This window comes from Macaca thibetana, chromosome 17 (assembly GCF_024542745.1).
Source record: "Macaca thibetana thibetana isolate TM-01 chromosome 17, ASM2454274v1, whole genome shotgun sequence".
In the NCBI taxonomy this organism is placed as follows: domain Eukaryota; kingdom Metazoa; phylum Chordata; class Mammalia; order Primates; family Cercopithecidae; genus Macaca; species Macaca thibetana.
Window position 1 is genome coordinate 67636213 of NC_065594.1, and position 72089 is coordinate 67708301.

The following is a 72089-nucleotide window of genomic DNA, read 5'->3' on the forward strand; positions in this document are numbered from 1 at the left end:
TCAAGGATCTGGAACTAGAAATACCATTTGACCCAGCCATCCCATTACTGGGTATATACCCAAAGGATTATAAATCATGCTGCTATAAAGACACATGCACACATATGTTTATTGCGGCATTATTCACAATAGCAAAGACTTGGAACCAACCCAAATGCCCATCAATGATAGAGTGGATAAAGAAAGTGTGGCACATATACACCATGGAATACTATGCAGCCATAAAAAAAGATGAGTTCATGTCCTTTGTAGGGACATGGATGCAGCTGGAAACCATCATTCTCAGCAAACTATCACAAGGACAAAAAACCAAACACCGCATGTTCTCACTCATAGGTGGGAACTGAACAATGAGATCACTTGGACACAGAGTGGGGAACATTACACACCAGGGCCTCTTGCAAGGTGGGGGAGGGGGAGGGATAGCATGAGGAGATATATCTAATGTAAATGACGAGTTAATGGGTGCAGCACACCAACATGGCACATGTATACATATGTAACAAACCTGCACGTTGTGTACTTGTACCCTAGAACTTAAAATGTAATAATTTTTTTTTTTTAAAAAAGAATATAGCCACCTGGGCTTGAAATGTTTCACCTCAGTGTTAAACAGAACGGTCTACCTGATGTTTGTCAGACTGAACAATGATGGCCTTCTTGGCCAGCGAAAGCTTGCTCTACAGACCTGAGAAAGCAGGCATCTTGCAGGCTAGGTGGCTCTGCAGAGCTTGGAAGACCCTGAACCTGAAGCAAATGTGTCACTTCTCTGTTTTGGGAGAAAGCAGAGTATAATCTTTCCATGCCTTTATTTCTTGTGTTAGGAAGTAGGTATGTCTTCACATATATTCCTCTTTTATTGAAACATGAGGAATGGAAACTAACTCTTCTCTAACACTCCTCAGATTATTTTTTTACTTGTAGGCACAAGCAATTAATCCCATAATCAGCCCTAGTTGTAGTAGCTCTCTTTAGTAGAGGATGGGGGTGATTTATTAGAAAAGCCCTGTTCCAAGTGTCATAAGGCCACTGCCCTAATGCCAGCATTTCTTCTGTGACAGTTCTGAATTCAGTGGCAAGACGATAGCTTTTGACTCAGAGAGTTTCGGAATGGATTCGAACCTTACTATTGCAGAACAGAAGCATCAGCATAACCTGAGAGCTTGTTAGAAATGCAGAATTTCACAGTAAGTCCAGATCTAATTATTGTACAGTTTAACAGGATCCCTAGGTAATTCTTATGTACATTAAAGCTGGAGAAGCACTGGGTTAGAACAAGTCATTCATTCAAGTAACTTAAAGGCTTTGCTAAGCCCTAAGCTGAATATTTCTTCCCAGTTTTTCAACACAAATTATGCATGACCACTATCTTCAATGTACTTCACTAGAAATTATGGGATGAAATTAAGTAGTAGTGGATGAAATAATAGATGAGATTAAATAATTACTGTTGTAATACCCTGAAAATAGTTAGCCACACATTCTTCACATTTGAATTTAAGCTCTTTCCCTTTATGGGGTTTATTAAAAAATTACAGTCAAAAAATTGAATACTCTTACTCACATATAAATGTAAAATATCAAATATCAAACATAAAATTAATTTATAAACATTAAACTCCTTGACATTGGAAGCTCCAGATGCTTCCTGAGATACCTGAGTAGATACCCACATTGATGGCTGTTCAGCACATACCTCTTCAATAGCTAGAGCCAGGACTGTCATCCACTTACTCACGCTGTCTCCTCACTCAAAAAGTGGTATTTGAGGCATATATTCATTTGCACTGATTGTGGACCAGTTCTCAGATCTTAAGATTTCTTTTTTCTGACTGTGCTATTGGGCATAGTAGCAAAAATAGGTGTGTGTGTGTGTGTGTGTGACCAGTATCTCTGTAAAACACCTCGAAGCCCTGGGTGTCTTTCTTCAGTTTTTAAATATTTCCAGCCTCAAGTAGCATTTATTTCTATTCTCTTTTTTTTTCTGCAATAGTAAGTTATGCCTTAATTTATTTTTTTTCTTTTCACCCCCTATACATTGTGGAAAGCTCAACTGAGCTTTTAGCAGTTTAATCTAAGTTCACTTTTTTTTTTTTGACTCGACCACACTTAGAGCTAGCAATGTTGTCAGATATAAATACATTTTTCCCTTTCTGTGGTGATAGTAAACGTTTGTATTTCCTATCAACTTTTCTGGTGTTAGTTTTGTGAGGCCATCTTGGTGAGATAGAACAAATAAGCAAGTTTTGGCTTTGCAAGAGTCAATGAATATTCAAAAGAATATCATGCACCTTCATATCCCTAGTCTGAATCTTTCCACTAAGGGGTTGTTTTACCATCAGACCATGGATGGCCATAATGTATTATTGTTCTTGCTGGCTCATTTTCAAGGTGTCTCATTTCCTCTGTGCTTGTTTCCTCAGAGCAAAAGTAATACTTTCCCACCCACATTCACTGGGTCACCTTCAAAATCACTCCATAATCATACAATTATATGACACCATGATCTTATAAGTCTTCCCTTCTCAAATGTGTCCAATATTTCTCTAACTACTTAATCTTTCTAAGCACTTCTCTAACTACATAGTCCTTATCTTCAAACTGTGATTCGCCATTTTGAAAAAATGAACTCTTTATTTCATCATATCTTTAAGAAGATACCTCTCAACATTTTTTGGTCTATTTTGAAGATGAAGCTCCCAGTGAACAAAATCTTGCTTGCTTTCTGCTGTTATGTGCTTTTTTGAACCAAGCCACTCTTTCTGCTCTAGCAGGACCCAAAACAGGATTATCTTATTTATTTTTTTTAAATTAATTACGCCAGGTGTGTATTGTCTGCTTTCGTGTCTGTCTGGCTTAACCTCCAAAATCTATTTTTCCTCTTTTCTTCAAAATCACATTTCTCATATGGAAATTATTTCCTCCTCCAGTTTAATTAGCTTATATTTATTATGTTTGCACTCTTCACTACTCCTGATTCCAAGAGCAAAGCATATTTTAAAATCAATCCAGTAAGTCTTAGATTTTCTGAGAAAAGAAATTCCTAGAGACAGAATATTCCTGCTCAGGCTTTTAAAATTGCTTTCCTAAATGTTTGCACTTAAAATAATTTTATTGACATGCTGTTTTGCCTCAATCAAAGTTGATAGATAATGATTTATAATTTAGTAGTCTCTTTTTCTATTATTTTTTTCAATGATATGATCTACTTAGCTTATGTGGATGGAACTACAACCTGCATCTCTGAAATCTAAAACTTTAACCAGAGTTTTGGAAGTGGCTCAAACCAGGTCCCATTTGAGACGAAGTGAGGGAGTCTGACTAAAGACAATGTGTATGTTGCTAAAGATTATTACCTTTAGATGTTTTCCTGTTAACCCTTAATGCGGTTACAAACTACATAAAGATTAGCAGAATGTGCAACATCTGAGCTGGCACCGTCTAGCTGACATTGGTCACACTGTGGAGTTCTCACTTGGAACTTAGCTCCCTTTGCAATTATAAATTCTAATGTGAGGTAATGGCTGAGAAGCACAGGAAAATCAGGGAAAGTTAATCCATACTTCAATGACATAAATGCTTGTCTAATGAATTTTTGCTTGGCTTAAGTGAGCATAAAGCAGGTATCAAAGTCTCCTTTTATTCAATATAATTTATATGCTAGGTAAAATTTGTTCAGCTTCGGTGGGGTCATGTTCAGTCATGAGGGACCATCGCATGCCTTAGGTCAGATCAATGTCAACTGCGGAGAACACTATTCTTGCTTATTAAGGTTTGTACAACCCACACTTAATAATTCAAGGGCTCATTAAAAACAGCACTGAACCTCTAAAAACAGCTAATCTCCCATGGATAAGCCACTGTGAAAAGCTAAATTCAAATGCAACATGACCTTCATTTTCTAAGACCTTTCACTAGTACTATACCAGAAACTTCAATCTTATTTAGTCCCTCAATACCAGTCTTGCATATTCACAAGGCTTCATGTTAATACAGTAGTGTTAAATTAAATAAGCAGAAGTTACTAAGTATACAACTGAAACATAATTTAGGAAAATATTTTGGAACAAACAGCGAAGTTTTTGCCGATCATGAGCAGCTGAGAATCATCCAAGCACAGGCCACACATTGCTCAGACCATGCCCCAAAAGAGCCAACACCTAGATGCATCCAATCAGGTGATGCGTCTACTTTGATTCTGTGTTCAGCCTATAAAAGCTCACTGTCCACCTCTTCTGGTTCTGAGCATTGCCCCATTCAACACATGAAATGTTCTTTGGCCAAATAAACTCTGTTAAACTTGTGTAAAGTTTTTCTTTTAACAAGAAGATACTGAGCTTTCCTGGAGAAAAGAGATTAAAAAAAGAAAGGAAAAGAAATGGAAGAAAAACTGTGAAACCGTACAACCCTTTTTACTTTTCTCAGGACAGAACGGCAGGAAAATGAAAGGTACAATGATGGGTGTATTACAAATAATAGTGAGTAGAGATCAGAACTTTAGTTAATGTGGCAAAATTGACCTGCTAATCTTTCATCCTTGCATTAAGTAGACTTAGTCCTGCAGTCACTAGTGCCATTGGACATCTGCCCAGCTCCCCTGCAGGGCAAAAGCCAGACTCTCAACTTACCCTAGGGAGCAGCAGAGGGTGCATATGTCTTCCAAAGCAGTTGAATGCAAAAGAAGACCTAGGAGACACTGAGTCAACCACACTCCATTTTTTTTGTTTGTTTTCTTGAATGCATTAGTCAGATGTGTCTCTCCCACACATTTCTTTCCTGGGGCATGGAACATAAAGTCAGTCCTTTCTAAGAAAGCAAGGGAAATAAGAAATCAACATTCTCGCTGTATAATTTTAATGTGGACAAAGGCTATGGTTTCTATACTCAGTTGGTTGGTCTTTTTCATCTACTTTTAGCCAGTTATTTTGGGAAATATTTGAAAGGAGTAAATATTGTCCTCCCCAAAGCAAGCAAACATTAATAGTTCTTATTTTAGCGATTAGATTCTAATACATTTTCCAAACCTTCATCTCTTTAGAAAGCATGCCTGACTTAGCTTTAAAATACAGTTTTCTAATAAATACAATTTGAATGTTGTTTTTATTTGGTGCTGATTGAGTAAACGGGTTAGTGATTTTTTTTAACAGGGCCACTATATCTCTGAGAAAATTTGTGTTCATCCGAATGAGGTTGAGAAGTGGATTCTTTTTAATGAAATCAAAGAGATACAGGTTCCAGTTCCAGCTCCACTATGTGACTTTAGGCAATTGATGATTTCTCTGTGCTTTTATTTCACTTCTTTGAAAGGAACAATAAGAACTTCACAAGGCTATTGTTATGATTAAATGAAAAAATATATGAGAATTGCTTAATATACTGCTTGACATATTACTGAAGTAAATTTAGCGCTCTATTAATAATTATCAGCATCACTAAAGGCAAAAGGTTACTTTGTGATCTCATCTATAAACGATCTTTACATATATTATGTACAGAAAAACTGATAGTTATTGAGGAGATTAATTTTCTCTCTGTCATTGTTTTCCACCTGTACAGCATATTATGGCTATTCATCACTAATCTGTTCTCTAGTGAGAAAATTTCTCCCTAAATTTATCTCTCTAGGCAGCCAAATGATAATAGTTAAAACATGTCTTCTAAGATATTGCTGCCTATTAATGTCATGTGAAATTCCTACACCTATATGAGCAGCTGTGTACTCAGGAATAAATGGCGCTGTGAAGAAGTGTGTGCATCTCCTTGAGGAGGCAGTAGTAACTGTGGTGATGTGAACAGGGCACGGGAAAGTGCACAATTCAGTCATAAAAATCAGAAGTAAACTCCTTTAAAGGGATAACCAGAGGATGAAAACCTTTCTATTTCCTAGTTTCCCTGTGGAAACCAGAAGTAAAATTTCGGAAAGTTATTTACTGGACTGCCAATTAGATAAACTAATACTAGATAACCTTATTTTGGGTACATTTACCTGGGGACATAAGGTGGCAAATGAAGTGGAAGTTTTAGGGTCAGAGTTTTACAAAACTTCTTCCAGATATACAGGATTACAAGACAAGATGATCTTTGTCACTGCCTAAGGCCTAGATATCCCTAACAAAATATTAGTTCTAGAAAATTGTGAGTCAATGACTCCTGTGATCATTTTGAGCCTCTGGTCCAGTCAAAGGTGTTGTACTTAGTAATGAACAGATAGATACCTTTAACACTGCTTCAGGCACTCATGGTTCTACTCAAACAAATACATGTTAGTCAAAAAATAGAAGAACTATTTCAGAGATTTCTGTTATGATTGCTAGGACCATAACCTTGGGAATATGTGCATTACCTAATTTAAGTAGATAATGTGGCTTCCCTCTCATCGTATCTGCCAATAATACTTTATGATGAGAATGACAGTGACCCAACAAAAGTTATGTTAGTGTTATTTTTCAAATCCAAAACACAAAATGCAGAATGCAAAGCCTTGCATACATGTGTAGAAAAATATTCAGTTTATGCAGATACTGTGTTTTAAGAGACCTGAATCCAATTACCATAATCTGGTATTCTTACAGAATTTCATTAGGAAAATGTAATCTTCTGTCAAGTATCCTTGAAAAGCTAGGTATTGAGATGGAACACAATTAAATTATTGTATTGTAATGAGAATGCTTCTTAATGCACACCTTTCTGAGGTTGCCCTTTTACTGAAAGAATATACTATTTTTGTCATTATTTGGCTACATATTAAGCAGTGTAATTCTTGACTTGGTGTTAGGCAAAGTTTATAGTTCCAAGACTTACCTAATTTTGTTTAGAATTAGGTATCAAATACTCAGATGCAAATAACAAAGCACGTTGATAGCATTGCCTTTTAGTGGTAGTTATTATGCTAAGCAAACAAGTCATCAAAAAAAGCACTTGCTCTGGGTACAGAAAAATAGAGCAGAAACCTAGACTGTTAATTATTTTTATAAAACATCATAGAAGTATCATTCAAAAGTATTAAAAATCATATAGGAAAGAAAACAGCTCATAGTTTGCAAAACAATTTTAACCTGTGACATATATGGAATAATGTATGCTTTAGTCAATATATTATTATTATTATTATTATTTGATATGGAGTTTCACTTTTGTAGCCCAGGCTGGAGTGCAGTGGTGTGGTCTTGGTTCACTGCAACCTCTGCCTTCCGAGTTCAAGCGATTCTCCTGCCTCAGCCTCCTGAGTAGCTGGGATTACAGGCATCCACCACCACACCTGACTAATTTTTATTATTTTTAGTAGAGATGGGGTTTCACCATATTGGCCAGGCTGGTTTCAAACTCCTGACCTCAGGTGATCCACACTCCTTGCACAGCCAAATTTCTGGTATTACAGGTGTGAGCCACTCTGCCTGGCCCTAGTCAATGTATTTTTATTTTATATTCTAGCAGAATGTTTTGGTAGTAAAGCAAAGTGAAATCTCTACTGTTGATTTATTTCTTAAGATTCTGTACCAATAAATAAGGGCACAATGGAGAAAGGTATCTGCAGTGAGTGAATTTACATGTGACATTCTTAGCATTTATTTTAATACATTGGTTAGACACAGTGGGATGGCAATTTACATCAATTATTTGTTAGTTTATTTATGTACTTGGTATCAACCAATTATCTATTTTGTGCAAGTTATAAATTCTCTGCATTCTTAAAACTGGTCGAATTTTAGGTTAAAGTTAACCATACTTAATTAAAAACTGGGGAATGCCGAGGTGTCTCTGTGCCCATGTCAATGAAGGCGGAGACTGCTTAGTTCTGGACTCTCAAGTGGTTTCAGGCAGGGAAGCCAGGTTGGCCGCTCTGATCACCCAGAACACCCAGGTCATCCCAGCATAGTTCTCACAGTATTACCCACGGCAAGATGGAAGCCCCTATCTGGCCTCTAATCATTCTGGGTGGAAAACTATTTTTACAATACTTCAAATACTGTCCCATAGGGTTTGGTTCACTGAATGAGTTGTAGTTGAACTGGTATACGAAAACATTCTGAGTATACAAATAAGCTCTAGCAACCAAGGGAAAGGGTCTCTGCTGGCTGAATTTAAAAAAAAAATCAAGGACAAGAGAACCTACTTGAGATCCCAGAATTTAAACGCTGATATGGAGCAAAATATGATAGGCAAAATATCTGCAGTTAACTATCCAACTCTAACATTTACAGTTATATGTTCATCAGAGAGTTGATTCTCTCTCCCCACAGGTCCTTCTCAGGAATTTCTATGAGCTTCAAGTCAATGGCCTATAGTTCAATAAATGTAGGACTATCTTCTTTATCCCTGCTTCAAAACACAGACTTTCACTTTTCCTCATGAAGACCCTTTTACAGAAAGATGACAAATGTCATAATATGTGACAATGCAATCTTGAAAGCAAATGGAAGAAAACTTGCAAAAATATCAAAATGAAATATCTCTTGTTTGATAATCGTTGTTGAAATATTTAACCTCAGAAAGTTGAAAAGAAAAAGAAGTGTTAGATGTAATAACCTATGATTGTTAATCACAGAAAAGATGAATTTTTTAAAAAAACTATATGGAATCTTAAAACCTTAAGGACATAATTCTCTAGTCACAGTAAAAATAAAAAAAATTATAAATCACAGTGGCAGTCTTAATATCCTGCTCAAAATAACCTAAAAATATGAAAATAAAAGACAGAAAAAAATAGTTTTATGATTTTGTACCTGAAAATAGAATTATATAACAATTCAATCCCACAGCTATAAATGACTAGAGTTATTTTGAAAAGTTACATTTCACTTAGCATTTTAAAAAGTTTTCAGGAGAAACAGTATTAGCACTATTTTTTATTATTCGTGAGATACTATATATACTCATATTTTGTCCATTGTTTTAGCACATTATTTTACTGTTATAAATTATTTTTCATATGAATATTTGTATATTTCAGCATGTCAGTTACAATACAAATTTAATAACAATTGATCTTTGAAAACAATATACAGGAAGTAAATACCTTCATTCAGTACAGAAATGCTCTACTTACTAAGAACTTGTAAGGAAATTGATGTCTTGATTAATAATATGGGATTTAAATGGGAATGTTGTGGAATGTAATGAAGCAACAGTATACTTATCCATAATTTGGAATTAAAATACATGAAAGATTTATTCAGTGAAATAAATTTAAAGCTATACAGCAGTAAAGATCAGAATTAATTGTGAAGTACATTAAAGACTTATTCATAAGATGAAAATTAATGTTTTAAAAGGCAACTGAAGGACAGACTTCAATGTTTGCCAGGTAATTGTGAACAATGTTCTTGGAAAAAAGAGAAAATTTTTGAAAATGCATTTTGTAGGACATTCCTGAAGGACAAGGCTGCATTATCTTTCAAATAGCAGAAACCTTCAAAGTACAATATGCAGTTAAGATTTTAAAATATATTTTAATTTTTAAAATATTTAAAACTATCAAGGACATATTTTTAAAACCTTACTTTGTCCTGAGAGCAACAGTATATTGGGGACTAAAAACATACTGCCACCTCCATGAAACTTCTTTTCATTTATTTTGTTTTTATATAAACCCAAAGAGAAAGCATTAATATATGTTTTCAAAATACATTTTTATGTGTATTTTCAAAATTATTCATAAAACACCTCTCATAAGGGCAATAACTTTGCCACCATCCAAAGACATTTATGTTGAGAGCAGCAAAGTATCAAATAACAGAAAAACTGTTGTGGTCCAGGAAGAAGAACATTGACACAAGTTGTAGTTAGGCTCTTCTAAGTTTAAATTCAAGATCGTTTGCTTACTTTTTCTGGTACCTTAGGCAAGTTATTGAAATTCTCTTTTGGAGCTGACATGAAATTTACATATAACATATGCAGATACGACTTTTCAGGTCTTCTACAAAGCCAGCTGCTGATTTGTTGTGATCCTCATCCATTGTTTTGTGATTGTGTGACCTGAGAAAAGCTGCCAGCATCTCAATCTGAAAAGTCAGAAATTGACACCGCCTTATTTGATGCCATGAGGATTAGGTAAAGCAACATATGTAAACATATCTAGCCCCAAAAGCGTGTTCTCCCCCTGTGTCATATTCCTGCTCCTTCCCCTTTTTGCCTGTTTTTGGTTCATAATCAAGAATTCCTTCCCCTCTGCTTCATTTCATTTCTTCTTTAATCACCAAGAAAGGATGTTAAAACTAGAAAATCTGAGTGGCTTAAATGAGTCTATTGTAGAATAAATAATGTTTGTGTTGTTCTCCGTTCTGTAGGAGTAAATAATATTAAAAGGGCAAATTTTTAAAAATGTATGAATAAAGGCAATTGAGTTCTAGTTTCCCCTTCCTCTGCCTTTAATCCTTATGAGATGGGTACATTTGAGAAAGTTACATATTTTATTGAGTGGGAGAAATCTGTTTTTCTAATATATTGAAATAAATAGTTTAAATAGGTGATCTTGAAGGCTTATTCCACCTCTAAATTTTGTATTATCATTAAATAGATCTCAACATCAGTGGCTTTCTATTTTCCTCTTCTCTACTATTTCCGACTTCTCACCTGATAACGCTGTCCTTAGTTTGGTTAGCCTGGTTAATACGATTCTGATATGAATGAATGAAACCACATTCTGATCTTGCACAGGCCATAGCGGTGTTTGCTCCATTCCAGAAGTTACCAATAATGTATCCTTTAATGACACTGGGGGAGACCATAAAATATGAATGGATCAGCAAAAAAAGTTCCCAATTTTGGAAAAAGTACTTAGAGTGCACATCCTGATAATATTATCTTTACTTATGCAGAACAATTGTATACTCATCATAAATAATACACAAATTTTACATTGTCGTACTCTGCATCTTTTGAATATAACTAAGTAGTTTACACAAATTTTACATCGTCATACTCTGTATCTTTTGAATATAACTAAGTAGTTTTCTTTATGAATATAATGACAAAAGATCTAGGATATACTGTATACACATATGCATATATAATAAGTAAATATATTTCATATGAAGAATATTGATCATTGATGGTATACGGGTAAAATGGCCTGTGTGGGGAAAATTTAATCTTAGCATATATACCAATTTAATGTTAATACATATGTCAATTTTAGGTTAACATATAAGCATTTTTCTTCAGTGTGAATAACTAAATGAAGAGAGATAAATTCCTTTCTTCATCAACTTCAGTGCATAAATGCTGATTTGCATTTCAAGCATATACCGAGAGCATAGCTACTATTTGATTGGTATCTTTAATAACATATCTCAAGAAAATAAATGTTATAATGATTAATATTCAGATAAAGGTAGAATAATTGCATGTGATTAAAATTATCAGATTGATTGCTAGCCCCATTCTAATACAAACTGGTAAGTTTGATTTTTCTGTTGCTTGATTAGAATCTTTTGGATTTAGAAGGCCCAGAAATATAATCAGCTATTTGTCTATATTGCTAAGAATACTGTGTCTGAAAAATATAGATACTGTGTGACCTAATACAACTTTATTCCAGAATTAATGAGAAAATGTCCAGGCAAATAAGAGACTAACAATAAAAATGGAGCATGGTTTAAATGATCAAATTTGAATAATTACATTAACAATATCATTCGTTCATCCCAATAATTAAATATATATATATATACACACACATATATATATAACTCAGGAACTCTCCTAAGTTAAATGTAAATACTATTTGATCGGGGGTTCAGATTGTTGATAGGCAGCTCCCAAATCATATGTTAAATTCCTTTTGCAGAGAGTTGCAGAGATTTTGTTTCAATAAAGTAGTACATAAAACCACTCAAAATAACCCTAAATAACTGAAATATCTAAGGTAAAAAGATGTATTGAGTAATGCATTGTGAGAATTCAAGAAGCGTATATGAAGAAAAAGAGGATGGTGGTCTATGTCACTGATGCAGGGCCCTGACTGAAAGCTAAATTTCCACATAGTTCTATGGAGTCCAGGCAGCTCGTATCACTCCTTTAGCAGATTTCAGGTAGGCATCTTAGGTTTTCATTAGAATAGACTGTGCATGCTTCTTTTGCCATGAAAAGTGTGGGAGGTGATTAAAACTTGGATTACACAGCAAATATTACACACATATTTTCATATGTATTATCTCAATTAAGCTCCATAATGATTTCATATGGGTACGCATTATTTATCCCTTTTTAAAACATGAGGGAATAGAGGCTCTCTCGTTTGATGTACGTCAACACAGGTAAAATTCAAATTCTAATAAGATTTCTGAATCTGAAATCCAAGGAATCTTTGCATTCTACTGACTTGCTTCATTTGACAAAGACAGTATGTATCATCATAGAATGAAATATATGATAAGCCCCATTAAATATGTATACTGCCTGGCTTAACCAAGACTTACAAACAAAATACCTACATTGTAAAGGAATTACGTTTTTAGATAATTCAAAATAGGCTGAGTGTGGTGACTCACGCCTGTAATAACAGCACTTTGGGAGGCCAAGGTAAGCGGATCACTTGATGTCAGGAGTTCAAAGCCAGCCTGGCCAACATGGTGAAACCCCGTCTCTACTAAAATTATCCAGGTGTGGTGGTGTGCACCTGTAGTCCCAGCTACTCGGGAGGCTGAGGAAGGAGAATTCCTTGAACCCAGGAGGTGGAGGTTGTAGTGAGCCGAGATAATGCAACTGCACTCCAGCCTGGGTGACAGAGTGAGACTCTGTCTCAAAAATAAAATAAATAAATAAATAAAATGATACTTTTTTTTTCCATTTTTATTTTATTTTATTTTATTTTACTTCTGGGATACATGTGCAGAATGTGCAGGTTTGTTACATAGGTATACGTAACATGTGCCATGGTGGTTTACTTCATCTATCAACCTATCATCTAGATTTTAAGCCCTGCATGCATTAGGTATTTGTTGTAATGCTCTCCCTCCCCTTGCCCCACCTCCCAACTGCCTGACAGGCCCCAGTGGGCAACGTTCCCCTCCCTGTGTCCATGTGTGCTCATTGTTCAACTCCCACTTACAAGTGATAACATGTGCTATTTGGTTTTCTGTTCCTGTGTTAGTTTGCTGAGGATGACGGCTTCCAGTTTCATCCATGTCCCTGCAAAGGACATGATCTCATCCTTTTTTATGGCTGCATAGTATTACATGGTGTGTATGTGCCACATTTGCTTTATTCAATCTATCATTCATGGGCATTTGGGTTGGTTCCAAGTCTTTGCCATTGGAACTAGTGTTGCAATAAACGTTAAGTGTGCATGTATCTTTATAGTAGAATAATTTATAATCCTTTGGGTATATACCCAGTAATGGGATGGCTGGGTCAAATGGTATTTCTACTTCTAGATCCTTGAGGAATTGCCACACTGTCTTCCACAATGGTTGAACTAATTTACACTCCCACCAACGGTGTAAAAGTGATCCTATTTCTCCATATCCTTGCCAGCATCTGTTGTTTCCTGACTTTTTAATGATCACCATTCTATCTGGCATGAGATGGTATCTCATTGTGGTTTTGATTTGCATTTCTCTAACGACCGGTGATGATGAGCATTTTTTCCTATGTTTCTTGGCCACATAAATGTCTTCTTTTGAGAAATGTTTGTTCACATCCTTTGCCCTGATGGAGTTGTTGTTTTTCTTGTAAATTTGTTTAAGTTCCTTATAGATTCTGGATATTAGCCCTTTGTCAGATGGATAGATTGCAAAAATTTTCTCCCATCCTCTAGGTTGCCTCTTCACTCTGATGCTAGCTTCTTTTGCTATGCAGAAGCTCTTTAGTTTAATTGGATCCCATTTGTCAATTTTGGCTTTTGTTGCAATTGCTTTTGTTGTTTTTATCATGAAGTCTTTGCCCATGCCTATGTCCTGAATGGTATTGCCTAGGTAAAATGATATTCTATGAAACAAAATGTTACATTTTCATTAAATGATAAACAACAATTAAAGAATTCAATTCAGAATTTATATCTGCACACTTACTTGAAATATAAAAGTGTGCCATCAAAAGTAAATCACACAACTCGATAGCAGAAAAACAAATAATGTGTTTAAAAATATGGACAAAAGACCTGAACAGACATTTTTTTCAAGCAATTCATATACATGGCCAACAGAAATATGAAAACGTGCGCAACATCACTAATCATCAGGGAAATGCAAATTGAAATCTCTGAGATATACCACCTCACACCTCTTAGAATGGCTATTAAAAACACAAGAGCTAACAAATATTGGCAAAGGTGCAGAGAAAGAAAAGGAACTCTAGTAACTGTTGGTGGGACTGTAGATTGTACAATCATTATGGAAAACAATATGAAGTTTCCTAAAATTAAAAATAGAACTACCATGAACTCACCAATCCCTCTTCTGTATATGCAATGAAAGGAGATTAAACCACCATCCTGTAAAGATGCTGGTGCTCAAATGTTTATTGCAGAATTATTCACACTAGCCATTTTATAGAAACAACCTAAGCATTTATTGACTAATCAATGGATAAATAAAGTGTGGTGTATCTATACTTAATGGAATGCTATTCAGCCATAAAAATTCAGATCCTGCCATTTACCACAACATGTGTAGAACTGGGGGACAGTATGCTAAATGAAATAAGCCAGAATAGAAATAAAAATATTGCATGATCTCACTTATATGTGGAGTCCACCAAAAGTCAAGTATACAGATAGAGAATTAAACAGTTGTAACCATGAGCAGTGGGAAGAAGGGTGTGGAGAAAATGGGAGACTAGACATAGGCAAAAAGATAAAAAGTAGCAGATATCTAAAATGCATTTAGTCTAGATTTGTAATGTAGCATGAGGATGAATTAATTAATTGAATTGCATTATATTGGGAATTTTTGTTAAATAAGTAGATCTTAGTTGCTGTTGTCACACACAAAAAAGTAACTGTATTATATGAGATGATAGATAAGTCAATTTGTTTCACTAAAGTAACCATTTTGCTAATTGTATGTATCTCATTACATCATGTCTTTAACCTAAAATATACACAAGAAAATTTATTTTTAAAAAGGTAAATAAGAGAGTAAATAAATGATTGAATATAGTAATTGTTATTTGATGAAACTGCCAAAATATCATATTTTAAACAAACATTGCACTGTGTTGAACATAAATAAAATGAGAATAAAATAACCATATCCAGCTTTTCCACAGAAAAACATTCATAATGAAATGGGAGAGTTCCCTTAACAACCTGGAAGAATATGCAGCGGGGGTGTGGCTAGCTCCTTTGTTGCCCCCACTGCTCAGATCCCTAGGGCGAGCATGCAGACAGGCAGGTGCAGAGGCTCTGGGAACTACTCTTGGGTTCCTGCCTCCCGCAGTGTTTAGGGAAGGGTGTCTACAACTCCTGAAAACCAAGTGGGTGTGTGTTAGAGTATGCTCTTTCAACTTTGCCATGTGCAGATGGCTTGTGTTAATCAGCTCAATAGATCCTCTGCCTTATCACAAGGGCAGGGGGCCAGTGTAACAGCCTTTTCTGTATCCTGAGTTTTTGCCCAGTGTCCCAAAAGCATCAGATCATACTTGGGCTGGAAGAATGAGTACAAGGTTTTATTGAGTGGTGGAGGTGGCTGTCAGTGGGATGAATGGGGAGTCAGAAGAGAGGGGATGGAGTGGAAAGGTGGTCACCCCTGGAGTCAGGCTGCCCAGTGACTAGACTCTTCTTTGACTGCCCTTGGACGAACTCCCCTCAGCATCCAGATGTCCATCCTCTTCTCACTTTCTCTACTGCATTGTTCCATCATCACTGTTCTGCTGATTCCAACATCCAGCCACTTGTGTCTGTGCCTGCTAAGATCTTGGGTTTATATGGGCGTAGGATGGGGTATGTGGCAGGCCAGAGTGGTCTCAGAAAATGCAGCATTTGGGTGTGAAAATAGGAGTGCCTGTTCTCACTTAGACCTGTGGGCACAGGCCCCAGGGTGGAGCCCTTGCCAGGTGCCCACCTCTTCTCTACTCAGCACTTCCCTGTTCCCCTCCTATATCAATAAGTCATCCTGTTACTAGTTTTAGATAGTGCATATTTTGATACATAAATTTGTAATAAATTCAATAACATATTTTATGCATATCTGGGCTTTTTGTTGTTTTAATAACTAAAGAAAAATTAAATGTGTTGGATCAATTAAGAACTCTTTAAAAATAATATAAATCAGTACAAACTCATTTGTAACTAATTTATAACTTAGTTACAATTCATAACTAAAACTTATAGTTAAAAAGAAATTGTAAGTTATAACCATTTGTAAGTAACTAGTATATAATTATACATCTATTTTTTGTTTCTTCATCTTTTTATCTTCTATGAACTCTTTTTCAAAGAAGAATGCTATTTAAATTTTTTATTAACTCTTGAAAATAAAATGAAACAAATTAAAGCAAACAGATCAGGTCATTTCTTCCTTGCATTATTGAAATGTACCTGAGCAAGGTTTACATAGTTACAGTGACATCATTAACTAAATTAGTGAAATTTAGTTGCATATTACCCCAATGATTTATTAAAATTAAAGTTGAATAAATCAACTTTGATATATCAATGGTATTCTTGATCCATACAAAACAATGGAACTAAGTTATAGTAAATTTTCATAAAATATTTGCTTAAAGAATGAATAAATGCATGTATAATTGTAGAAAGTCAGCATAACTACAAATGCTAAATACATTTTTAAAAGAAAATGTGTGTGTGATTTTCTATTGCTTTATCAAAGTCAATTTTCATAAAATATTTTTTATGAAAGGCAGTCCCCAAGGCTAACCTACTTCAAAAATATACCTTATTAAGACAACCAAATCAGTGATCAAATGGTTCAAAATAAAAGAAAATTTCTAAGTATAGAAATTAAATATAAATTCCATGTAAAATAAATTTCTAAGCCAAAAATTTCACATAAATGTCTTTTGTGCAAATGCTAAAATCCGAAGTTTAACTGAGAATTTTATATACATGTATATTCATTTTTAAATTATATAAATAACTTTTATTAATAGTATATCATAAAAAATGGAAATTTTTAATTGGAAGGTGTCATTTATTTATAAAATTGGAAAAACAAGGACAAAACCTGATGACATTATGTGTGTGTGTGTGTGTGTGTGTGTGTGTGTGTGTGTGTGTGTATAGGTTACTTTGAGAATTCTTAATCCCTAGAGTGTGTGCTTACTCTGCAATAAGATATCATACACTCATAAATTTGTAATCCAAATTGGTATTTCTGTATACAGAAATTGACACTTTCATAAATAATTTAGTTTTTTAGTCTTATAGTGGCAGAGTTGTTTGCACACTATGGAATGTAAATGTATTTTTTGGCACTATCCTTGATGTCAAGTTTTCTAATTTGGTTCCCAGAAAAAGACATACTTTTATAATATTCTTGGCTTATTTATGAGATAATAGTTTTGTTGATAAATTATTGTCCCAAGAATGCATGTCTATCCTAAAGAACAGATTTCTAAAACAATACACATTTATATGTTAGTAATTTATAATTCATATTTGTTTTTTAAGGATTTCATAAAATTAGAGGTTCTTCCAGCCCCAAGTAGGAAAATCACATATCATCTAATTTTATTATTATAAATGCTCTGTTATTAATCATATACATGCCCGTAACCCATATTTCTAGTAACAATTGAGGTTGCTATAGGATATGAAGAATGAACTGATGCAATGGATAATAAGTTTCAAAAGGAAAGAGGAGGCTAGATATAGCTCCCGTAGCATAATATGTAGATCCTGATATTTATTGTCACAGTAATAATATAACAAAGTGTGTGTGTGTGTGTGTGTGTGTGTAAACAAGCCAAAAATTTAGTGACTTAAAACAATAGGCATTTATTTAACATAAGACTATGTAGATCAGCACTTTAGGCTGGTTTAGCTGAGTAGTTTATCTGTTTTCTACTAGACTCATTCACATGCTGAAAGTTAGCTGCAGAAATTAGAATGGGCGGTGACTGAGTCACATGCTTTTTATTCTCCAATGAGCTACCAGGCATATTTTCACAGAGATAGTGGAGGGAGAGTTTAGAAAGTAATGTCCCAATATTAAAGTTCATTTAAGACTCTGTTTGAATGACAGCGGCCAGCATTCTATTGGCTTTAAATACACCTGATGGTGGAGCCCAAAGTCATGATGGAAGGGAACTACAAAGTTACACAGCAAAGAGTGTGGAATCAGGGACCACTGAAAAATGGAGAGTACTGAGACTATCAATATACCACAGTCTTCTAAGCTTTTAACTTAGCAAAAAGCCTATTATTAGACTTTAGGACCTATTATAGGATGTTAGAACTTACTACTATTTCAATTAGATGGGGCAAAGTACGTGTATAGGTGAAGTCTGCTGCCATTATTATCAAAAGAGAATTGAAAGATTTCAGAATTTTATCGACAGTGAAGGGTCAGGACGACTATTAAGTAAAATATGACTGAGATTTCAGTTACAGGATATGATAGCTGTATTAGTTCCCTAGCTTCCATAACAAAGTCCACAAACAAGAAAAAAATGTTCTCCCCAATTCCTGGAGGCTGGAAATCCAAAATCAGGGTTAGTAGAGCCATGCCCCTCTGACACCTGTAGGAGAAAATTCTTCCTTGCCTTTTCCAGCCTTTGGCATGTGCTGACAGTCCTTGGCATTCCTTGGCTTGTAGGTGCATTACTACAAATTCTGTCCCTCTTGTCATAGGGCTGTTATTTCACTGTGTATCTTTCTCTCTTTAGATGGGGTTTCCTCTGTGTCTGGCCCCCAATTTCTCTCTTATCATAAGGACACCAGTTATATTTAATTAAGGGCCCACCCTACTCCAATACAGTTTAATCTTGACTAATTATATCTGCCACAGCTTCCCCCCTCCTCTTTTTTTTAGTACTTTTTTCTAAAGTACTGGAAGTTAAGACTTAAATATACAATTCAACGTATAACAACAGGGTCATTAATAGAAAGAAGTCGTGGATAAGAAAAACAAGGATTTGGGGAAGGTATGAAGAAAAGATGAGGTTGAGTCAAAGAAGTCTGAATTGAAGCTTTCAGAATAATATCCACAGACTTGGAAACCCAGAAAACATTTAGAAATGTAAGATTAGTTTAGAGACACAGGTGGGACTAGAGAGAAAACTATGAAACATATGCCAGGACAAACCTTTTTAATGGTAGATTGGGTGATAAATCTAAAGACCAAGAGGAAAGAGTAGGCACACAATTCAAGAGGAATTTTGGGGAAGAGAGAGAGGCAGGAAGAGGTATAAAAATATGTATAATCATAAAATTAAGAAGAAAGTGTTTTACTTAGTCAAGAACCAAGTACGATACCTGAAACACACCAAACATTATAGATTGTTCAGGATGGACTTTGTAATACTTAAGCCTAGTATAATCTTAATAATTATTACTAAATTTATAAAGGAATCTAAAATTTAAAAAGTCTCTATCCTTATTACTTCCAAACGAAGGAATATTTTATTAATAAATACAACAGTACTTAATATAATTTGAACAGAGTTTCAACTAAAATTTTTATAAATAAAATTTATCAGCTTTTCTAGGAAGAATCATGAAGGACCAGGGCTAAGGAAAGCCAAGCTAACTTATGCTGATTATAGAATTCTACTTTATAGAACATATGGCCGATTTTGAAAGTTCGTAAATACTCCCTTGAACTGCCTAGTTTTAGTAAAGTATCCATTGGAACTGGAGTCGAAGATTCAAGTTAAAAAGAAACATATTTTATCATAGTTTTAAGGAAAAGAAAAAATGTTGAAAGGAGGTAACACTTTTCTGAATCTTTCAAACACCATTTTCATTACTGTTCTATCACTGGGAAGCAGATTACTCAAGGGAAATAAGAACAAGGGATTTGAAGCCAAACTATAAAAAATAATTTTAAATCCTGGAAATACTTTAAAAAATAACGAATTAATTAAAAAGAAATCAAAGTGAGAAACAAATGACAGTTGCTCAAATGCCCATCTTTGGAAGTAATTAGCTTTTACAACTCGTCTTCCAAAGCATTCCTTAAAGATATTAATAAGCCTGTGGGTTTTGTTTTATTTCTAAGCAAATCTATTTGGAATTTTGTCACAGAAAATACGGTATTAAGGCATTAAAAAGAGCTAGTATTTAAAAAAAATAAAAATAAAAAGTAATTTAGTGGGAAAACATGAGAGTAACAGGCTACAGAAATACTAAGTTGCCTAATTTAATGTAAGCTAATGGATAGCTTTATAAAAAGAAAATACTAGAAATCTGCCTACAATATTGCTACAAAGAGTATCTGACATGATGGGTATTAAGTGCTTGTTATTATAAAGTCAACATTTGTTAGATTTTAAAACTTTTACCTGAAAAATAGTCTCTGCTTGCCATTTTTATAACAAATACAACAAAGTTATAGAATCATATATATAATTTTCTTTTGGGGGTGATTATTATATGAGTAGATAAAAGGCCATAATCTTCTATTTTAATTAAATTATTAGACTTCACTTTATTATTTCCACCTATGATCAATATGCCTTACATGACTGGATTTTCCCTGATAGATGCTGTTTTGTTTTTCTTTCTATTTTGTATTTATATTAGAGTTTTTATATTCTTAGGCATGCCTTTGACAGCCAACAAAGGGGGTTTGCAAAAATCATTATATCTACAACCTCGAAGTAATTATATGTATTAGCACTATATAACTTTAAAACTTTAAATAAACAGTTGTTTGGTTGTAAAATCATGGGTGTATGAAAAGTGAGGCAAGAAAGCCAAAGATTGATAGATCCCAACAAATGAAAATGTTAGGTAAAAGGAAGCTGTATTTGCACTTGTACCAATTTACTTTAGCTAGAGGGTTTTCTGGGGATTCTGCTATTGGACAGAAGCCCAGGTCACTCTTGGCAGCTGCCCCATGACTGGGGCAGCAGCTGGTTCATATGCTTCTATATTGATTACCCTCCAGATGGAATGAAAGATGAAGTAATTATAAATTATTACAGAAAATTAGGTTTTAAATGTTGACAACATGATGAAAACACACTCCAAATCATGGTATTTCTTAATTGAAATGATTAGGGTTTTATTTTCATTTAATATTAATAATGAGTATATTTTAAATAAACACCCAATCCTGTTGCATACACATTTTAGAAAACATTTATGCAGTGCTGTGATATTAAATTGAGCTCCCTGTCAATACTTTTGAAGAGATGACAGATGCCCGTTTAGATTCCTCTCAGCCTTGAAAGTTCTGGGACCCTCTCTGTGTTTGACTGGACACAGTTTTATTGCCTTAGAGTCTTATTGAGAAGGGAGGCGTTGCCTCAGATTCTCTCACGATGTAACTATTTGGCTGTGAGTCTTGATTATAACACACCTGCACAGTATTTTCTCAACAAACACATATATTATCATTGAATGGGAGCAATACATTGGCAAATGCATACTAGCTTTGCAAATTTTAAATAGCTTATCATTATTTTCAAGGTTTCACCTCCATATGCATAGATTCAATAAATTGAGGAATAGTTGATATGTATCTACTATTAGAATACGTACAGTATTTTGGGGAGCAAAATTTAATGAAATACTCGAAGAAATTGCCTTTTTATTTTTGGAGACAAACACGCAGACATGATACAATAGGATAGTAATTACTAAACAAAACATGAACAAGAGCAGGGTAGTATGCTGAAAACTTTTTTTCCCAGTTGCTAAAGTATCTTAGAGACCAGGATATGGCAGATTATTTGATAAGAATGTTTCAGGGAAAGAAGGCAGAGCGCGGCAAAGTAGGGAGGAGGAAATCATAAGACACTTCTCTAGTTTTATTTGAAACGTATTACACTTTCATTCAGATATTATCTAACCTGTATGAGGTTCCAAACCATTTAAATCTGTGTCCCAAAATATTAAAAAAATAAATACTACCGTTTTGTGAATATGCAGTTTTCTAAAAATCACTCATTGAGTAACTGCTGTAAGAAAGAGAAGGCAGGTCCAGTAAACATAAAGGTAAATAAAACACAATCTGTCTTTGAGAAGCTCATTGTCCAATTGGTAGAAAAGCCATATAAATGATAGGTTTAGTACTAATGTTAAACTTACAAATTTAAAATTTAAAAGTATATGCATATTCATATACATGCATAACTATATGTTTAATATTGTGCATCTGTACTTATTACAAAATTATGGTGACATTGTCTTGGATATTCAAGTTATATTCAAAATTGCTCAAAGTCTTGATTATAACATATTACCACCAATATTTTCTCACAATTTTTAAAATGCTGGTGAAGAGAAGCAGCAATCTTACAAATGCACATCAGCTTCTCCATACAATTGTTTATGATTAGGGCATTCTTATCTTGTTGACCAGATTCCAAAAGCAGGTACTATTACACGAACAAATAAAATTAGCATTCTATTATTTTGTTTTTCTTTTCACATTAAAATACCTGATCAAATTTCACCAATAATAGAGAGATGACCTATTTCAACTATAGTGGATTTCTCTGTTGAGAAATAATCTTTATTTACAAAAACAATTTCAGGCCACCATTTTTTAAAAAGCCTGTATTCACTTAACACCCTAATGACCATTTATAGAACTGAAACTTTACCAGAGTCTAGAGGCAGCAGATTTGTATGTGTTGAATAACCAGTTGGATGTCAGTGAAAATCATTTTGCTCCTTATGTAGACCAGATATAGCATGCTGAGGTGCTCTGTTAATACTTGTATTCTCAGAATTAAAGGTACATTAATCTAATTTATTTCAGGAAGCACAAACAGTATTTTAGAAGGTATACAACCTATACTTCAGCATCTTTAAAAATGATTTTAAATCTATATGTCTATTTTCATCAGAAGCACTCATATATTGAAAGACAGTTTGATCAACAAAAAGATTATAAAAAGAAGCAGCTAATTAAGCTTTGTGAGCTTTATTTTTCCAAAATCTTACTCATTTTCCCTAACATAAATAAATTACACACGCTTTCCTTTTAATATGAATAAATTTCATCTATCCCAATCTAAAAACAGCCATATAATAACACTTAATATGAAATATCTATTTCTTTTTATTTTAGTATTTTAATAAAAAATAAGACAATTCAAGGAAAACACCAGGATGACTCAAATATGTCCTGTATAATTCCAAGTGAAAAACACAAAAGACAAGCTTGTAATAATAACTTATGACATTGAGATTTTATTAACCAAAACACCACTTACAATTCTAGTCAATTTAATTTTATTTTAAAGAAATATATTTGGCATTGTTTAGTAGTATTTTATAGGCTTACTTAGCAGATGTCATTTTTGTTGCATAGGTAATATTTGTTCCAAACTTTGAGATTCTACAAACATTTACTTTCAAAGAAAGGCACGGACACTTCTCTTATTTTGCCCACATTACAACACTTTGAACCTACAATGAAGAAGGCCCAATTCCATTAAGTGAACACTTGGACAATTTTGGTAAATTTCTAAAGAATTCATCTATATGGTATCCCTGTATTACTGATAAGTTTTTAAAAACACCTACTCTAAGCTATGCCTTTAGGATTTCTAATCTGGGTGGAAAACAATGTTTTTCTTACATATGTGATTATATGTGTTTTACGGCATTACCCCTAAGTATTGCCATCACGATTATAGAAAATTACGTGCAATTCAAAGCTGTGCTAAATATTAAGACAAACTTAGCTAGCTTAGATTCAAGACTTAATATTCCTAAGTCATTACTACTAATAAATTGGCTATGGTAACTAATTTTTATGAGGATATTTTATGAATGACTTGTTAGTCTATTTGTCTTAGATGACCGAAGCAGCCCACTAAAGTGTTTTACTCTTTTCCTCTTGCATTTCTGCAAGGCGGCCCCTCTGTGTAGTTAAAGAAATCTTTCTCAAGTGTACTTCAAATCATGCCACACTGGGAATAAAATCAGAGACACAGCCCCAGTGCTTTAAAAGATGTAGTTCACATTTCTAATGATAGTTTACCAAGTTCTCAGCTGGCCTCATTTTCTGTGTCCATGTTTGATCTCTTGCTTCTAGAATATGAATCCATAGGAAAAAACATGAACTTTCACTGCTCTTTCCTGTCTCTGGGCCAGTGTACGTCCTTCTCTAGGCCTTTAATAATTCTCTTCCTCTTCTTTGTTTTTCATCCTTCACAATTCAGCACACATACCACTTTTTACAAAAGTCTTCCCTAATCTTTCCAAGTCCTAAGCAGGCTTCCCACATAGACGTTCTCACACCTCCTTGTATTTTATACAGTTGACTCACGGGTTAGGAGTGCTGACTCTTATGCAGTCAAAAATCAGCAAATAACTTTTGACTCATTAAAATCTTAACTACTGGCTGGGTGCGGTGGCTCACGCCTGTAATCCCAGCACTTTAGGAGGCCAAGGCGGGCGGATCATGAGGTCAGGAGTTTGAGACCAACCTGTCCAACATGGTGAAACCCCGTCTCTATTAAAGATACAAAAAGTTAGCTGGGCGTGGTGGTGCACACCTGTAATCCCAGCTACTCGGGAGGCTGAGGCAGGAGAATCGTTTGAACCCAGGAGGTGGAGGTTGCAGTGAGCCAAGATCGCGCCATTGCACTCCAGCCTGGGCGACAGGGCGAGACTTTGTCTCAAAAAGAAAGAAAGAAAAAAACCAAACCAAAACAAAACAAAACAATAAAACAAAAAGTCTTAGCTAGTAGTAGCCTACTGTTGACTGGAAGCCTTACAGATAACAGTTGATCAACACATATTTTGTGTGTGATATGTTTGTTATGCTCTATTCTTATTATAAGGTAAGCTAGAGAAAAATGTTATTAAAAATCATAAAGAAGAGAAAACATATTTACTATTCATTAAATGGAAGTGGATCATCAGAAAGGTTTTCATTTTCATCATCTCTACATTGATTAGGCTGAGGAGGAGGAGGAGGAATAAGAGGAGTTGCTCTTTCTGTCTCAGGAGTGGCAGAGGCAGAGGACATTTTGACTGTAAGTGAACCCACACAGTTCCAAGCCTAGTGGTTCAAGGGTCAACTGTACTTCTTGTTTCATTTCTTAGAAAATAAGTTCCATGAGGGCCATGGACTTGGATTTTTAAAATACCCATATCTGTATTATTAACTAACATAGAAATATAAAATATAAGTATATGGCATATAAATTACACAGATTTTTTTAAAGCACCCCTTGTTCAGTAGGGACTCCCATGTATATTTCAAAGAAAACAGCAGAAGAGGGGAACAATCTTAAATCAGTGAATTTTATAATGGGATATCATTTTAGACATTAAAAATCGATTAGACTATATTTTGTATTGTAGGAGATAAAACTACAAAAATAGGAGATAAAACTATAAAAATTATTTAGAATTGGCTTGGGGGGGATATAGCTTCTTTTCTCTAACTGGTTGGTGGTGAAATTATACTGCTAATTGATTGTTTTAAGCCCATTTCATTGCCATTTTGACATGCTGAAAAATGTGCTGTGCCTTACAGTAAAGCATACCACACAAAATTAAGTGAGGAAATAAGAGAGTAGAAAAATGAGGGCAAGGAAATATATAAGGAGAGTCATAGTGTCCGAATACAAACTGAAAGCTGCAAAGACAACCATCATTATTGAGATGAGTGGAACTTCTGGTTATCAGATTCCCAGAAGACAAAGCAGAAAAGGAATTGTTATTCATAATAAAAATACTCAGTCCTATAAAATTCCAAGTGAAAAATGCAAATTAAAGAACTTATAATAACTTATGACATTAAGATTTTATTAAGCATAACACCACTTAAAATTCTAGTCATATTCAATTTTCTTCTAGGAAATGTGTTTGGCATAGTTTTACTAGTATTTTGTAGGCTTATTTAGCATATGTCACTTTTGTTGCATAGGTAGCATTTGACATGCTTAATTACACATATGAATTACTCAACATCACAGGTTTTTTTGTCTAAATAGTTTCTCATATACGTTGCATGCTACTATATAGAGGAAAATATGCTCCTTGGCATGCTTGAAATAAAGACATTATGAAGTTTCAGAATTCCTTGCTTTAAAAAGTCTCTCCAAATAGGATGATGGCATAATACCAAAAGAGTTGGCTAAGTACACACCTGCAAAAAGCCTAAATAAGCAGCTCTGTTCTCTATGGCTTTGACTTAAAAGAAAAATGAAATTAAAATTTGACAGCAGATGGAAGGACTATGCATTATTTTAGAATCTTCCATGAATATTGATTCTAGCAATAGATATTTGTTAAGAACTAGATTGATTAGAGTTCAAAATACAATCTGGATTTATCAAAATATTTACATTAAGGGTATTAGCAAATTCTAAGAATAAAAGTTGTCTGGAATGGAGAACAGGGTGAGGTAATAGCATAACTTTACCACTAATAAAGGCTAAGCAATTCTTCCTATTCCCAAACTAGCAAACAATGAACAGAAAAATGTTCATTCAATTGCTATAATTTTTAATCTAGATTTTATTTTCATAAACCCATGCATGTTATTCTCTAAACTGTTTAATGTCTTCTTCCACATCCATATCCTTGTTCTTGATTCTGTGTAGTTTTGTAAGTTTTTAACAACTAAAAATTTTCTTTTTAAAGAATCATCCTTTTTTAAAATTTTTTATTATACTTTAAGTTCTAGGGTACATGTGCACAATGTGCAGGTTTGTTACATATGTATACATGTGCCTTGTTGGTATACTGCACCCATTAACTCGTCATTTACATTAGGTATATCTCCTAATGCTATCCCTCCCCCCTACTCCCTCCCCATGATAGGCCCCGGTGTGTGATGTTCCCCTTCCTGTGTCCAAGTGATCGCATTGTTCAATTCCCACCTATGAGTGAGAACATGCGGTGTTTGGTTTTCTGTTCTTACGATAGTTTGCTGAGAATGATGGTTTCCAGCTGCATCCATGTCCCTACAAAGGATACGAACTCATCCTTTTTTTATGGCTGCATAGTATTCCATAGTGTGTATGTGCCACATTTTCTTAATCCAGTCTGTCACTGATGGACATCTGGGTTGATTCCAAGTCTTTGCTATTGTGAATAGTGCCACAATAAACATATGTGTGCATGTGTCTTTATAGCAGCATGATTTATAATCCTTTGGGTATATACCCAATAATGGGATGGCTGGGTCAAATGGTCTAGTTCTAGATCCTTGAGGAATTGTCACACTGTTTTCCACAATGGTTGAACTAGTTTACGGTCCCACCAACAGTGTAAAAGTGTTCCTATTTCTCCACATCCTTTCCAGTACCTGTTGTTTCCTGACTTTTTAATGATTGCCATTCTAACAGGTGTGAGATGGTATCTCATTGTGGTTTTGATTTGCATTTCTCTGATAGCGAGTGATGATTAGCATTTTTTCATGTGTCTGTTGGCTGCATAAATGTCTTCATTTGAGAAGTGTCTGTTCATATCCTTTGCCCACTTTTTGATGAGGTTGTTTGTATTTTTTCTTGTAAATTTGTTTGAGTTCTTTGTAGGTTCTGGATATTAGCCCTTTGTCAGATGAGTAGATGGCAAAAATTTTCTCCCATTCTGTAGGTTGCCTGTTCACTCTGATGGTAGTTTCTTTTGCTGTGCAGAAGCTCTTTAGTTTAATGAGATCCCATTTGTCAATTTTGGCTTTTGTTGCCGTTGCTTTTGGTGTTTTAGACATGAAGTCGTTGCCCATGCCTATGTCCTGAATGGTATTACCTAGGTTTTCTTCTAGGGTTTTTATGGTATTAGGTCTAACATTTAAGTCTCTAATCCATCTTGAACTAATTTTCATATAAGGAGTAAGGAAAGGATCCAGTTTCAGCTTTCTACTTAGGGCTAGCCAATTTTCCCAGCACCATCTATTAAATAGGGAATCCTTTCCCCATTTCTTGTTTTTGTCAGGTTTGTCAAAGATCAGACGGCTGTAGATGTGTGGTATTATTTCTGACGGTTTTGTTCTGTTCTGTTCCATTGGTCTATATCTCTGTTTTGGTACCAGTACCACGCCGTTTTGGTTACTATAGTCTTGTAGTATAGTTTGAAGGCAGGTAGCATGATGCCTCCAGCTTTGTTCTTTTGGCTTAGGATTGTCTTGGCAATATGGGCTTTTTTTTGGTTCCATATGAACTTTAAATCAGTATTTTCCAATTCTGTGAAGAAAGTCATTGGTAGCTTAATGGGGATGGCATTGAATCTATAAATTACCTCGGGCAGTTTGGCCATTTTCACGATATTAAAGAATCATCTTTTAAAGCTTAAATCATTTCCCTTCTTTTAGAGTTTTTATTCATATCTGCTATAACTTCTGTTCTTTTTTTCTTGCATCATTTTTCTACATTTGTTTTGATCTTTACTAAATATTATAACTTCAGCTTATGCATTTTATTACCATTTGTTTTCAGCAAGATTTACTAGCTACACAGCTTGGTTTTACTATAGTTATAGATTGTTTTCCATATTTTAAAAATACACTATTATTTACATCTCAAATTTTAAAATCAGAAATTAGGAAGTATTGCTGCTGCCCTCTAAATTTAGCTAATGTTATCACTCTTTGACTTCTCTCTGTAGGTGATCATACTTTTTAAATAAAAATAGTGACTTTAAATTGATATTTTTAGATGCTTATTTAATAGTTCTTTAACTTTCATCTAAAAAGAATCTTTTCAATTTTTGTGTACTTCTTAAGGCAATTCTTTTGTTTTATTTATTCTATATTTATGCTAAAAACTTTCTATCTCTTATTTTTATTGTATTTTTGGTGAATATTCAAGGCCACACTGAATACTACATCAAACAGATACATATGAAACGTTTAAAAAGTTTAAATAAGTTGTGCTCACTTTGGTAGCATATATACTAAAAAGTTTATATAAGTTGTATAATTTCTGCCACTTCTTTGAGAATTTTTAATTTTTAATACATAAGAAAGTAACCTTTCACTGAATATGAAAATGTCACACCATATTGTTATTCAACTCTGTAGAAATATTATTTACTATGTAAATTCAAGTTGAATGTATTCTTCTCAGTAAAATTTTGTTTTATTCTATATTTATGAGGTTTTGTATTTCTTTAATTTTGGAAGTGCAAGTATTTGCTGTGATAGGTGTAGTTTCTTTCCTCAGAAATCATTCTTTCTCAATTTCTGATAATTAAATTTTCAATGTTTCTTTCACTTCTTTTTAAGAAACATGGATTATTTCTAGGTGGAAAATTCATTTTCTCTGACACATACCCAACACATCGTTCTCATAGTTGTAAATTCTATTTTTCATATTTGCATTCTAAGGAAGTTGAGCCTTCACATGTGTTTTATAAGAGTTACAGATTCTTTTGACGGTGGACACAACACAATGACACTTAGACAGATGAAAGGCAATTTTTCTTTGTTATTTTTGCCTCCAAATGAGAAAAGGCTGTCAGACCGGGTCACACAGGGAATTATACCAGGGACAGGGCAATATCAAGCTGGAATCCCCAGGAGTAGCTTGTATATGGCAAGTGAAATAAGGTTAGCTACATTTCAATGAATCCCTTTGTATGTCTCACTTAAAAAATTGTCCAGGTTCTGGGGCATAGAGCCTGTCCTATTCTCTGGTACTTGGAAAATCAGAAAATAAGTAGAATTGTTGAAGCCCTCTTAATTTAAATAAAGTTATCACACTTTAATTTCCCTCTATTGGGGATCATGCTTTAAAAATAAAACTAGTGACTTCAGATTGATGCTATTGGCTAACAGTAGGGCTGTGAGGGTGGGTGCATTGTGGCGGGTGTATGAGAGCCCAGTAAGGGAAGTGGTTGGGGTGTGAATTTCATTAGCTGGGCAAGAAGGTGAGCTGATTAACCTCTAACCAAATAATTTCTAACCTCTAACCTCATAACTGAATCAAGACAGCATTTTAAAAAATAATATCACAGTATTACTAGGTAATAGAACAAAACCTAAATTCTGTTCTCTTCTGTTTTTAATGTGGATATAAAACTTACTAAAAATTTGGAATCTTACTAACCTCTTTTTCTCTTGTTACACAGCTTCTGTTAGGACCTGGGGTGTGTATTTGTCTATTAATTTCTCTACCAAATTTAGCTATATTTAGGGGTAGAAATCAAAGAAAATTTTTATCACAATACTATGTGGGAGGACATGCAAAACTAGTAACATTTGAGGATGAGTTCTCTAGATAAAACCTCTAGTTAGTGAATATGGAAATTATAATTGTCCAACATTGTTATTGATTACATTTTCTTTTTAGGGAATTTTGTGACTGAGAATCTTTTGCCTGAAATTAAGTTTTCGTGTTATAAGTATCGTTATCTATATGTACTATTTTATGTATCCCCCTGTCACAGATCACTACTGAACACGCTATAATCAATACTCTAAATAATGAAGTGTTAGTTCATAGAATTACATAAATTTCACATTTTAATGCTTTCAAAGCCAATTCAGAGTAAATGGTCTAATGAGAGCATTTAAGTGAACAAAATTTACTCTTTCATTGCCTATGTAGTCATGATTCAAATCACCTTCTACATATGAGCATATATTTGATAAAATATTTTATAAACTATAAATGGACCATACAAATGTTAGACATTATTATTCTGGTTATCTTATCTGGCATCTGGACGTGAATTAGATTTAGTAAGATTTGTACTTGGGAAATAACTTTATTATTATTTATATCAAAGGATCACAAATAAATACATGTATATACATATATACATATGTGTGTGTGTGTGTATATATATATATACACTTTAGTCCTTCGATTGTCAGTGTCCTGCTGATTTTTACAAAAAACTAGTCAGATGACTTAGGAATACTCCAGATTCCACTACTTAGCTAGTTCATTCAGTGAATCATTTATTCTCTGAGCTTTGTTCTGCTCCTCAGAGACTTGTATAATTTCAAAATTAATTAAAAACTTGTAATCACATAAACCATCTTCTTCTAAAAATCATCTTCATTTTTAAAATGATGTAACCATGACATAGAAGGCTAAATTGGACTAAACAAAATGTGGCAGTATTCGTAGTTAAAGTGCTTGAATAACCCCAGTCCTTTGATCTAAGCATGTTGAACTGTATAATATGCTCTGTTTTATAGTTGCACTGAGGTAGAATATAAAAAAGTTTGGAAGCCATAACATGCTGTAGCATTTGAAGGTTTATTTATTTAATACTAATGATAGTTTGGTATTTAAATAATTTTTCCTCATGATATCATTTCTTTAGTAGTTACAGTTATTCTGATCAATCTTAGTAAAGTGAATGCTTGAAGAATATATTAACATTAACAAAATGCAAGCAAGATAAATTTTATATCACCAAATAAAGAGCAAATCCTACAAGACAAAAACAATGTCAGAGCTGTCCTGTTATCATGAATACCCTTTACCTAATGTGTTTATAGCCATGCGTGTTCATAGATAACAGTCCTAAAAACCCACCTACAACTTCCAAGGAAAGACTCCTACAGCCACTCACATACACAAATAGAGAGTGAAAAAATACCCTAAAGCTCCAAGTATAATGGGAAACACTGAATATATTTTAAAATCCCACAGACATACTTAGAATTGAATAAGAGTAAAATAGATTGTAAATTACTAATGGATAGGGTTCATTTCGAAGATGATCCTTCAGATTTTCAATGTATATTTAAAACTTTTATGGAAAGCTACAGGCTGAATATTCAGCTATAAATATCCATCTGACTTGTGTAAGGTGGCAACTGCTGATCCAATTTTTTTTTAAATTGTCTTTTAACAAGCAAACCTCTTTTCTGTTGAAAAAGCATTTTCTTCTAGCATGTGTTCTATATGCTTTGTTTCCTCCTTTATGCATTTCTCAACAAGAGTGACCCAGATATGGAAGGGGTAGCATCATTTATATACCTCAGCATAAATTAACAGTCAAATTGATATACGATTTTTATTTATTATTTCTCTATTTCAGTATATTTTGTGACAATCTCTTACCAAATAGATTATTAACAATTCAACTTTATAATCTGCTAGTGCTAATTATAAATCATATTTATGTGTGTGCGTGACTTATCGATGTGTTGAAAATACATGTTGTATTCCAAAATTTTAAATTATTTAAACCATTTCCCAGGCATAGCAAACTAAAAAAGTAAAACTTTCTGGTAGATTTTGCAGTTTAAGACCCACACAGAAACTAAAAGGCTTTAAGAGTCTTACAGGAGTTTTGAAAAAATACTTTCAATCAAAACTCTAATTCTACTGCTCACTACTTACCACAATAACATATGTTCAATGACTAATTCTGAATGCAACTTACATTTTCTGAATCCTAACAGGGTCCTTTGTGTTTAGAATCACTAGATAATTCAAAAGTGAAAAGGTTTATTCATTCCATAGCTACTTACACATATTTGAAAAAAAAGTAAGAGAAGTTCAAAGTATAGAATTTGTAATATATGGTAAATAGATTTTTGGCCTCAATTATTTTTATTCCTTTCTTTACTCCTTCCATCAATCCATCACAGATCCTTGCCCAATTGAGAGAAAATGTTGTGTTTTCATGGCTCTTATTTGCCAAGTAAAGAGTAATATTTCACAAATACTTTTCTGTTTAAGGAAATAGATCTTGTCATTCATTTCTTGGATATTTATTACATATGTACTATGTGCCAGGCACTGTCCTGGAGCTAGAGTATGTTAAAATATCAACCACAAAAAAGATGCATGATCTTTGTTCTCCTCAAATTCACCATGTAGTAGATGAGACAAACATAAAGACTTAAAAAAATGCATGTAATATTATAACTAAGAAAAAGCCTTGAAGGAGAAGTGAATATTCCTATGACGGCATAAAGGTAGTTGAACAAGTCAAGGAGTCAAGAGAAAAGATTTAGGAGATGACTGAACTGAGTTCTGAATCCAAAGGAGGAGTTAAATAAAGAAAAAAAGTTGTGATTAACTTGAGCAGAAAGATGGGAAATAGCTTACACATTAGTATCCTCTATTCTCCAATCATGAGATTCCTATTTATGTATGTCTAATCAATACGCAAGAGAACTTTTTCCATCAACTTTGTTAAAGGTATTCTCACGGACACGTCAAGTAAAATATGAAAAAGAGAGTTCAGATTCTTCTTAGACATTGACGTGCATACATGTTTTTACTGATATTCGTGGCTTTCATTTCCAATGTGGCATTTCTAACAAAATAATTGGCAAAAATCTGTTAATTTTATTTCATTGTTTTCTTGGTGGTCTCTAAATTGTAAACAAAAGGTAAAATTCAGAAAACTCTATTGGCTATATTTAATTAAATATAATATGCTTAATTAAAATAGATTACTGTATACCTGTGAATGGCATTTTTCTCTGATGGTTAATGGTTTACATATTCACAGGCTTTATTGTCAGGATAAAAAAAGTAGCAATACATATAAAGTATATCTAGATCAGGAGCCATAAAAAATAACTCCTGATTTATTCCAACATTTTCCTGCCAACATATACTGCATATTCTCCTTATATACTAAAAATTCACTTGATACATGAAAAAAAAAATTTAGTACTGAGTTCCTTAGAATTTTCCAATTCATAATTGAAAATGTATGATGGTTAGTAGAGCAAATAATTTAAACTTTCAGAGCCTCTATGCTTTCATCTAAGGAATAGTTATAATAATAGTTAATAAAGTTTATCCAATAATTAAATTAGGTAATTTATTTTAAAATCTTATAGCATATTTGCTTACAGAAATACGCACTCATTGTTTGTAGCCTATATTTGTAACTTAATATATAAATAACACATAATTTATAATTGTTATTGTAACTGATAAGAATTGTTCATTACTTATTTTATAATTAAATTCTGGGGGTTTTGACGGCTGGTTAGGGCAGTTTAAAACTCCCTGAAGGGAAACAGAGCCTCTTACTCACAGGAAAGAGAGAGGTGGCAGGGTTTCAGAAGAGAGGAAGACCGGATAGTTTCGCAATTCATACACACTCACCTTCCAGGATCCCGGTCGAGGTCCCCAGCTGAAAAGGGAAAGGCTCCCTCGTCCCCTCTCAGGGAGCGTGATGGGGGAGTGACTGTTTTCTTCAGTGCCCCGCTGCTGAGACCTCTAGGGAGCACACAGATAGGCAGGCTATGGAGCTCCTACCCCAGGGCAGGGTCTAGGGGTGAATGTTTACAGCTCCTGAAGCCCCACTGGGCCTGTGTTACAGGATACTCGCTAGTCTGCCATCTACAGGCAGCTCGTGTTAACTAGCTCAGTTAGGCCCTCGACCTTGTGGCAAGAACAGAGGGCTTTCTGTATTCGGGGCTCTTGCCTTGGTGTACCTGAAGAATCGGATCACACATGGGCTTGGAGAATGAGTGCAAAGTTTTATTCAGTGGAAGTAGCTCTCCGCCTGTGGGGCAGCCAGAAGGGAGATGGTTTTCCCCCGGAGTTGGGATGCTCTGCAGGCCCAACTGTCCTCTGACTGCCCAGGCCAACCTCCGCCTCCTCCCGCTGGTCCACGGCCTTCTGGCTTCCGGCTTCTGTCAGCGTGTTCTTCTACTGGCCTGCTCCTATGGACGACCAGTCCTTTGTCTTCTTCCCCTGATGTGTTGCTCATCAGGACATCCAGCCACTTGTGTATCTGCCTGCAAGGGTCTCAGGTTTTTATAGGCCCAGAATGGGAGCGTGGAGAGCCAGGGTGGTCTTGGAAAATGCGACATTTGGGCGGGAAAGCATTTGTGCCTGTCCTCACCTAGGTCCCTGGGGGTTGGAACCCTAGCCAGGGACCAGGCTCTCCTCTCCCCAGCACTTCCCTTCCCCTCTTCATTTAAAGGGACCACGCTCTTCCCTTCCCAGGACTCCCTTATCAATTTTATAATTAAAATGAAGTCCACCAAAACTCCTAATGATGAAGTGTTAGAAAAATTCTTATTAATGTAAGGAACATTATAAGTATTACCACTCTCATTACTTCAGTCTAATATTATTTTAGATTATTCAAAATAATGGAATTAGACAAGCTAAATAAATTAGTGGTGAAAATATGAAAACATTGAACGCAAATGAACACTTTTTTGGGTAGATAAGATAATTTTGTATAAGGCTACAATAGAGCTGATTTTTAAACTTAACCAGCAAAATATTGCATTAGACTTAGTTTTAGCCAGAGTTTTCTATACATTTGTCTATAATTGGTGGGAATTTTAAGCCACTGTGCAGTTCTTCCTGATTATGCACTCGTTACTTTATATCAGCAGTTTGGAATTGGTCATGGTGGGAGTATTTACATCACAGAAAATTTAAAATGTCACAAATTAAAGTCTACCTCCCACTCCCAACCCCAGAAAGCTGGCTGTCAAACTTTACTAGCACCCCTCTGCATCAGACTTATGTTTAGCCAAGCAAAGTGTTCTATATATCTTACTGTAATAACTTGTTTATGGATGAGATGTGAACTGAGAGCCTAAGATGAACATATCAGAGAACTTATTGCAATATTTCTTTTTATTTTAGATTTTTGCCAAGGTTTTGGGAAAACGTGGTTTCTTCTTGATAGAGTTTCAAAGCAGGAACTTTGGAATCCTTGGCTTCTGGCCACCCGTATAACTATCTCATGGAGAGGTCCTTGCCAAGAGATGGAAAACAGAGTCCTGGTAATGCTAATTGTCTCCCTAGATAGAGTTGTACCAGAAGTCAAACTAAACTCAGATTTTTGCATACATAAGCCAATTGTTTGTCTGTTTTTCTTTATTATTTGATTCTGCATTCTATCACTGTTAAATAAATTTTTTCCTGAATATCACATATATATTAGTAACAAACTCTAAAATATTATTTGCTCCAAGACTTTAGAAATAGATAATGAGGTAGATCTTTTCCTAACACATTTTAAGATGAACAATGAAGACTGTTTTCACCTTTGCTTTATGGTGTGGAGGTAAAAAATAAGGAAATTCTCATTTATTTTATTTTTGGAAGAAAGATAGAGTATGGAATACCTCTGAGTTCGAAGGTTTACTTTACATATTTGGATATCTCCTAGATTTTTTCCATTCCTCCCATTGTTTTTCCAAAGCCCAAACTTTTTATAGGAACTTAAAGTAGGTTATTTGAGGGGAGAAAAGTTGCTTTAAATTATTCCCTGTTGATTTCAGATGCTTAACACAGATTCTAGAAAGTCTTACTTTCTCCCAAGGAATAACTAATACCCTGTGGTATTAGGTAGGCTCTTTACACAGTAACATCATGATCATTTTTAGCAAAAGGAAATGGTCTGTGATTATTGAGCTATTATTTCCCATGAGTCCTCAAAAAGATGGACTAGGGAAAGCTAATCAGTAGTTTTGTCAGTTTCTTATTATTAGTGTGATCATCTGATGTGTTGGAATGTACAGATTGCCTATGGGGAGAAGAGTGTCATTTCTCTTTGGAAAAATAACCTGCCTAACTTATCTTTATAGAACCTCAGGAAATCTTTATTAACTTACAATTTTTCATCATTAATACAGGCTTAGATAAGTAGGTTGTATCGGCAAATAGGATTTCAATTTATCTAAGACCATAGTCACAATATTCATGATTTTTGTTTGTGGAAGTGAGTCTTAAATATCTTTGAGAAAACTAAAGTGATAATGAGATATTTTGGAGGTTCATCTTAAAATTTTAGAAGAATACGATAATAGTAATTTGTTCGGATTTCTGGTCTGTGATGTAAGAAGCTTGCAAATCGTCACTCTATCTCAAGTAAAAAGCTGAGGAAACTGAAAAATCAACAACTCTTCTTATTTTCAAAGGACACAAGTGGTTTGGAGGCAAACCACTGTCCCCCCAACTTGGAGAGACTGACAGATAAATACAGAGAAATAAAATTTACATGAGTAGACACTCACCAGCTGAAACCTCTGTGGAAACCAGTGCAAGGGTGGAGAAACCTGAACTGTAATTGATGAACTGCTAGAGGTCCAGTAAGCACAAGTTTGAAAGTTAAAAATTCCATAGTAACACAGTCATGGAGGTTGAGTTCACACACTCATAAATTTTACCTCCAAGAATTCTACCAGATCCTCATAGTGAATACAGAAAAAAACAATCACCTCATGCTGTCCACACACTCATAAATTTTACCTCCAAGAATTCTACCAGGTCCTCATGGTGAATATTGAAAAAAAATCAGCTCTTTCTTCCCAGCAGGAAGAGGGGAAAAGGAACCATTTTGAAATACTCCAGAGCATTCTGTTTTCTGTAATAAAGCTTGCACAAGGAGGGACTATTTAATAAGAGCTTAACCTGCTGGAGTTTTCTCAGAGCCTAACTTACCCGGAGAAATGAGGAGACCCAACTTCATCAAGCTCTAGTCTTCCATGTGGAGGAAGGGAAAGACCAACTTCAGCCAAGTCGAACTATCCCTTCCAAAGAAGGGGAGAACAGGGGAACAAAGAAGCACATGTGAATTTCACAGCTGAGAAGCACAGGCTCACTATAAAACTGAGACCTAGTCAAAAACTATAGAACCCTTGGCCAGGCGCGGTGGCTCAAGCCTGTAATCCCAGCACTTTGGGAGGCCGAGACGGGCGGATCACAAGGTCACAAGATCAAGACCATCCTGGCTAACATGGTGAAACCCCGTCTCTACTAAAAAATACAAAAAAACTAGCTGGGTGAGGTGGCGGGCGCCTGTAGTCCCAGTTACTCGAGAGGCTGAGGCAGGAGAATGGCCTAAACCCGGAAGGCGGAGCTTGCAGTGAGCTGAGATCCGGCCACTGCTGGGTGACAGAGCGAGACTCCGTCTCAAAAAAAAAAAAAAAAAAAAAAAAAAGACTATAGAACCCATTCCTTCCACCTACACCTTACCACCACATTACTAAAGACCTACTAATAAACTTAATTTTTACCCAGTACATCATTTCTGACCATCAGGGAAAAAAATTACAAGGCATACTAAAAGACAAAAAAATACAGTTTGAAGAGATAGACCAAGCATCAGAACCAGACTCATATGTGGCAGGGATGTTGGAATTATCAGACTGGCAATTTAAAACAATTTTGATTAATATGCTGAGGTTATTGTTATGGTTTCTTTCTAATTTGATCTTAAAGTCTCACTCTTGAGAGTGCTCATAAGGCAAAATATTCACTTTCCAGAGTAAAGTAAGTTTTGGATGTGTTGGTGAGGTGAGACATAATGAAGAAGTGAAACAGAAATGCTTGCAACAGAAAAAAAAAGATTACAGATTCCTGAGAGGTTAGAAGTGCCATCCAAAGGGAAAAGGAATGCTGGAGGTGACAGGGAGTTCAACCAGCAGGTGGGAAGTGAGAAAGAAATAGAACCTGTAAGTCTATGCCTTTATTTATAGGCATGTGGGTTTATGGACATCCCTTAGGCTTCATCATGGGATTTGTAGATTGCTTAGTTTAAAGAAACACATGTGAAAGAATGGACCTATTTACAAGACTCTGGTGTCAACCATTATGTTTGACTATGGTCAGCAGCTATGAAGTGTGTTGAGTTTTGGATCTGTTAGATAAGAAACAAGTGGACTATATTATCCACAACCACTAAGTGAGGGGAAGTTTTAACTAATCCAAAGGTGAAAAACTATGAGTGGGTTTCAGAAAAATTAATGTCAGGCTTAAAAATGGATGGTGAGGCAGCAAATATATCACACAAATTTATAAGAAAAGAGCTCTAACGGATAAAGTAGGCAGCTTTCAGAAACAGGAAAAAAAGTAAAGAGATGAACATTTTAAGAAAGAACAACAAAAAGGCTGGAGATAAAAAATGTTATAACAGAAACAGAGATGCCTTTGACAGGCTTGTAAGTAGATGACACAGGGATGAGGAATCTCTGAACCTGAGGATACCTCAGTAGAAACATCCAAAAGTTTAAAAGGAAATAGGAAAACAAAAAGGCAGGAAAAATAAAACAGAATAAAACAGACCACAATATCTAAGAACTGTGGGATAGTCGCATAAGGTATAACGTAACTCTAAAGGAAATAGCAGGAGAAGAAGAAAGTAAGAAATAAACAGAAGAAATACTTCAAACAATAATGACTGAGAATTTTTCCAATTTAATGTCAAATGCCAAACCACAGACCCAGGAAGCTCAGAGAACGCAAAACAGGATAAATGTCAATAAAACTACACCTATACATATCATTTTCAAACTACAAAAAATAAATAAATAAATAAATAAATAAATAATAAAATAAATATTTTTTTTTTCAATTCTGAAAAAAGCCAGAGGAAAGAAACACCTTTCCCAAAGAGGAGCAAAATTAAGAATTCTATTCAACTTCTCCCAAAAACTTTGCATTAAGAAAAGAGTGGAATGAAATACTTAAAACATCAAGGGAAAAACCTCACCAACCTAGAATTCTGTACCCTGCAAAATTATCCTTGCAAAGAGAAGGAAAAATAAAGATTTTCTCAGACAAACAAATATTGAGAAAATGCATTGCCAGTAGATCTGCCTTAGAAGAAATCACTGAAACTGAAACCAGGAAATCAATAGAGAAAACAGACCCCAAATCTGGATTTCTGAGCTCACTAAAGTTAGCCTCTGTCCAGGCTAACTATGAAAAAAAGTGGAGAGGACATAAATTCCTCATGTCAGAGATAAAAGATAGATATCACTTCAAACCTCAGAGACATTAGAAGTGTAATAAAAGACTATTATGTACAACTTTATGCCCACAAGTTTGATAACCTGGATTGACTAACTCCTGGAAAAGCACAACCTTCCAAAACTCACACAAAATAAATAGATAATCTGAATAGCTCTATATCTATTACAGGAATTAAATCAATAATTAATAGTGTTACAAAATAGAAAGCACCAGACCCAGAGGCATTCACTGATGGATTCTACCAAACAATCTGGGAAGAAATTATGCCAGTTCTCTATAACCTCTTGCAGAAAATTGAGGCAGAAGGAATACTTGCCAACCCATTTCATAGGACCAACGTAACCCTAAAACCAAAACCAGACAAAGACACAAGAAAATAAAACTAAAGACCAATATCATCCATAAATATAGGTGCAAAAATTGTCAATGAAATCTTAGCAAATTGAATCCAACAACATGTAAAAAGAATTATAAATTGCAGTAGGCAAAGCTGGTTCCACATTAAAAAATCAATTAAGAACAACCCCCAAATGCTAAATTTGACTGACTTGAAAAACCTATTAATGATAACTAGTTGATATTTAGTTTCATTTAATCATCCCACACTGTACACATGTATCAAAATATCACTCTGGATGCAGAGAAAATGAAACACTTATACAGTGTTGTTGGGATTGTAAATTAATATATCATATATGGAAAACAGTAAGGAGATTTCTTTAAGAACTAAAAATAGAAGTACCAGTCAATCCAGCAATCACACTACTAAATATCTACCCAATTGAAAGGGAATCGTTATATAAAAGAGAGACCTCCATTCCAATGTTTATCACAGCACTATTCATAATAGCAAAGTCATGGAATCAACCTAACCATCCATCAGTGGTTGACTGGATAAAGAAAATGCAATACATGTACACTATAGAATGCGATGCAGCCATACAAATAATGAATTCCTGTCCTTTGCAGAAACATGGATGGAGCTAGAGGCTATTGTCCTAAGTGAAATAACTCAGAAACCGAAAATAAAATACTACATATTCTCACTTAGAGTTGGGAGCTAAACAACGGGTACATATGGACATCATGATGGAAATAATAGATACTGAGGGCTACAAAAGAGGAGACGTTGGGAAAGGGGATGAGGGTTGAAAAATTATCTATTATCTATTAATAGATATCTATAAATTATCTACTGGGTACAATGTTCACTATTTGGGTGATGGGTACACTAGAAGCCCAAACTTCATTACACTAAGTATCCATGTAACAAACATAAATCTACAATAATAATTGAATTAAGTAATTAACAGTTGGAATAGTCAAGCAACATCAATATTGTTGGAAAATAATGGTGCTGATCTAAGTCATTTTGAATCTTGTTAGCTGCATTTGGATGTAATAGTAGATATAAAATATATTTACTGTAATCAAAATAAATTAATAATAAAGTTAGAACTTTAACATGAATAAACACACCAAACAAGATGATTCAAATAATGCCCATATATTATTGGGCAACAGCTACTGATTTATGATTAGTATTTCAAAATAATATAAATATCTATGTATATCTTCAAAGAGCAAAGAGAACATAAGTAATATAGGGATTTATGTAGCATATTTAAGTTTGCATTTATTTGAAGGGATCACTGATTTTCACTGAGAACTAGAACAGGAAATTATAAAAGATGCTTCTATGATGTAGACAGGACAAGGCATGGCAAGAATGGTTTCATAAGATTTTATTCTAATCAACATACTATCCCATTGGCCTTTAATCTCCCTTCTGTGACTGAGAAGACCTCATATTATCCAGTTTACCAGTCATCCATTCAAGAATGGCAACATTCCCTTTAAAATGGATACAAATGATGACTGACATATTTTTTTTTTTCCTGGCTTCTTTAAAGGTTTCACCTGTTTTGACTTGTATAGTGAAATTTTTGCAAACTATCATGGTATTTAGTTATTTAAAAATTTTATAGTATATAAGGAATGGAAAGTTAAATTGCTTGATTTTAGGTAGATCATGAAAAATTATTCATTTCATTTAAATACAAACTTGAATAATGCTATTTAGACTTCTTTTTCTATTTAGTTAATAATGTGCTGTTTAATTTACCTTAAATTTATTATGTAATAAAATATATGACGTGCAGAAATTTGTGAAATAGCAGATTGGTACAGACTTCATTTGGGGACAACTTATAGAAGTTGCAAGCTACAATTAATAAGTCATGATATCAAAATAGATAAAAGTTATTTGTATTAACTAACATTTGAGTATCTTGCATTTTGGACGAAAATAATCAACCTGCAATAAATTTTATATTTAACTATAAAATAATGAGACAAGACAAAAAGTTTTAGGCTATTGTTTGTAAGCATTTCACTGAAGTTAATATACATTTGTGCCTCATTTGATTCTGTTGTCAGCTTATCAAGAAGACTGTAAGGAGATATATATATATATATATATATATATAAATGGGTGATGTTTATTTCTAATAATGAAAAGCCAAATTGTATAAAAACAAAAAAACACTATCCCCCATCAGTTTATACCTTTATGATTTGTCAATTAAAATACTGTAAATAAATATCAATTAACTAATTAAGTTATATCAATAAGCTAGAAAAGAATAGTCATATGATTGTATTATTAAATGTAGAAAAAGCATTTGACAACATCAAGATCCATTCAGTATAAAAACTCTCAGTTACCTAGGAAGAGAGGGGACATCCACAATGTGATCAATAATATTTACTAAAACCTACAACAAACATCCACTTAATGATGAGAAAAGCGAAGTTTTCTCACTGACATCAGGAACTTATATGTGAGATCAGTCAGTACCCTCGGCCCTTCATGTCCTCAGGTTCCGTATCTGTGGATTCAACAAACTGTGGACCAAAAGTACAGTATTGGCTGAGTGCGGTGGCTCACGCTTGTAATCCTAGCACTTTGGGAGGCTGAGACAACATAGAAAGACCCTGTCTCTACAAAAATGAACAATAATAATAAAGAGTTTATTTGTCAATTAAACACAAATAAAGCTGGGGAGGAGGAGATAGATAATCTAAACTGTTATTTCAGTATTTTGTGAGACAAGCACAGCACAATCATACCTCTAGTTTACTGAGGAGGCAATGAAGCTTCAAGCAGTTTGTCTGGGTTGCTCCAATGTTATGTACTAGCTAACCTTTCTTCTTACTTCCAAACAAGTGACCAGAGAAATCTACTAAAATACCTGGAAGAAATATAGATTTTATAGAGAGGTTTCCAGATTGCTGGGAGTCAGAACTTGCAGGACCATGACACACAAGGCACCTGTGCACCAAGAATGAGAAAAATTTCTCTGTGATATCTCGTGTATGTGATGAGTTTTTTCTACCTGAATTTAAAAGGTGCCAAAGTCATCCTTAGAACTCATAAATGGTGAAAGTGACAAGGAACAAAATAAACAATTAACTAGATGATCAATTCTCATAGTGTGGTTCACAAACTCCTGAGTGTCTTTTTAATGTCCTGTGTAACAAAATGCAAGGACTTTTCTTGCATATGAAAGTACGTGGTTGACACTAGGAAAAAACAGTTGTGCAATTGTTCCTGTTGTTGGCTGAACTAACGGCATTTATAAATGGAGCAACATTTTTACTTGAAAGAACAATTGATAGCTAAACCATGGTTATTGTGACTTGGGTAATAAGTAGACATTTTTTCCCCAAATCAGTGAAGTCAGTCATTGGAAAAACAAAACAAAACAACAACAACAACAAAAAAAAAAACCCAGCAACAACAACAACAAAAAACATCTCACAGCATTTCTGACAATAACACAACATGAGCTTTTAAGTATTAGAATAATGGAAATCTTATATTCTTTATTTTGAGTTAACTGGTGTTTCAATGCATGTAGTCTTTCTGATGAGATTGGTGGTTTTAAAAACTGTGTATTTTTGGCATTATATACTGAAAAGATATTACAAAATCGTGCATAAGTAGAGTATCTATTCAAAGTGTAAGTGGAATGTAACAGAGTTTGAGAAAAGTTGATTGATAGTGTCTCAGAGCCTTCAGTGCAACTAACGTTTATGAAACTACAACTTGTTTAGTATCCTCAGTTAGCTGAAATGCCATTATGATACTCCTCATTTTCCAAATACATATCCATGTGAGGCTGTATTCTCTTTATCTGCTTCAAACAAAACATCAAATAACAACAAATTGAATGCAGAAGCAGATATGAGAATATTGTATTTTATTATGCCAGTCATTAAGGAGATTTGCAAAGAATGTAAAACACTCATGTCACTACATCAATTCATTTTGGAAGATATAATTATGATTCAGAGGAAGTATAATTTATGTTAACATGTCATGAGTAAATGCGTTATTTTAAAGAAATTAATATGTTATTTTAAATTTCTCAAATTTAATTTCGAATACAGCAAATATTTGTAGGCACAACTCATAAAAAAAGAGATCTTTGATATCTTCAATTATTTTTAAGACAGCAAAGGAAAATAATTGAGAACTACTGCTCTAAATGAGATTGTAACTATTTCTTTTTTCATGTAAAGTGACAGATAGTACATATTTTAGGCTTCCTCGGCCATAAAAACTGTTGCAACGTTGCAGTTCTACTGTTGTGCAAAAGCAGCCACAGACAATATTTAATTGCATAAGCATGGCTTAATTCCAATAAAACCCTTTCTGCAAACTTTTTGTAAACAAGTGACTGCAGAATTGACCAACAGGCCATAGTTTGCCAATTCTTGCTCTGAATAATAGGACTTCATAATAAATATAGGGATAATTAAAACTGTTCTTTAAAAAAACCCAGGAAGTTATTATGCTCTATAGAACAATAAGAAAGACTTACTGATAAAATTAGGTTGAAGAAATCCTGACAAATGATAAAAGACAGAGGTATTTCATTCTGATTTAGTTAGTTTTCAGCAGATATGTGTGAAGAACTGCTTGAAATCTTGTCCTGTGTCTGACCCACTCATTTTTGTGAGGCAGCATATGGAAAAGTGCTAATTATAAAATGAAAATCAAATAATGGCTCTCTCACTAGATAGGCCATGGACAAAATAAGTACTAACAAAACACTAAGCAACAAAACACCACACATTTAGAGCACACGTTCTTCAAAAGAACTATCTGGAATCTACAATTGTTATGATGAAAACTGCAACAATTTATAAAAATATATAAAAGAGCCTCAGTAAATGGGGACTTTTATTTTTTGCCATTTTTTTTACAATTGTCACATTGTTTATGATGAACACATTATTGATTTCATGATAAAAAACATGGGCAATCTAGTAGCTAGTTCCATATCTAATAGTAAAACAGAAGACACATTTTTATATATAAAATATGACTTGTTACTATTATTAATTAAAATATTGGGTAAGTTCTATCCAAATAATACAGAAAATAGGAATAATCTAACAGTCAAAAAGATGAGGTAACAATTTTTTTTCCAGCACCATAAGAATGGGCAATAAGAAACATTTTTTAAAAAATATTTTGACTTTTTCACGCAGTAACTTCGCCTCTGGAAATAATCATTTTCAGAAAATAATCAGGCAATTATAAAAACATATCCATTTATTGCCCTTTGATTTATCTGTTTATTGCTCTTAGTAATAAATTGCAACAAAATCTAATTTTTGTTGATAGCTTAATGTTAAAATTATGGGTTTCTATTCACTATCTCATTGTTTGTTAAATATATTATTTCTTAAAAACATTCCACTCCAGTTTTTGCTCCAACATTCCACTTTTTATAATGCCACTCATGAATCCTCATTCTCCATTGTTAAATAGTATAACCTATTCTCAGACCTCATTTCACTTATGACTTTTCAGCAGAACTGAGCTACCACTCTTGGTCTCTCCTCCTAGTTACAGTTTGTTCCCTTAATACACAGAGCACCACTCTCTTGGTTCAGCTACTGACTCACTTTCAGTTTCCTTTGCCAACTCCTCTTCTTTCCAATCTCTTCTCATAATAAAACCTCAGAGCTTGATCCTTGGTCCTCTTCTCTTTTTCTATATTCTCTTCCTTGGTTATCTCATTTGGTTTCATGGCTTTAAATATTATGTTTCTGTCAACTACTGCCAAATTCTGGCTCCATATAGTGACCTCTCTTTTGAAACTCTGACTTATATATTCAAGCTGGTTTTATTGGTGTCTTTACATGGATACTAAATAGATATATAAAATTCAGTTATCCAAAACAACTATAGATCTTTCTGTCAATGTTGGGAAGGACTACAATTAGCCAGTGTGGACAGCATGGTAGCCTGAGTCTAGAGAGACCTGGCAGACCACATAAGTCTTGGTATTCTGTTTACAAGCTATTTCTTTTATTCTAAGAGCAGCAGTAATCTTTTATGTGAAAAATCCCTCCCCCTTCTCTTGCTATTAGTCTAATGTTGGTAGAAATAATTGCTATGCATTACAGCAAAACAAAACACTGGTAGAGTTTTAATAAGAGAATTTATATGATAACATTTGCCTTACAAAATAAATCATTTTGGCTATCACGTACACAATGTTATACTATCAGTTACCAGATCTTATTGTTTCTGTCTAACTAGGATTTTTCTTTTGCATGGGCAGCATCTTATTGAGTATATAAAACAAGGACCAATGGTTTGGGCACAATTAAGGAGGTTGCTTGTACTGCATGTCCTTCCACATTGCTTGCTCTTTCTTTAGAAGGTACCTTAAAGATAATTCTTTCAGGAGGCAGGTGACTTTGCATATCACTTTTCTCTTTCCTAATACGCTATCATCATGTTTTGGAACTTGTGGCCTTGAAATGTAAGAGTAAAACTTGCTCATAAGGCTCTTATGCTCTTAAGACCCTCCCTGGGTCTAGAGGGAAAAAAATCATCTTTTATTAATAGATGAAATTAATTTTCACATGTTTCTTTATCAAAAAGTAAATAGAAACTGTAATTATAACTTTATTTCAGGAAACCCCAAGAAAACGTTATATTACAGAGAAGATACATTTGTATATGGAACACAGATTCAAAGCTCTTCATGCATGTGAATGGGGGTGTAAATAAAATTTGCCCCCAAAATATAATCATTTCCTAGTAATGGAATTTTGATAGACCGTTATAGTATTTTTTCCCTTATTCTGAGAAATCTTAAAATGGGTTTCTCCATTTTAATCAGTTTAAAAAGTTAAAATCAGATTTTAACCATTTAATCTTAAATTGCCAGATACATTCTTACTGTCCTTGGGTGCTCGGACTATTTTAGTAGTTTCTAAGCCCTAGGGTACTCACTGGGTAAAATGAAGACAATTGTAATATTTATATGATACTATCAATATGGGGTACAATTTACATGCTGCATATAAAGCATATTTCTATGCTGACTTACAAGCACACACAATTATAACTATTTCTGCTACGTATAATTGTTATTACTACTAATATCCTTATATAATTTTTAATGTGACTTTAATTTCTTATTCTAAAACTAAGCAAGGAAGTCTGAAAGGTTTTAACCAAAGTTTAAATGAAGGCAGAAGATAAATATGTGCTTCTACGTGACATGAAAGGAAGGTGATATTGAGCAATAAATAAGGCATTTGAAAAACTAAATATTAAGAAATGAAAGGCATATTTGATACATATTGCAACATATTGGGAGACATTTTATAGCGAACATAAATTTTCAAAGATATCTCTCATTTTGTCATAAACAGCCTCAGACCCTTACCCATATAATCCACATCTATTTCGTGTGTATGTGATGGCAATATTTTTGCAGATGAGTTATCTTTCCAAAATAAAACTCTGAACATGTTATTCCTTTATTTTGATAATATTTTCAATGACTTCCAATTCCTTATAAAATAAAATCCAATTTATTTTGTGTGGAACTTTTCCTATAGCTCAACCTGGTTTTAGTGCTGGATCTGTCACTACTCTGAACTCAACATGCTTTTTGCTTCCATCATGAAAGCCCCATATGCCTTGGCTAACGTAATTTCCTCCTTCCTTCCAAAAAATTATCATGTCCTCTTAATCTTTTTGTATCAAAATCTTACCTACTCTTCAAGATTTGGATTAAACATCACTGCTTTTACCAAACAACGCCGTATTTTCCCATTGTCCTTTCTCTTTTTCTATTAGTGCATGTATCACATTTTACCTTTTCAAATAGATTATTAGGTACGTTGTTTCTTAACCTTATTCTAAGCAACTTAAAAAAACAACCCCCTTCAATGCAAAAAAGCACATTGTTTTGCCTGCTTAGTCCCCAAGTTAGAGTTTGTTATTTTCGTTAATCACTTTTGTAAGTGATTTACCCAGTTACTCTATCAAAGTAAGTTCTTACATCTTCATAGTGAGGGAGTTGGAGATGATCCCTAACGCTTCTTCCAAATATAGTGCAACATCATGGATACAGTTAGCTGTCCTGTCTGCAAACAAGAACTGGTTAATAAGATTGCCTCCAAGAGCTAAATCACCCCACAATAGATGTAATTAGCCATCTGTTGGGAGTAACTCAAATTGTCTCTAAATGTATTACTGAAAAGTTTTGGAATTCCTAAATTCCCCATCAAAGTAGTATATAGTCATCTCAGGAGGCAGTACTGGAAGGGGCCAGTAATTTTGGTAGAAACCTAATAGACTGTACAAAATGTCTGATGGTGTAGCAAGTAGGTGCTTAGAAAACGTAAGCACAAAGAGTCAAATCCTGACACATTCATTAGTACTTTTAAGAACAAGCCTGTGTATTAAACCCATTTGATCCTAAGGGCCCATACATTAATGTATAAAAAATTTTCATTCCTTTGTTATTTCATTTTCGCCATGCAGTTGAATTCTCACACAGATCTGCATTAAAGGAGGGAAGATGATGGTAATGCTTCTACAAGCATTTCAGTTAGTGAAGGGACTCGTATTGCAGAAACTTAAAATGCAAATAGAATTAAAGTAAAATTCTGCTGACAAATTCAAGAAAGCCTTTGAAATCTCTCTCCTGCGTCACCTCACCCACGTAAAGACTGGCATTCACCATATGACAGAGTAGCCTTGAATGACCAGATATTTGCTTTAAAAGATTACTTTTGATTTCTTGTTTTATCCAGGTGGTTACTTTAAGTTAGACATTCCTATACCTCCCTTCAATTACAATAACGTAAGTACACCTAAATTTTGAGAGTCCTGAAAGGTGGAAATGCCACTTGACTCTATGCTACAATTTAAGTATGAGTGAGTGAAGAGCTAATTCTCTAGGAGACAAACATCAAAACTTCTTCTACTAGGTACCCTGAGGTTTCTGAGGGCTATGTGTACAAATTAAATGCAAGTTCAAAATGTACTCCTTTTGGATAAAGCTAAGATTATACATTATTCTTTGCTAAACAAGGGTAATAATGACATCCAAATTACCATGAACCTGATGGATCTATGTAGCTCCTGCATGAGAACATATCCTGAAATATATAGGATCAGTCGTGTCACATTCAAAATTATTATTATGTTTCTTGTGGTAAATAAAGGGAATTATGGACTGAGTACAATGGTTCATGCCTGTAATCCTAGCACTTTGGGAGACCAAGGCAGGCAGATAACCTGAGGTAAGGAGTCCGAGACCAGCCTGGCAAAATGGTGAAACCCCGTCTCTATGAAAAATACAAAAATGATGGTGCATGCCTGTCCTCGGGAGGCTGAGGTAGGAGAATTGCTTGAACCTGGAAGGTGGAGGTTGCAGTGAGCCGAGATTGCACCACTACACTCTAGCCTGGGCAACAGAGTGAGACCCCATCTGAAAACGAGAGAGAGAGAGAGAGAGAGAGAGAGAGAGATACAAGTAATACATGTTTGTTAAAAATGAATGACAGCACCAGACAGACATGAAATCCCCATCTAGAGGTTCTTATGAATATTATTTGGGAATTAGCATCTAGGACATGGTAGAGACTCAATAAATATCGCTGAATAAGAAAGAAATATATTTTTCTATAAAATTCTCACACTAACTCCATGAGATATTAAAATTACCCCTGTAAAAATATGACTTTACAATCGGTAAGGAAGCTGAGTTTTAGGAAAAGACAGTTTAAGTACCCAGCCCTAGGAAAATCAATTATGCCGTGGCTGGGTGAAGTTTCCACCCAGCTGAGCTGGATCCAAAGCCTGCCTTCTTTTCCCAATGTTCATGTTCCAAAATTACTTCCTTTAAACTTCTCCTTCCAAAACACTTATTTCAATATTCTTTTAAATAAAGCTGCTACTAGAGAATAGCAATTGATACAGCATTTATGTGCCATTCAAACTGTAACATATACTTTACTAAATTCAATTCTTCAGCAGTTGGAGATTGATGGAAAGAAGGTAAAGTTAAGCCATATCCAAGGTAAATCTTTTGACATGTTTTTTAAAATTGTAACAGGTCTTTTTAAAATTATTTTATTATACTTTAAGTTCTGGGATACATGTGCAGTATGTGCAGGTTTGTTACATAGGTATACACGTACCATGGTGGCTCATTGTACCAATCATCTACATTTGGTATTTCTCCAATGCTATCACTCCCCTAGCCCCGTATCCCCCAACAGTCCCCGGCGTGTGATGTTCCCCTCTCTGTGTCCATGTGTCTCATTGTTCAACTCCCATTTATGAGTGAAATGACACGCGGTTTGGTTTTCTGTTCTGTGTTAGTTTTTTGAGAATGATGGTTTCCAGCTTCATCCATGTCCCTGCAAAGGACATGAACTCATCCTTTTGACTCAGCAATCCCATTACTGGGTATATACCCAAAGGATTATAAATCATTCTACTATAAAGACACAATCACACATATGTTTATTGCAGCACTGTTCACAGTAGCAAAGACTTGGAACCAACCCGAATAACCATCAATGATAGACTGGATAAAGAAAATATGGCACATATATACCACGGAATACTATGCAGACTTAATTTTGAGTATGTGTTGACACATATATTCATATAAAGTTCTTCTCTAGTCTCATCTCATTGTTTCATGATCGTTATCAGCATTGTATCATGCATATATTATTTTTTCACATTTATAATATATAAGGCTACAAATTCTTTATAGCTTATAAAAATTTTCCAGAGACATTCTGCATAATGCTTACCATAATCATGGCTGAGATATATAATAATTCTCACTGTACAGATAACAATTCAGATTCAGGAACTTAAGATACTTAACAAAAATTTAAATTAAGTTTTATAGGGCTTTCCAAATTCATTTCCCACATGTTCACTGCCTCCGATTTGTGATATATGAAAGATATCATGGTACAATTATATAATCTTTCCCAAAAGACAAGTGACTAAAACTTAAAATTTTCCTTTTTGTGAGCAGGTGGGCTTAGATACTAGATGAAACATTTAGAGGATCAACCATTCCACAAGAGCATAAAAAGTCTCCCAGGTTTGCCACCGTTGGCCTTACTCAATTTTTAAAAAATGCATTGCCCTGTCTTTTTCAAATTCTAGCTATATTTTGAATTATGTCAGATCCTATTTATTTCTTTGAATCTTAAAAATTCTGTTGCCTTTGCATTTTTGGGTATCCTAAAGTCAAAATAATGTTCTAAGTGGTTTTGCTGTGCACATTGGCCCACTCAGAGAGTGTGTGCAATAATACAAATCTGTCTGAAGATCACCTCTATTAATGCCAAACCACAATAAAAGTGATATTGAGGAACTGTAATACAAAAACAGTTACTAAGCACCTACTAAGGCCAATGATCTATGGTAGATGTTTTGACCAAACAAAATTAGTGATTTCAATCTTCAAGACGTATATATTCCACTTAAAGATTTAATGGAGGTGTCTTTCTCTTGCTGGAATAGCATGCTAATGAGAGAATGAGCTGGCAGTTGCTACTTTTCTACAGAGAACATTATCAAACCATTTACAGTTTAGTCATGAATTAGTCACCAGTGAAGATGGTTATATAAAATCTGCTTCAGCGATTCAGATCCGCGAAGTTAGCCTGTATCATAAAAGTGGCAACAAAGTCAAAGATCCACGGAACTGAAGGAATCATAGACTTCTAGCACTCATCTTCAAACTGAGAAACGTGTACCTGTCCAGCTCAACACCTGCAACTACACATGCCAAAAGCCAAGAGAAGAGAATAAATGAATGAATAACACAGATTTTCCCAAATTGCCCAATGTTTGTTGGCGTGAACTGCTACTTTTTAAATACACTTGCAAGTATTCTAAAAAATATAAAATGTTTTATGGTCATGGGTTTATTAAACAATTATACAATTTGTTATGCAATTGTAAAAGGAAATGTTTTGTCACTAATTCAAACCCGTATATTTTAATATTGAATAAATTCATAGTGGGTAAGACATTTTCCAAACTCACTCTGATTTCTTTCTCATGATATATCAATATACTTTTATTAATATATATGATAACTGTTTTTTTTTTACCAATTTGGATGTTATTAAAGTAATATGTTTTGTTCATTACTACATAGGTGGGAAATATTTCATAGTTTTAAAAGAGATAACTTCTCATTACGAATGTCTAGTTAAGAATATTACATTTTTATAACATTTGTAAGCTAATTTAATCTATTCATGATAAAGAAACCACTTATTTATCATACTCACAAAGCACCTCATAATAAAACTACAGTTTTACTAGTATATAAAATTATAAATATCAGATAACAGTTTTTGTTAGCCTAATGCACAGGAATAATAATTCACTTTTTTTCTAGCCACTGGAAAGGTGGCCAGAGGGAAATGGGTCTAGGGTTTTCTGTAATTGTCTCTCTTCTTATCAGAGAGTTTTCACTATAAAACATATCTGGACATGATGAGAGCTTTGGGGAAAGGTAAAAAAGTGAAGATGCAGAGAAGCAATTTCATGCTCTATTGGATATATGTTGATACAATGTAACATAAGACAAATTTCTTTCTAGGAACACTAGAAATTATACACTTAAAGGAGGTACCCTATTATTGTGTTAATATTTTGCTCTCTCTTACATCTTCTTGGTATTTTTTTCTGATCACTCTTACCTTCTTTACAATTAGTATGAAAACACCGTTCAAAATCATTTATTGAGCTTGGTATTTTTTGCCTAAACCCATAACCCTGTGGCTTAGCAACTTAAACCTGTTTCATTAAAATTACCTGTCTACCTATCATCTGTGTCTATCTATCTATCTATCTATCTATCTATCTATCTATCTATCTATCTATCTATCTATCTTCTATCATCTATCTATATCACCTATCTTCCTATCTATCAAAAATAGATAGTAAGATTCATATTATTAAACTGACCAGTTGATAGAAGGTGGAAGACAGGGAACAGGGGAAATGCTTTTATATATTAAATTTCTTCTGCATGCTGAGAAAATTTCCACATTTTCTCATAGTATCTTAACACAAAATATAACTATTTCCCTAATTTTATATATGAGAGATCTGAGGCCTAACGACTTTGTTAACTTGTCTGAGATATTGATCAAATCTGTATTGTGTGGCTAAATTTTACTGCCTCCAAGGCTTATGTTCTCAATTTGCTGCTTGTCCTCTGATATTTTATTCTGATTTCACAAATGGTGTATGACTTTATTAAAAAAAAAAACAAATAAAACTTTCTTTTAAAAGCAATAAAAATCCACAGAGTGTAGTCATTAAAATCAGTGAAGGAAGCAAAGTGAAGAAAGGAGGGACAGGTGTTTTAAGAAAAGGTCCCCGTCAGCTACAGAGCTGGAACAGAAGAGCAAAGCGGGTGAACGGCACAGGAGAATGTGACTCCAAGTGAGCAAACTGCTCTTGTTAATCCATAAGTTGGTCTCCCCAGGCTGTCTACTGTCCTTTGCCTCTCTGGTTGTTGGGGCTTATTATTTCTGTTCTGTTGTTGATGATAGCTTCTGCACAGAGGGTAAGAGTAATTGCTGAAAAACTGCCAGTGTGGAAGTCAACTGGGAAACTCGGGCAGTAATCCCAGAGTAAGGCAATGGAGATCTGAATTTGTGAAATGTCTGAATGTGGCAAATGAGGGAAGGATCTGAGGCCACTGAAAGGAAATAGATAGGAGTTTAGCAACTGCTAACCGTACAGATTTTAATTAAGCCTGTGATCTGGACAACAGAGCAGATTCAAGCAATCCTCTTACTACCATGGTAAGTGTCTAACCTCTTTATCCTCATTTTCCTTTCTGTTAAAGAGTGCAATGTTACCTATTTGTAGTGTTCTTTTAACGATAAAAATAATAACATATTATGGAGATTGCATTAGAGTTTAGCACATTGTTAGTGCCTAATAATAATTTTTTTCCCTCATCAAGAGAGGAAAGTTAAATCTAATGTATTATAAAGACCTAACGCAGTGTTTTCGGAGCAGAATCTTTATCTGTATAGATTTTTATATCAAGCAAAACTTGACATTGCATACTTGTGTCGACTATGAATTCTATAAATGAATTTCCATTGTATTTTTATTATTTGAGCCACAGAAGGCACATATTTTATTTAAATTTTCTCTTTTGCATCTTTGAAAAAATATTCATCAATATTTTTTAGCTTTATTTCTGTAGGAGACGTAATGATGAATGATAAAATTAAGTTATAAAAATTTTTCTTTTCCTTCTTCAATTTTGCTTTAAATTTGCTTCAATTTTGCTTCAATTTTTCTTTAAATTTTGCTTTAAATTTTGCATGACATATGGCTGAAGAATTAATTATGATAAACTATTATGAATTTATCATTTAAACTAAGCTTAGGATGGATTGAATTAAAAACCATACCAAGTACAATTCAAGAGAGAAAGGAAAATGGTATCAGACTACAGAATAGTATGGCATATTTCTCCATTACACTTGAAAAAGTAAAATTATTTTATATATTTGGATTTTACATGTTTTAGGGAAAATATCAATAATAACATTACTGTTACTATTATGAGCACAGTAAACTTACATCAGATGATATTGTATAATTTACTAAAAAACTATATTTTCATTCTCAATTCTTGCAGTACTACCATAAAAACACACAAATGTCTTCAATTTAAAGATGACAAATGTAATATCTGGAAGGAGAAATGAATTGCTCAAGTTTACATATTACTAATAGATAAATTCTATGTTCAGGTACAGATATTCCGATGCCCAATCTAAAATTCTTAAATTATACTACATTTCCACGACCTTATTTTAGTGGACTGTCAGTGAGAAAGAGAACTAGATGAGACTATAGGAATGAAAGCAAAATGGAAACATTTTAAAATGTAAATGGTTGTTTCAAAACTGATAATAATTTTTCCATATGCTCAAAATGTTGAGCAAATGTTAAACTCCTTCAATTAATTGGATTTGTCAATGTGGCCGTGTGTGTCAGTAAGAGTCAGGGTTATTCAAAGAAATATATATATATGTATACATACATGTGCATGTGTACCCATATGTGTGTATATACATATATATCTTGTTGGTTGTGTTTCTTTGAAGGGCTATCATATACAACTTAAAATATTATTTCCATAGGTTTTTAGGGAACAGGTGGTATTTGGTTACATGAGTAATTTCTTTATTTACATGAGTAATTTCTTTAGTGGTGATTTGTGAGATTTTGGTGCACCCATCACCCAAGCAGTATAGACTGAACCCAATTTGTAGTCTTTTATCCCTCACCCCCTTCCCATCTTTACCCCTGAGTCGCCGAAGTTCATTGTATCATTCTTATGCCTTTACATCCTCATTGTTTAGCTCACACTTATGAGTGAGAACATACTATGTTTGGTATTCCATTTCTGAACTACTTCACTTAGAATAGGAGTATGCAATCCCATCCAGGTTGCTGTAAATACCATTAATTCATTCCTTTTTATGGCTGAGTAGTGTTCCGTTATATATATGTGTGTGTTCACATATATACACATATACACATATATGCATTATATATATATATATCTCTCTCTCTCTCACACAGTTTTTTATCCCCTTGTTGATTGATGAGTATTTGAATTGGTTCCACATTTTTGCAATTGCAAATTGTGCTGCTTTAAACATGAGTGTGCAAGTATCTTTTTTGGTATAATGACTCCTTTTCCTGTTGCTTTAATAAAATATATTTATCAAAAGCAATTGGCTCACACAATTATAAGGACTGAGAAGTCCCAGGATCTGAAGTCAGCAAGCTGGAGATCCAGGGAAAAGATCTGAGAACCAGGAGACTTAATGGTGTGAGTTCCAGTCTGAAAACTGGCAAATTTGAGACTCAAGAAGAGGTGACCTTAACTCAAATTGAAAGGTAAGAAAAAACTGATGTCACAAACAAAAGCAGTGAGGCTGGAGGAATCCCTTCTCACTCACAGAAATGTCAGGTGTTTTGTTCTACTCAGCCTTTCAACTGATTGGGTAAGACTCACCCACACTCAAAAGGGCAGTCTGTTTTACTAGTCTACTGACTCAGATATTAATCTCCCCACAAAACATCCTCCCAGTCATACTTAAAAAATATTTGACCAAATATCTGAGTATCCTTTGGCCCAGTCAAGTTGACACATAAAATTAACCATCACATGATGTTAAAATTGTTTTGTCCAAATATTTTAATTTTTTTTAGCTATTCAATAGAGTTGGATGCAGGGTGAGAAGACTGCACCCATAATGGAAGAGGGAGACCAGTCTCTGGTATATACTGATGAATTACAATGTCTTCTTAAAATTTTGTGGATTTCCTTGTCCTTGAATATGTATATAATGATGGTATCACATCCCCAGTACCATATAACTATAAACATTGTCCTTAAAACTATTATGCCATTATTAAATAACCTAATAATCTAGGAGCAGTTGTCTGGAATAGGAGTCTAGATATTCGTATATCACTCAGTGGTGATGAACAGAGGTTCTATGATTGTAAGATTAGATAATACTCAGAACATTAAGGAAAACACTCCCTCAGCCATGCCATTGGTATACATATTGCATGCAGGAAGGCTGCATGATCTATCATGAAGCCCTTCTCCTCCCTTCTCATGCTGTAAGCCACGGCAGGGAAGACTCAACATGTATGAAAGAAATGGTTACTTCATATATTGTTTTAATACTTGTGAGAATAAAATGGTTTTTATGACTTTAGAATTCAAGAAAAAATTCAGAACTTTGGACATAGAGGAAAAGCATGGAAAAGCTCAACCTTTATTTTCTTTTTCTATCAAGGGTCCACCTTATTCTCTCTATTATAAACAAAATCTTTACTCTGGATTGAAAAATTCTCTTTACTTTAGAGAGTTAGTTGCTTTCTCTTTACAGTCATAATCTAGTTACCCTAAAAAGAAAAATCAAGGAAGAACAGTATGGTAAGTGTCATATTCTAGACAGTCGCTTTTTGTTATTTCTATGTGATTTCAGCTATGATTATTAGACAGGTTTCCTTTTTTGGTGTAGCAGAGATGATCAGTAAAATTACTGAGGCTTCATGCTATGCAGGTTGAGTTTCTTTAATCTGAAATGCTTGGACCATATATGTTTTGCATTTCATATTGTTTTTCAGATTTTGGAAGAGATAGATAGATGATAGCTAGCTAGCTAGATAGATGATAGATAGATAGATAGATAGATAGATAGATAGATAGATAGATAGATAGATCTATACTCAGTATCTTGGAGCTTGAAGATAGGACCAAGTCTAGATGAAAACTATTTATGTTTTATATTCACCTTATACATGTAATTTTATGCAATATTTAAAAACAATTTCATACAAGAAACAAAGTTTGTGTTAAGTACATATGTGTGGAATTTTCCACTTGTGTCATCGTGTCGGTGCTCAAATAGTTTCAGATTTTGGAGCATCTCTGATTTTGAATTTTCAGATTTGGAATGCTCAACCTGTATAATATATTTAATTAAGTTTGTATTTAACTTCTAAGGAAATTTCATTAGGTCTTCCACAAGGAAAATGTAGTTACCTTTATAATTACTGTGCCTGAAAAATTTAGTTTTTTTTGTCTTTGCTCCTAAGTTTCCTTATAATTTTGGACATGGAGGAAAAGCATGGAAAGGCATGGAAAGATTTAAGGCTAAATCTCATTCATAAAATGTTATCAAACAACATTTGGAAGGGAGCATATGAGTATGGAGGAAACAAGCATAGCCCAAAGCTACACCTCCTAACTAAACAGAAGCAGGCTGAGTATTACTTGCCTGGAGGTATTTTTTATTCACCATTTGGTGAAATGAGCTAGAAATCACTTGAAATGGCATTTAGACAGTAACACTCAACTTTTAAGGTGTGGGCTTAACATGTCAGTGTTCATAAAGTTCAAGGTTTGTTTCATTCCAACAGATTCATGTATGTAAGATGTTATGATTTCTGTTTGGAGTTGGTCTTGTTATCTCTCTGTTGAGAGTGGCCACAAGCCAAGATAACCACGCTCAAGAGGGGAAAGTTAGGTTTGGTGTGTGTGTCAGTCAGGTCAGACACAATGAGTAGGTGAAATAAAAATGCATAAAACAGAGGGTGGTGGAGAGCTCAATTAGTGTGTGAGGAGGAAGAGAGAACAAGAGAAAAAACCATTGGGACTATGTTTTAATACAGGTCCTTGGAAAATATCCGTTAGGTTTCCCATCGGGGGTTGTGGATTCACTATTTAAAACACACACACACACACACACACACACACACACACACACACACGGGAAGAGATCAAGTTATTTACATGACCGTGGTGTTGATCATTAAATTTTATCATGGCAGCAGCTGTGGGGTGTGTTCTGTTAACTAAAGGAAAGAAAACCAAGTGGTCAAAGAATTACAGTTAGTTTTTTATTCAGAAGGCTTCTGGTAACTATGGACCAAGGCCTGTAGCCTGGGAGCTGTTCTGTCAGACTGCTCTGGCACAGGGCATAGGTATTTCAGCTCGCTGCTTATATATAGGTAGTGGGAATTCAAAATCACACCAAATTTGCTCGGAAGTTACATTGAAGCAGAATCACATCAACGTTTGGAAGAGTACGTTATAGATTCTTACAACACACTGTAAGACACTTTGGTTATAGATTAGAGAAACATAATCATTAATCCCATCAGACATCATCTTATGTGAAGGAAAAGGCAAGCACTACGGTTAGCTGTCAAAGGAATATAGTGATTCAAAGAAGAGATGTGGGGTGCCACGTGCTATATGCTATTTTGTCTTCAAGGCATTCCTCCAGAGAGCTGCATTTCATCACAGAGTCAGGGGTACAAGCCAAAATGAGCAAACATGGCTTCTTACATTTGCCACTTTGTCTCACAGTTGGGTTTTGTGTCAGTGGGATAAGTAAAGAGTGGCCTTTATCATAACCAAATAGGGAGAAACAGTTTTAATTAGGCCAAAGGTGTGCCACTGGGTCTCAAACAACGTATGTCAGGCCTAAAAATGAATGCTAGGGCAGCAATTATATATATTAAACAAATGTATGAGAGAAAGCATTTCACACCTTACACTGTAGACAGGTAGGAACAACCTGAAACACGGGAGAAAATTGTAATTAATATTACTGTTTAAGTGGTTAGACTAACAGAATTTCGAATTGGGCATTAGGTCTCTAGAGCTTGATGCTTTACTGCAGTTCGTTCAGGGCATAGTGTGGTCTCTTCCAGCAGGATTCTAGCCTTGATTTTGTATTTTTGTTTTTTAAAGATTCTTTATGATAAAGCTTATATCCACATTAGAAATTATGGCATGGCTCCCCAGAGTTAACTCATTAGATTTTTTTTTCTATCCTTCCATAAAGTCTTGAAACGTTCAATTAATGCTTTGGAATAGTCAAGGGCAATAACATCTAATATACTGTGAACATTTTGCAAGTGGCAGCCACTGAAATAGCAGAAGGTTCATGAGCCTACCCATTACAATTTATCCAGAAAGGGTGAAACTAGCTCTTTGATTTGTAGATCTCATGTTGCTGAGAACTATGAACAGTGTCTATCCACATTATTTCAATGTCTGTACATTTATAGTCAATTTATTTTCAAAGTCTTGTTCTTATATTCTGCAGCTCCAGCTGAATTTCAGAAAAGAAAATTATTGCTGAATCTGTTAGTATTTGGTCTGTAAAGTTTCTGTTATTGTAAATGGAAAATATAATCCTAATATGAGGATGAAGTGCTTTAAATATATTTTCCCTATAGTAAATCTATCAGGTTTTGTGCCTAGATGTTATTAAGCTATATATACATACTGATGGTAAAAACATATCTCCAAATAATTTCAGATTTAATATTTTTACGTGATTAAGAAGGGTGACAAAAATTGTTGTTCTTTTCTTATAAAATGTAACTGTATTTTGAGCTTGACAAAATAAAATAATTACAGTGCTGAGGCACCCTGGAAAAAAGTGAAATATGCCATTTGCAGCTAATCCTTTCCATAACCTCAGTTGTGAGTAAAAGAGCAATGTGAGCCCCTTAGTGTGACTACCCAGGCATTTAAGATTGTCTTAATTAATTTGGATAAGGAAATCACCATGATAGTTCCCAGAAGCTCTTATCTGATTTGGTGGCCTGAGCCTGGAGTAGGACAATGTCAGGAAAATTTGCCAAAGGGAACTAGTTGGTGGATATTTATGAGAGCAAAGTTGTTCGTAGAAAATAAAAATCGGCATTGCTTTAGCAATAATTCATTTTCTCATTTGGAATCATGTTATGATTCTTGACCAGTAACATGTTGTAACAGCTACAGCAAAAAATGAGTTAAGGCATGTAAAAAAGCGTCAAAAGAAAGACCATTGCAGATATTTTACTCGACTAGAGGTAAAAAAGCTACATTCCTTCTACAATCATCCAGTCATCTAAAGTCTAATGAACAATTCAACAATTATGGGCAAGTAATCTTTCCCTTAGGAGACAAAGAAAAATTTCCATAACTTAATGAACAATAAAAGTCGCAAGGCCAATGTTTTTGAGAATGTCAGTATTAGGAAACATCAAGATAAAATATGAGATACAACTTTTTTTTTTTTTTTTTTTTTTTTTTTTTGAGACAGAGTCTCGCTCTGTCGCCCAGGCTGGAGCGCAGTGGCGTGATCTCGGCTCACTGCAAGCTCCGCCTCCCGGGTTCACACTATTCTCCTGCCTCAGCCTCCCAGTAGCTGGGACTACAGGCGCCCGCCACCACACCTCGCTAATTTTTTGTATTTTTAGTAGAGACGGAGTTTCACCGTGTTAGCCAGGATGGTCTCGATCTCCTGACCTCGTGATCCGCCCGCCTCGGCCTCCCAAAGTGCTGGGATTACAGGCGTGAGCCACCGCGCCCGGCCGAGATAAAACTTTTTAAGAGGCCTTTATAAGAACTCATTTCAAAGTTGTACAGTGTAACCAATACTTTCAGACAATCAGAAAGTTTTTGACCATGGTCATTGAATATAAAGAAGAAAAGTTGGTAGGTGTGAGGTGAGGTTGTAGAGCTGTGCTACTGGACATATCATGAACCCAGCATTGAAAGACATGTTTGAGTCTTAGGAGAAATGCTGATGGCCTGTGTAGGGCAACTTTAGTTAGAGATAAATCTAGGCGATCGATAGAAATATGCTAATGCTACTGGTTCCAGGAAAGAAGAACAATAAGAAATCGTAGAATAATATTGAATAAACGTGGACAAACACAGCTTAAATAAAAACTTTCAGTCTACCTGGTTAGGCTTTCAATATCTCTCTCTCTCTCTCTCTCTCTCTCTCATTATTTCCCTTATGTTATCTGGTTTGTAAACATTCTTTTGAATTTTTTCTGAATTACCTCATTTTATAGATGCTACAGATGTTGTTTAGTATGAGATGGTCTTCATTATCAAATTCCAAAATCACACCTCTAGCCTCATATCACTTTTACATCAGAATTCAATATAAAGTACAATGTAATATACAAAGTATATTGCACCCCTTGTCACATAAACTGCAATTCCGTAAACATGTCTTCGTTCCTCAGACTTGGACATGCTGCTTACTCGGAAATTCTCTCTCCACTCAAGCTCTAAAAGGAGCTGAAATCTTCATCCCCAAGATTTCATTAAAATACTACCTCTTCTCGGAATTAACCTCTGACAACTCAGGGTGAAATCTGAGTTCTTTGTGTTTCCAAGTAGATACGTTTCCTCACAGTACTAATAACTCAAGTAGATTGCACTTCTGGGATTTACTTTTTTTTCCGTTTTTTTCACTCAAGTATGATTTGTTTGAATGCAGAGACAATGTTTCATTTCCATAGCCTTGATATCTGTATTAGAGAGTCTGAAATTGATTCAAAAGCTCAGACTACTACTCATAAAAGTTTTCTTCAAAAATCAGGGATTAATCACCAGCCATGACATGTGCCCCAAATCCCCAAATCTCTGCTTTAGAAAACCTCCAACAGTCTCTTCTTTCTGCAGATTTGGACTTTCTGTATCTTTGTTCTGCCTCTCTCAATGCAGAGTGAAAGGAAATGAAGGAGGATAAGTGAGATTTAAGTTAGGCTGATTTGTCTCTCCAGTGGCCACCCTATTTATGTAAAAAAAATACACTCAGATGTACTCTTCCTGTATAACAACTTCCTTTCCATTGTCATTTTCAAAGACTTTTGAGAGGCATGAAGGCTTAAATGCAGTTTGATCAAGCCAGTAGGGGAGATTTTTCTCTCCGTGGGATGTTTTCTTGCAAAGACCTTTTATCTGAGCCAGCCTCTTCTCATGCATTGTGTATCGTCGTGTCTCTTTGCACAGGGAGTAGAGCAGATTCATCATACTCATGCTACCCAATATGCAACAGCACATAAAAATTTAATTTTGCTACAGTATGTATACATTGTCCTACAGGGATACAGATGCTAGGCTCAGCAGGAGAGATGCTGTGAGATGCAATAGAGCAGGAGTTCAACTTGCTGTAAGGAAGAGGTTAGAAACTGCCTTAACATGAATCAAGGCCAAAAAGTTTCCTGTATTAGCTAGAATACATTAGGACTTCGTCTCATCAATATAAAAGAGAGTGATCCCAGTTCAGTAAATAGATTTACTTCAAAAGTGGCTCATAATAAAAGACGACAAAACAAATAGTGGGATAATGGTGGATATCTTTAAACAGATTATGAGACATTTGTATACGGCAGGATAGCTCCCACTGTCATCATCAGTAAATAACTTAGCATTAACAGCTCTTAGTTCTTCAAGTACATTGCAAGAATGCTCAGAGTGAGCCACAAATACTAATTTACGTCATTAAGCCAAGGCATTATAAGAATCCTTGAGTGTAAACTAATGATCTATTTTTAGGTTGCATTTCTTTTGTATACATAGCCAAGTAATGACCACAATTACAGAATGCTTTGAGTGTTCAGGAAGCTTTCTCAAATACTATGTATAGAAATGTATATTGGTACAATCTTTCTGGAAAGCAAACTGGCTTTTTATAAAAATAATTGATAAAATATTCATTCTTTTTTTACCAGATCATTTAAATTCTAAGAATATACCCTCAGGAAATAAATAGAATTATATTCAGATTTTAATGGATGATGATAATGCTCTTCCCAGATTTATGCATAATAAAAGTATAGCTAACGTAAATGTTTAAAAGTAGAGAAATGTTTAAATAAATAATATCCAGTTATATAAAATGACTATCAGGTAAACACATCATCTTTAAAGAATATTTAATAACAGAAGAAAAGATAATTGGGAAAATATATTTTAAAAATTTTAAAAATTAATATTTACAATATGTACATACTTATACATACAAGTAAGCACTAGTATATACTTCCGAAGAGTAAGTTAAGAGTTAGATCGATTTTTTTACATTTCCCATATTTTCCAAATTTCCCTAATGGCCTTTATTACTGTTAGGAATAGAAAAGATGCAGTGACCTTTAGAACACTTCTACATCAAAACATCATGAAGTAGGTATAATACTTGCAAGACTGACTTCAAGTAGCAAGTAACTGGAAATATCAAAGACCATCAACTTCAGGGTAAGTATTTAAAAAGGATAAACTCTGATTAATATTTTTAAGGGTTTGTCTTTTATAAGTAAAAACATGATAGTTTGGTTACATCTTGTTTTTTAAACGTTTTTAACATGGTCATAAAACCTTGTTAAATTCCTTTTATTTTACTTTCTGCTGAACACAAATCTTAAACTGCTTTTATTTTACTTTCTGCTGAACACAAATCTTAAACAGATGACACTATTCATTTGTTTAATTACATACTTTTCATGCATTGTTCTTTCAGTGAGGCAAGCAGTTCACTTCGGGATACAAACACTATTACATGTGAATAGATCTTGGCCCTCCTATCAACACCCCAAAATAAATATTTGATTGATTCTGATTCCATTTCATACCTAAACATGCAGTTTAGGCAACACAGATTCTAAAAATGGCCCAGCATGATACCAGAAGAATTATGATTTGGTCATGTTTTTATAGGGATAGAGTATGGCGGGTATAAAAATTAGTATGAGTTAGGAACATTAAATCCAAAATTAGAGCCAAAGTGAGGAAGAAACTGACACATTTTTGAGACATTAGAAATGTGATCACATAGGAAACTAACTTTATTAGTTTGGATTCATTGCTGGAACGACAATTTTCAATGTCTCACATGGCAGTATGAAATCTTTATATTATAATCACTTAAAGGTGGTGATAAAATACACATATATATGTGTGTGTACATGCACACATTCTAAAGTATAATTGTATTATTCTGAATAACAATATTATTCTGAATAGCATGTATTGTTCTGGGCTGTATTATTCTTAATAATATTGTTTTATTCTGGATCATAATATTGGATTATTCTGAATAATGTATAATTATGTATAACATGGGTAATAATTATTGTGTTATTCTGAATACCATGTATATATATTTAAATCTTTATTATCAGAAAAACATACTGGCTATAGTTGATAATAACCATGCTTTCCTTATATATGGCAGTATAAAGTGAACATTTGTGCTCATAATTGTTTTTAATTAGGTAAAAACAGATAGTGCAGGATGAAAGTTCATCAACATAGAGTTGATTACTAAATACAAGTGATTTTTCTAAAGATGTGTACATATGTTTGTGTGTGTGTAAGACAATTGAGGGATATAACCCTCTACAGTTGTTTAGTAACATTGCCAATGCTGGAGACTGCAGAGGAAGTTGAATCGAAATCTCCAGTGGGAAAGATAATTCAATTTGAAAATGCAAAAATCATGTAGGATCATTTTGATCTATGATATATACATATATTCTTTTGCTCCTGGAAAATGTTTTAAGTAGAAAATATAAATCCCTAAAAAAGGACATTTTTTCTTAGACTGACATTTAAAATATAGTTGTATTTAAATACACAAATATAAATTCATAAAATAATATTAAAATTAATAAACTTATATTTAATATAAATGTAAAGGTAGATGCTTAGTTTTCTTTCTGTATTTTCATTCTGATTATATATGTACATACATGTATATATAACATATATACATTTGTGTTTCTATGTAATATATCTGACACAGGATTTTTTGATGTCACTTCGACAGCTGGAAACTTCTGTGGCTGGTGGAGTCTCTTTTCATTTGTTTCTGTCACCCTGGGCTGGCATAGCTGCCTGGCACTGGTGGATGACAAAGGGCTACAGTGTTACAGTCTTTTTCATACCCGCATTTGGAGGGTCCCAGGTTCTTGTCCCATATCCAAGAAGAATGAACTTATGCAGAAAACCAAAGAGTGGTCAAGGTGGAGAAGAAGTTTATTGAGCAACAGAAGAGCTCTTGACAACGAAAGGAGACCTAAAAGCAAATAGCTCAATGTGTGACTGAGTCTGGGTGTTTTTATGGGCTGAGAATGGGGGAGTGCATGCTGATTGGTTTGTGAGTATGCAAAAAAAAAAAAAGCTTAAAAAATGCACCACTCAAAGATGGACACAACAGTGCAAAAAACCAATTAGGGATGGATAGGTGTTTGTAGAATAGGTGAAGGGTGGGAATCAATAAGAGGAAAGTTCTCCAAACTGGAAGAGAGCTTCTCAATCCAGTCGATGGATTTATCTGAGATTCGCAGCTTGGTTTTCAGGCTTAACACTGTCTTTGGCTTGGAGATCAGATTTCACTGAGGAACAGCCCTTGTCTGCCCAGAATTTGTCTGCCTCCTGCTGCTATCATATCCACATACATTCATACACACACAGAGACACACAGAAAATGAGAAAGGCAGTAAGTTAGAAGATAGAGATTGAGAGACAAAGATACAGAAAAATCCTGAAAAGGATGTTTCTCTGTATGGATGGATTTTCCCTATGAAGAAAGGATCCTCTTCTTTATACATTATGTTCATCCATTTACTTATTCATTATTAGGTAATTATTAATTTTATGGTATGTTATGATTTAGACTTTCGGAATATAATGAACAAAATTTTATTTCCATGATCAATACATGAGTTATAGTTTGGGAAATCAATGTGCAAATTAAATGTCAAAAACTGACTGATGCTTAAATTTTCCAAATAAACAAAATAGGTCATATTTTAAGTATTATTTACTTACATAATATATCACATGCACATGTATGTGGAAATAGATCTAAAATTTACTATAACTATTTTTCTATTTTGTAAACTCAGATTATCATATTTGTTGTAAATGTATCTGCAGTTAGGACTTCAGTATATATTTGTGGCCAAGTGTAGATATTAATTCTCACTTTAGTTTGTTAAAGTTAATGTTAGAACTATTAGAAAGCTAACCCAAGGGAAATTCTCTCTGTAAACAATTGAATAGATTACAACATGATATGCCAAGTAGCGCTAGTTATCAATGCATCACTTCTTGCCTCCAAATCCAAGTTAAACTGGCAGTTCTGCAAAACTGGGGGTAGGCCTCTAAATATATATGCATGTACGCCCACACATATGTATTTGCCATATGGCTAGATATTAACCTTTGTCAGAAAAGGAGGATGTAGCGACAGCACTGGACCTTCTCTCCAGGTTCTAGTGTGCTCCCGTTGGCACCAAGGGGCTTTTCTGGTGCCTTCAGTAAAATGCATTCCTCGTCCAGTGCTCCACACCTGCAGCATGTGTGACTTTCTTGTATTCTTGCAGAAGGGCAGCTTCTCCAAAACGTGTATCCTCTCTCTAGGTCTGGGATCCCGCAGAGAAAGCAACTGTGCCATCGTCCAACTTCTTCAGTACACAGTTTACAGAACTCAGAGGCCAACAGATTCCTCTGGCACTCTTTCTGGGGTGGTTTTGGAGTAAAGTGGTTTGGAGTAAAGTGCCATCAGCACGACATGCTCTCATGAGGAGCTTTTTCTGGCACCCTGGAGAGCAGATTTCCTGCCAGTTCTGCCATCAGAGAACGACTGACACCTCTGCGATATTCAGTGAGCCATGGCCATGCACTCTTCTACAGAGGCTGGATCTAAGTCCTGGAGAAGGAGCAGGTTTGCCTCGCATGTTCCAGCCCAGTCCAGAAAGCAGTGGTTGTACTTTCTGTCTGTGCTCTCATGTTCTTTGCAGTTCTCTTTACCACTCTCTACACCTTACTAATCAATACCTCTTTATTCCAACTGCCTGTTATAGTTATTCATTCTTTATCTCAAACTTTCCTTGTTCAAATTACTATGTGGTTTCTCACATCAAATAGATATATTATTGAATAATTAGAATATAATAACCAGACTAAAAATGATGATGTGGTTAAGTTCTGTTTACTGATGTTATTTCACTTTCCTTATACTAGACAAGTCATAAAACATGGAACCTGAGAAAGTTACAATCATTTCAGCACCCATATATGTATTTTAAAAACAAGATTATTGAATGAAGAAGCCCTGTTGATGGTGGTCAGAATGGTGGCCATCTCCAAACCAAAATATATAGTTGGACAATTCAGGATGTTTCTCTGGAAAACTTAGAAAGACGTATCTATCTTCAAATATTTGAAGCTTTATTATATGTCTGAAAAATAAGATTTGCTGTAGAATTCCATGAAGGGAGCAGTGGGTAGTACTTACAGAAAGACAAATGTTGCCATAATCATAAGGAAGAACTTCTAATAATTGTCTGGGTTAAAATGCAGTAATACTTTCTCTGTCACTAGGAATGTTTAAATTAACTCAAGGTGCTTGCTCCTCTTAGCTATTATTGAAGCACAATTTATATTATAAAATATGTAACATTATAATAATTTTCAACTATAAAAATCATGAATCTATACATGTTTTGTCATAATGTGATTGATAATTATAAAGTGCAATTTGTGGTTTGTGAAAGATTTTAGCTTTATCTTTGAGTTTGTATATAATTTACAATTTTGGTTGACATCTATCTATTTCTTCTGATCAGTTTAGGTTATGCAGGTAAATGAAAAGAGCATTTATTCAAGTGTAGTTTTGTAACTGAAGTTACTTTACTTGAAATAAATAGGTGTTCAATAGTAACAACAATAAAATCAGAACAAAAGACTCATTTAGGATTTATATAATAGGATGTTATGGTACAATGACAAAGCTTCTCTTTCTGAATATTACAGTCTTTGTGTAATCTCATATAAAATTATTTTTCTTTACTCTACATTTTTCTGTTATCATCTTTGGGAAAATGGGCACTGATAGATCTCATGAGACATGTAACTACTGCCTAAAGTGTAAGCTAACAATTCAAGCAAAATAGTGTTTGACTCTAAACTTTAGAAGTAATTTAAGGATACTGAATAAAATGAACTAAGTTGGCATCTGTCCCAGGAACTGGAGTGACATGAGAGCTTCACTGAACACAGTCAGTTGGGAATCTGATTTCACTTTTCATCCTTGCCACTTATGCCATTTTTTTTTAAATTATAGTTTAAGTTCTAGGGTACATGTGCACAATGTGCAGGGTTTTGTTATATATGTATACATGTGCCATGTTGGTGTGCTGCACCCATTAACCTGTCATTTGCATTAGGTATATCTCCTGATGCTATCCCTCCCCGCTCCTCCAACCCCATGACAGGCCCCAGTGTGTGATGTTCCCCTTCCTGTGTCCAAGTGTTCTCATTGTTCAGTTCCCAACTATGAGTGAGAACATGTGGTGTTTGGTTTTTTGGTCCTTGCGATAGTTTGCTGAGAATGATGGTTTCCAGCTGCATCCATGTCCCTACAAAGGACATGAACTCATCCTTTTTTATGGCTGCACACTTATGCCAGTTTAATCACTGTATCATCCCTGGGTATTAGTGCATTTCTGACCTTTATGAAAATGCACCATCTTATAATTCACCAGTACTATGATGTACTTCCCTTAAGTGTTCTTTAAATCTATTTCCTTTTTTATTGTTAAATTAAAAAATTTAGTACTTTCCCGTGTGTGTATCTATTTCAACTAAGGCATCTGTACCACACTAAGCAGGTAGAGACATTTGACTTTGCTTGTCAAGTTTTTCCAAATCAATGACCAACTTAATAATTCAAGGCCCACAAAATATTTCTAAACTGTATTGCATGCACCCATATATATATTTACTTACTCATAGAAATATTCAATCAATCTTTACTTAATGACTGCTACATGTTAAGAATTTTGTTAAGTACAGGTTATACAATTTAGTTAAGTACTGGTTTTATACATACGCAAAATTATGTTTGTCTTTTTCTTGAATACAAAGTCCCATCTAGTTTGGATAACTGTTGTAAAGGCTGAATTATAGAAAAATAGTGGTAGAAGTGTTATGTTTAATTTGCTATGAAATAGAGAGAAAAGGTAAATATGACCAGTGTCACAAGGCCAAGGTGTCATTTAAACAGACTTTAAGTAGACTATTTGGAGAAGGTATAAGACAGAGAGAACCTTATGGATAAAATATTGTGCATGCAAAAAATATGGCTACATTTAGCCTGCTATGACTGGAACCTGAGGTAGAAGTGAGAAAGTGAGATGAGATAAATCTAGATATGTAGAGAGGTGTTAGAAAGTGAAACACCATCAGTTCTGGACCAGACCTGATACTGAATTTTTTCATGTCTTTATACAGGGAGCAACCAATATTCTATTTTATTTTAAAAACAAACAAAAAAAGCAAACCCTTGAAATCATCTTCAACTCCTTTCCATACCCTTCCTTTACTTTCACATATGTCATAGTCATAGATGGAAACAAATAGCCCACCCAAATTGAATAATTTGAAAAGCACCCAATAGAGAGATAATGTATGTAAAAGTGCAAGCGATGGATAGAGGCTGCCCGTATAAAAAGTGTTGCACTCCAAGACAAGTGAGATGTAGAGATAAGCATGGCAGGGGCCTTAAGGTGAGGGGAAGAATCAGGCCGAAGGATGAAGATGGGGAATGCATAACTCAACTCACCCTACATCCTACCACGTACCTATTAACAGTGCTACCCTTCTACTCATTAGCTAAATTGTTATGGTCTGAATGTCTGTGTCCTCCCAAAAGGTAAATGCTGAAAGTTAAAACCCAAGATGATGGTATTAGGACATTGGACCACTGGGAGAAGAATAGATTATGAGGGTAAAGCCTTTGTGAATGAGATTAGTGCCTCTATCAAAGAGATGGCAGAGAACTAGCTAGCCCCCTGTGCCTTGTGAGGTGACAGTGAAGACTGATGTGTAGGAAATGGGCCTTCATCAGACATTGAACCTGCCAGAGCCTTGGTCTTGGTGTTCCCAGCCTCGAGAATTGGTAGAAATAAGTTACTGTTGTTTATAAGCTGCTCAGTTTATGGTAGTTTGTTATAGCAGCCTCAATGAACTGGGACATAAGCTCAACAGGAAACCAACGGACAAAGGGTCTAATGACCATGATTGTTCACTTCCACTGCATAGAACCTGCTAGAAGATTGTGAAGACTGATCCAGAAGGGCAAGCAGAAGACATGCAGTGCCTTGTCCTGCACAACATCCAAACCCACAAGAATTTTTAAATTTGTCCCATAAATTTATCTACTATCTTTGCAAACATACATGTGCATAGTTATTTGAATTTTATTCTATACAAAATGGGGTTCACTGAAGGTCTTCTACAAAGAAAACCACATCATCTGACTTCTATTATAAAATCAGAGATTATAATTATATTATAAAATCAGAGATTATAATCTCTATAATGTGGAGAATGGTTTGAGATGTAAAGCTACTTGCAGTCAATAATCCAAGGAAATGAAGTAAATCATGTAAATCATGTCAAGAGCATTGAAAATAGGCAGTAAAAAGCATATAGAAGATTATCAAGAACTAGGTGAAAGAGAGTTTGCCAAACAGTTTTTGTGTCTGGCCAGGCTGTAATCCCAACAATTTGGGAGGCTGAGGTGGGTGGATCATTTGAGGTTGGGAGTTCAAGACCAGCCTGGCCAACACGGTGAAATCCCATCTCTACTAAAAATACAAAAATTAGCTGAGCATGTTAGTGGGTGCCTGTAGTCTCAGCTACTTGGGTGACTGAGGCACAAGACTCACTTGAACTTGGAAGGTGGAGGTTGCAGTGAGCTGGGATCATGTCACTGCACTCCAGCCTGGGTGAAAGAGTGAGACCCTGTTTCAATAAATAAAACAAAACAAAACAAACAAACAAAAAACAGTTTGTGTCCATATCTGAATGACAGTGTCTGTGTGAAGGATCAAGGTGTTAGTAAAGTAGGAAATTGAAACTGATTTCAAGAATTCATCTTGGAGTTATGACATTGACTTAAATACAAGGGAATAAGGGGTTCTTGGGGAGTTGAAAGTAAATTTAGTTGGGATGTTGAATTTGAGATGGCTGTGAAATGTACAGATGGTGATTAGTGATAAGTAGTCAGAAATATGTTTCTAAAGCTCAAAATCGGGGTTTGAACTGGAATATAAATTGAAGTTGAAACCATAAAAATGAATAAGGTTGCCCAGGGAGATCTATTGAAAGAAAAGAGGTCATACTTGTATCATTCACATTTCCAAATATACTAGATATAAGAAAAAGAAATAAAAGAGCTAGTGATTTAAAAGACAGAAATATAAAATTTTATTATTCACAACTGAAAAATTACTGTTTTAGAATGCCTAAAGCAGATAATTCTAAAATTGCTAGAGGAAAAATGAAACTCTAACAGATCCAAGTAATTTCATAAGTAAATTTAGAAACGTTATAGAATCAAAATCAATTATATATCTATATACTAGCAATAAAAATTTGGAAAATAAGATGTAAAGGATACCACTTATGATAGCATCCAAATACATAAGGTATTTGAGATTATATTTAATGAAAGTTTTTTCAAGATTTTAAGTAAAATATTTAAAAATATGACTGAGATAAAATTTTTAAAAGTTCCCAAATAACTGAGAGATAGACAACATTCATGAATTAAAAGGCTCAAAAGTGTTA

At 34.4% G+C, this 72089-nt stretch overlaps 1 long non-coding RNA gene across 1 annotated transcript; it reads right to left on the reverse strand.

Moving 5' to 3' along the window:
* Positions 1–8762: 8762 nt before the first annotated feature.
* On the reverse strand, positions 8763–34525 carry LOC126940660 (uncharacterized). Its single transcript, XR_007720858.1, has 3 exons — positions 34078–34525; positions 10573–10713; positions 8763–10001 (listed from the first exon to the last, which is right to left on the reverse strand). It is a non-coding gene; the product is annotated as an uncharacterized LOC126940660 (long non-coding RNA).
* Between the last annotated feature and the right edge of the window lie 37564 nt (positions 34526–72089).